At 36.1% G+C, this 72,089-nt stretch overlaps 1 protein-coding gene across 1 annotated transcript; it reads right to left on the reverse strand.

The window, feature by feature from the left end:
- Positions 1 to 9,582: 9,582 nt before the first annotated feature.
- PPP1R3A (protein phosphatase 1 regulatory subunit 3A) lies at positions 9,583 to 51,908 on the reverse strand. The gene is made up of 4 exons (XM_036424670.2): positions 51,069 to 51,908; positions 16,148 to 16,206; positions 15,927 to 16,051; positions 9,583 to 14,024 (listed from the first exon to the last, which is right to left on the reverse strand). The coding sequence occupies exons 1-4, from the start codon at positions 51,854 to 51,856 to the stop codon at positions 11,664 to 11,666; spliced, it is 3,333 nt and encodes a 1,110-aa protein (XP_036280563.1). The 5' UTR covers positions 51,857 to 51,908; the 3' UTR covers positions 9,583 to 11,663.
- Positions 51,909 to 72,089: the final 20,181 nt, after the last annotated feature.

Below are 72,089 nucleotides of genomic sequence, written 5' to 3' on the forward strand. Positions count from 1 at the left end.
CCTTTTGTTTAAACTACTTTGAGGGATTGTGGTTATTTCCAGGTAAAGAGCTTTGAGCGATACAGATTGATTATTATCAAATGGCCTTGGGCTTAGCAATAAAAAATGACATTGCTCAACTTTATAAAATATCACAGCCTCTACACCTTCAATGACAGAATAACTTACAGAGATATAAAATTGATGCCACTGATTTTTTTTTTTAATGAGCAAAGAGTAGATGTAGAGAGACAGTATTTAGAAACTGTTTCTCTATGTCTCGTGTGGGTACGATTGGGTTGAAGTCAGCAGAGACACTGCTATAAAGACTTTTAGGGCAGCAAAGCTAGCCTTTTATCATTTATTTAGCATGAACATGTTCTACAGTCTTAAATTATGCAGTTCTTTGGATAAATTAACAGTGCTCATATCCCTTAAGTAGAAGTGAAGGCAGTGTAGTTCCAGTGTCACTCACAGCCTCAGCACTGCACATCTGTAAGAAGTGAGACCAAATGTGAAGGCATTGCACAGGCCAAAACTAGATGGAGTGACACTGGTTCTGCCTTACAATGTCCTTGTCTCTTACTGACTATCTTGGACAATTTATTTATTTGTTAATATATTAGTGCTATGGTATTCATACTAGCTTACTTCATGATTGTTAAATGCCAGTCATATGAGCTAGTTTCTTTCCAATTTTTTTTTCTTCTTATAGGTGATTTTAGCTAAGTGTATTTTTATATTATGGCTTCCAGGAACATATACCACTATAATTTTGAGTAACACACAATGTCCACAATAACTTTTGCAAAAGTTTTTTTCTATCTCGTTCAACTTTTGCTACCCCGGATGATGGAATTATCATGTCCTGAACTCTCTGAATAGGCTATAAACTATAGTATCTGGTTACACAGGGATATCATTGTCTGGCATCAGTAATGTAAATGGCTTCTTTTCTATGAATTTTGGACCCTTTACCAAATGTACCAACTGGTTGTATTCTTTTTTGTTTGTTTGTTTTTGTGTTGTTTTTTAAATAATTGCCTTCTGCATTACTAAATCTGCAAAAATGTTGGTTTACTTTGCCTAGGCTGATCAGGGGCTGGTATATCTGTATTATGTCCTGTGATCCTAAGGACAATAGTTCTGTCTTTAAGTCGTATAATAGATGGCATTCATGTTGAAAGCTGCCTCTTTTATTCATGTGACACAGAATATTTACACCCATGAGCTAGGATATTTTCTCGGATTTTAGGCTGACTTTATCATTTTTTTTTTTTAATCAAAATCATGTTACTTGTTGGCCCAGAAAGAAACTCACTACAGACTGATTAGTTTGCCTTTCAGCATAACCATTATTGCTTGCCTCATTTTTGATTCTTATAAGTGTATTACCAGTAGGACATGAGCTCACTCATCTAGGGGAAATGGTGAACAACATAGACTGATGAACAAGAACAGACCCAGAGACAAGGAGGCATGGATCAGACTGTTGGACCTCAGAGGGAGTGTGGGGGAGAATGGGGATAGAGGGGAGAGATCAATCATAGGATGTGTGTGCATACAGATGAGCCTAACCAGTGGTCAAGGACAATGGGGTGGGGAGGGGGCATGTTTGGGGAGGGGTAGGGAATGGAAATGGGGATGAGGACAAATATGTGATACTTTAATCAATAAAGAAATTAAAAACAAACAAAAAACCAAATCATGTTACTTTTGAAAGTAAAAGGAATCTTATATAATAAAAGGCTAATATGCAAATCAACCAAATGATGAAACGACAGGTCGCCATGATGTGCACTGACCACCAGGGAGCAGATGCTCAATGCAGGAGCTGCCCCTTGGTAGTCAGTGTGCTCCCACAGGGGGAGTGCCACTCAGCCAGAAGTCCTGAGCCAGGCTCACACCTGGCGAGCTCAGTGGCGGTGGCAGGAGGCTTTCCTGCTATGGTGGCGGTCGAACATTCCCTGAGGGTTGCTAGACTGAGAGAGGGCACAGGCCGGGCTGAGGGGCCCCTCTGAGTGCACGCATTTTTGTACACTGGGCCTCTAGTGCTGTTAATGATTACATTTGGACAGTAGGGATAAAAAAGCACTATATCAGCCACATCAAATTGTACCTTTGTTACAGGATAGTGAGAAGCTAGGAAAATTCCAGGGCAGGAGGAAACTGAGACAAGAAAATTAAACAAGGCCCAACAGTTTGGGCAGCTTACAGCTAGCTTGTGACTCCAAGACCTTTTCTTCTCCAAGACCTTAACTTCAGAACAGATAGTTAATCCCCCTCTCCCCACAAACCAAAGAATTCAGGAAAGAAGTGGGCAGGGGGAGAGGATTAGGGGGAGATTTATCTTCAAGAAGTCAGCCATTTGAGGGAAAGAGAGAAGAGGGAATGTTCATCTTATTGTTTATTTATTATTATTATTATTATTATTATTATTATTATTATTATTATTTAAATCCTCACCCGAATGAAAAATCAATATATTTCCATTGATTTCTAGAGAGAGTGGAAGGGAGAGAGAAAGACAGAGAGAAATATCAATCTGAGAGAAGCACATTGATTGGTTGCCTCCCGCACGTGCCCTGGATACTTCTTATAAATTCTGGGAAAGCCATAACCAAGTAAAAGGGAAACCTTGAGAGTTAATCCATATCAAGATATTTGGCAGAGGAACTTTGAAGTCTATAGACAGAAGGATATATAACCTCTTAAGCCCCCACCGCACTCTCTTCTCAGACTAGCTGGGAAGTCTGTCTTTGCTTTCATACGTTTGATGTATTTGACAGATTTGCTTTCCTTGCTCTTTTGATTTAATAAACTTATTTGCTTTACCTTTTAATAAGTTGGCTTTACTACAATGCAATCATCTGGAGTCGCTCACTTGAATTCCTTCCTACGAGACTGACAGGAACCACAGAGAGGACTGCCCTCTTGCTTCAACTCGGGGGCTGTCTTACAACACCTTTCCTGGTGTTTGGGTGCCTATTATATCTTCATTTACTTATTATGTTTGCAAAACTTAATGAAACGAGACATTTGGTGGGCTTTATTGTGTTTTCCTTAACACCTGAAATTATAATGTTAAAAATACTGCAAATCTCTGAAACATAAGTAGCAGAGTGCTTACAGGACCAAACAGTCTTCTTCACAGGACCAAACAGTGCCGCCTCTGTTCGTAGATTTCCCCTCTATTACTGAACTGGTCACAATATATTGCAGTTATTGGATTATGTTGTCACCTACTGGGACTAGAACACTGCTTGTGGCCTGGAAGGGAATAAATATGTATTTTTTAAATTGAGGTTATATGAATAAACTGAAAGAACAGAATATTTTTAGAAACTTTTTCTTCTAGGTGAATTAACAAAGATAGGATTATAAAATATATGGTACACTATATATAACGTGCTTGGTTATTAATATAGCTCCATGAAGCAAGCTAATATATTACTGTATAATTCATAAGGTAACTTGGTAGATCTGATCGAAGGCACAACATAGTACAATAGTTAAGAGGATCAACTATGGAGGAAGACTGATGGAGTCTGAATCTAGACTTTGCCACTTGGTGTCTGCATGTCCTTGGGAAGACTAGCCTTTCTGTGTATCTGTTTCTATCTGTAAAACCGGGTGGCAGTAGTATTTATCTCATGGATTTGTAAAATATAAATGAGCTTAAAAGAGTGCCCAATTATTATAAACACAAACCAGTCAGTTATGGTCTTGTTATAATAATAATTATAACTATTATTATTATTAAAGATTGAATCTCACATGCATAGGTCAATAGAGATACAGACATAGATATTATACTCAAAGATTCAGACAACAACCTGGTTCCTTGCTTATTCTTGTAATAAAAATTCAATATGTTGCACATAAATGAAGTACTAATTTAAAGATGGGAATAAGATTAGGTAGGTCAAAGAATTCAAGTGGGTGAAGACAACGGACTTAATTGGAAACCTATATGCCAGAGCCCAAATATTATTAAAGAATGCAAAATAAATGTTGAGGACATTTATAATCTCTTCCTCTCTTCCTATCCAACTTTCAAAGAGTAGGAATATATTTAAGGTATTTCCACATATCTCTGAAAGTAGGAATATATTACCTTTTCCTTAATGCAGAACTATTTTCCTTAAACATGGGGAAAGCTTATGTGCATAATAAAAAAAAAAGATAATTTCATTTTCCAAAGGATTTTTAATTAATTGTGTTTCATGTTTAGAAACAGTATATCTCTCTCATTTTAGAGTGTGTGTGTAAAAGACTTAAATGTGTAATATTTTCATAAATGCTTCATGTTAAAATATTTTATAAACTGCACATTGAAAGCCTCCAATATAAAATTGTTAAAAGTAGATTATGCATATTTTAAGTGTTTACAAAGAGAATTTCTAACCCCTTACAGTTGTTTTTAAGCACCATCTTTCTGCTGTTTAACATTATGTTCTAAACAGTGTGTCTTTAGAAAATTCTAAATGTTTCCACTCAGAGACAAATCAACTGATAGAAGATACTGATGACATCTGCAATACATAAACGTATCTGACTTTTATGTAAGTCTGAAGAGACCAATTGCTGGTCGTCTTAAGCTGTTATATGACATGCTTCTACATTCCCAGGCCATATACTGCTTTCCTTTAGACTCTGACTCAAAAATAAGCACGTTTTTGCATTATCATTTTAATTTCATATATAAATAGGATAGAATGAGTTTCTTCAAGGTATGGATAAACCTCTTACATATTATATGTATATAACTAAACATTGTTTTAGTTGTCTATGTTCTCTGCCATTACTGTCATCAGATGTTGGAATATTGTGTCTGCATGTATGTACATGCATGTATGCGTCTGTGTACCTATGTGTGCTTGTGTATGTGTATGCACATACTATTATATGTTAATCAAACAAATGTTTTCTTTTTGCAAAAACACTGACTATTTCTGCTAGTTGTTCTGTTTGCTCACCCTGAAGGTTGACCTGCAGAACAGGTGTGAAATCGAGAGATCAGCCATTTCAAAGGGCACGGCAGCAGTTGGGAAGATTGAGTTTCTTACACTTTATACCTTGTGATGTTTGTTCATTTTTAAGCTACTGAGCTACTTTATCTAAAAACATGTCTTGTTCTATTTTCATCTCCCTATTCTCTTTGTATCTTTCTACATTGTCTTTGGCAGTTTACTAAAACATTCTAGCTCTGCTTTGATTAAGTTTATTCATTTTAAAATCAGGCCTCAGAATACCTTGTCCACGTTTCAGAAAAAGGATGGGAAGGAGACAGCACCACAACTCAATTCTAGCCACAAGTGTTGAGGAAGGATTTTTGCAAAACAAGCCAGGCCTTGTGAGGTGTGAAAGGGGAGGAAAGACCATTGTCTCTGTCCTGAGCAAGCAGACAGGCCAGTGAGCCAAATGCCCAAAGCGCACAAGAAAACTGGTGTCCGAAGAGATGTGAGAACAGCGTGATCTCAACATCATTTGTGAGTCTTCACAAAGATCAGGCTTGACCTGTACACAGAAAAGGTGCAGCGTTGGATAGAGGGGAAGGCTTAAAGACATCTGACAGTGACCTCCAGGGAAGGGACGCACATGAGCAGTCACAGAGAAACCAGATGAGCTTATTCTAGGGACTATATGACTGGCTTGACTGACAGAGGACTGGCAGCGGAGAGCAGTGGCCATAAGGCTGCCTGGTGCAGGCAGGAGGATATGAAAGGCAAAGCCGATGCACTACTTCTAACAAAGACTGGTAACTTAACTAGTAGGCATTGCAATGTGAGTGCAACATCAGGTCCTGGTGGAATCTCAGCCAAATAAAAATAATGTCTCTTTAATCCTTATTGATTTGCCCATGCCCCTCTTTATTATGAATATAAAGAATTGGATGTATTAGGAAAAGACTTAAGAAAACTTTCCTTAAACTTCCACATAATACATGGTTTTATATTTAAAAAATGAAGGTAGTATCCACGTATTTAACAGATACTGAATCGACACAAAATGAAAATCCTGAACTTTTAGAATAGTTGTTTAATAAGGTTTTACCAAACTACAATAATGACATTTCTTATAAAACATGATAATTCAAAGTTAAGGTGAAAATCTAATGAAATATTTTATTATCCACAATTTAATTTGTGGTTTTTAACAGTTTGGGTAAAGTTATGGAAACATTGGACTAATGAGAAAATCTGTTTTTAAAAGATGAAAACTAAATTATGTTGCCATAAATTAATATAAGTTGTTTCTAAAAATAGAAAAAAATAATTAATTTAATAAATAAAAAGAAACTTTAAATAATATTTTTATTGGATGTATTATTTGCAATTATGTTCTTTTATGTAGTGGGTTCTCTTGTTATTTTGTGGATGGCTTCTTTTGCTGTGCAGAAGCTTTTATTTTACTGTTGTCCCATTTGTTTATTTTCTCCTTAGTTTCAATTGTCCTAGAAGATATATCAGTAAAGATTTTGCTAGGTGAGATGTCTGAGATTTTGGTGCCTATGGTTCCTTCTAGACCTTTAATGGTTTCACATCTTATATTTAAGTCTTTTATTAATTTTGAATTTATTCTTCTGTATGGTGTAAGTTGGTGGTCTAGTTTCATTATTTTGCATGTACTTGTCAAATTTTTCCAACACCATTTATTGAAGAGACTGTCTCTGCTCCAATGTATGCTCTTGTCTCCTTTGTCAAATATTAATTGAGTGAAGTGGCTTGGGTGAGTTTCTGAATTCTCTCCAAAATATATAGGGAAATCATACAACTTAAATGAAAAAGGGACCTAAGTAGACGCTTCTCCGAAGTGGACATACAGAAAGCCAAGAGATATGAATAAATGCTCAAAGGTACTAATTATCTGAGAGATGCAAATCAATATGACAATGAGATATCACCTTACACCTGTCAGAATGGTTATCATCAATAAATCACCAAATAACAAGTGTTGGCAAAATTGTAGAGAAAAGGGAACCCTAGAACACTGCTGGTGGGAATACAGACCGGTGCAGCCATTAAGGAAAACAGGATTGAGTTTCCTCAAAAAATTAAAAATGGAACTCTCATTTGACCTACTGATCCTACTTCTAGGAATATATCCTAAAAAACCCGAAACCCTCATAAGAAAGAATATATGCCGCCTTTGTTCATAGCACTGCAATTTACTGAAGAGATTTGGAAACATCCTAAGTGCTCATCAGCAGGTAAATAGATAAGAAACAAACAAACAGAAACAGTGGTATATTTACACAATAGAATACTATATAGCAATAAAAAAGAAATAATTCCTACCATTTGCAATAGCACAATGGACCTAGAGAGTATTATGCTAAGTGAAATAAACCAGTCAGAAAAAGATAAGTATCACACAATCTCACTCAGATGTGGAATCTAATGAACCAAGTAAACTGGTCAACAAAAATATACCCAGAGACATAGAAGCATGAATAGGAAGTTGAACCTCATAAGGAAGGCAGGGGAGGGGAGGTGGGAAGAGATCTACCAATGAACTTGCATAACCCAGGACACAGCAATGGGGTTGTGAGGGCCAGACTGGGAGGGTGAATGGGAGTGGGCTGGAAGAGGTTAATGGGGTAAAAAGAAGGACCTATATAATACTTTCAACAATAAAGATTTAAAATAAACAGGCAAAAGAAAAGAAAAGAGTGGTCCATGTGGCTCTAAGTTTATTAGGTGATGTCACTGTTCTTATCAGATGAGCACATTAAATTTTTTTTTTTATTGATTTCAGAAAAGAAGAGAGAGGGAGGTAGGCAAAGAAAAACAGAAACATCAATGATGAGAGAGAATCATTGCACACCCGCTACTGAGGATCAAGCCTGAAATCTGGGTATGTGCCCTGATCAGGAACTGAATGCCAACCAGCTGGTTCATAGGTCACCTCTCAACCACTGGACAACATGGACTAGCTAAAAGAACCATTTTAGCTGTTCTCTTCATATAGGTGTACAACCGAGGAGATGCTGGAAGAGCATGGCCTGTCATATTTCTGTTGAACATTGCTACAAAATTAGAGTAGATTCTATTCTTCAGTTCCACAAGAACTGGCTAAGACAGGATTCAAATAACCAAAGACAAGCCTTACTGTATATTTCCATTTCTATGTCCACTCACTGAAAATTTGAAGGAAAGGTCAGAAATCAGTAGATGAATTGATCCTAGAGAGGATAGCCCTCCTACCTCATCTGCATTAGATCTTTTGCTAGTTGACTTTTTTCATTTTTGCTTTATTTTCAGTTTTGATTTATGTACATGCAAAAGTGAGCCTAATAAAGAAAACAACAAACCTCCTGATACACAATAATATTCATGACTAAAATAAATTATTAAGAACATAGCATACATGCTAATGGGAAAAGTAAACTATTTTATTTCCTTAAATTTGGTGTATATATTTTAAAGTTTTTCACTTAACCAGCAGACTGGTTTACTATTATAGTAAGATGACAAGTAAAAGATAATCTTGTTTCTCTCACAGAATTGTAACAGAATATGTATATTATTTTAAATAATTCACTATCAAAATATTGGAGCTCAGCAGGGAAACACACTGCATTAATCCAATGTTCTTAAATCTTGAGGGATGAATGTCATATCAATGACATTTCTTCTTACATTAAAAATATATTTGGCTTATACAGATGTGAATTTTTTTCCTTTCTTTTTTTGTGATGCATTTTTTTTATTTCTTTAAATCTATCTTTATTGTTAAAAGTATTACAGATGTCCCCTTTCTCCCCCTATTGATCCCCTCCACTCCACTTTCTACTCTCCCCACCCATCATCTCCCAACCTACCACATTATTATCTATGTCCATGGGTTATGCATGTATGCAAATATAAATTCTTTGGTTAATTTCTTCCTGACCTCACCCCCTTCCTTCAAAGATTTTTCCACCTGTTTCATGCTTCCATGTCTCTGGATCTATTTTGTTCATCAATTTATTTTGTTCCTTAGATTCCACATATAAGTGAGATATTTGTCTTTCTCTGACTGGCTTATTGCACTTAGCATTACACTCTCCAGATCCCTTCATGCTGCCTCAAAGGGAGGAGTTCCTTCCTTTTTTTTTTTTTTTTTTTTTTTTTTTTTTTTTTTTTACAGCTATACAGATGTGAATTTTTAAGATGATTTTTCTACCTATACTTGCTAGAGTTGCCAATTTATTTTCATATTTTCATAATTTTGTTTCTAATAGTTAGAAGCACAGCAAGATAAAAGGTGATGGTCTCATACATCACATTTCATACATCACCCACTATAAGATGCAAGTGTGCAATGCATTTCCCTTCGCTTATTCTCATGCCACACCCTCTTTGGGCTCTTCACTAAGACTTGAGAAGACACGGTGAAAGCCGCTATGCTTTGCAGAGACCACTTGCCCTGATGGTTAACAACCAAGTCTTGATTAGCCAGGCTTTGACAGTTCTTTCTGAGATCTGCTTTTCTTGTTTAACATAGCAATGTGACCAAAACATGGTCCAACAATCTATCTCTCCACCTACCAATAGTTTTATAAGTTCTTAGGACTATGATTTCAAATGCTTTGTAAGTAATGTTTGCAAAATCAAGTAAATCATCAATTTTTTTCTTTATTGCATGCAGAAAAATACACAACTATTTAGACTCTTTGATTGTCATATTACAAAAATGTATGAGAATGTTAATACATTTATGTTACCAAAAGTCAAATAAACAAAATAAGTTACATTCTTTTATGCATAAGGGAATAATTACAGTCCATGTACCTGTGTTCATGAAGTAATAGTATTCTTTGAAGTAGAAATATATGGTATTTTGACCGAAATTCTTAAAGGTAGAATGAAAAAACCAAACTATTAAGAACTGAAGAAATGTTAACCTTAATTCCATTGTAGTTTTAAATCTGTCAACAAAGTTATCAGGACAGCAATTTTAGAGAGAATATTATAGGTACAGCCTATAGTATTCCACTTGTATTTAATAACAATGTGCTTTCTCAATCGAACAACCGCCCTAAGTTCTACTTCAAGATGTTTATATTTATTCAACTTTCATTTACTACCACATGAAAGTCAGTTAAAATGTTTCACTCTAATCTTATCTTCTCATAAATGAATGTTTCTTAGATGTGTGGAATGATATATGCAAGTTTTACTCATTGGATTCACCTTTACAGGTAAATAAACAAAAAAACATTTTTCTTTCTGAAGATCAATGCTATATGCTCTATGAAAAAAAAGTTCTTATGGAAAAAAAATCACCCAAAGGGGCCCCCTCAATGTGACTCTTTCACATACTCCTAAGTCATAAGTGTCTAACTACATACTTATGCCTCCTTTTGAGGACTAGTCTTTCAGGGTATCAAAGAGAATGCTCTGCCATAGAACAGAGCGCAGGGTTTTTCATATAGTAGTCACTCAATAAATGGTTATTTAAATCAACTGTATAAGAATCTTTGCACTATCCCCTTGTGCCTAAAATAACTAGTTCATTATTTCACAGACTTAGACATAGATAATAACAACAGCCCAAAGCACTGCTATTGTGGGTCATCTCCCTCAGCAGATTTCCATATTACTTATTTGCCTAGTTTACATTGTGAGCTATTACCTAACAACCTGATCATTATATAATAAATATCACCAATGATTAGTTGTTTGTTGTCTAAATGAACCTGGAGGAATAATTCATTGTATTATAATGAGAAAAGATTAAAAAAAATTTGAGGACAAAAAATACTACCAAGTAGAACAGTTCTTTTGGAAGAATTTTAAAATTATTACTATTAATTAAATTTCTATATGTACAATTCCTTATAAAGCAATGTTTGTAGAACTTTTAAATTTTCAACTTTGAATAATAATTGATATTGACATCATTCAATTATGTTGCACAGTCTCTCTTTATACGAGAAAAGCAGATTAAAAACAGGCCACCCACAACATTTTGTAGAATTGAAAGGTCATCTCCAAATTGTTTCATTCTTTCTCAGATTTGGCTTATGAATGCCCAGCTTTTGTGGTTTAAAGGAGGTGAAAGGTATGTGTATGCATAAAGCATTATTTAAGCAAGTCACGTGTTCCTTCTATTTTAGTTCACATATCTTAATACACGACTGTGTTGTTCTTAAAAATCTTAAATTGAAGTTGAAAGATCTATCAAAATGTGATGATAAAATGATACAGGGGTAAATGCAAATTTCATGGCCAATACTGAAGAAAAAAAAGAAAAAAAAAACAGTAAAAGTCCCCTGCTGTTGTCCATGTTTTATCCATTTTTAAAAACCATAGAGGGAAAAAATATTCTCAGGGGGGGGGAAATGAAGCTTTACTGCAAAAGTAATGAATGCAAGAAATGGCACTTGAAGTGGTGAAGAGACGTGAAGCATTGCAACTTCACAGCCTGGGAAGGAGCAACAGCTGTACCTAATTTCAGCCTGACGTGCTTCAGATCTCATATTCATATAGGTATTTAATGATCCAAACATAATGGTCCTATATAGGATAATTACTTATATGAAGGAGCAAACTTCATACGCATTCCATTTTAAATGAGCCTTTAAGAGGAAAAACTGCACTGGCTCTTTGAATAATGAATAGTCTTTTTCAGCAACCCAAACGTTTGGGGCTAAATAGCTTATCTTTGACGAGAGAGTCAGAGTAGAGCTGAGGCTACTTCTTTCTGACAGACTCCCTTTGTCTCCCCCCTTCCCAGGAGAGCCAGTACAATGACAAAAGATAGAAGGCCAAGCCAATCATTAAGTCATACTGGTAGATGGTCACAAGAAATATCAGAAACAATAGGAAATAAGATATTTTTGAGTTGGTGCATTTCAAAAGCAGAGATTGACTGCTTTGAGCTTGACTTTCGTGGGCAGGGAGGTTAGCAGAAGCAGAGCTCTCAGATTCCTTGTCACCTGAAAAACACGGTGCTTGTCCAGAGTTTAATACGCCTTCAATTCTGTGCCTGACCTCTGTTGTGTTTTCAACAGCATCAGAGATTGAAACCAGTGGCCCTACACACTTTTCCACACTGCATTCTCCTCTATGTGTTTCTTTCCTGCTCACTGATCTCACTGAACTTTTGGAAACTTCTTCAATTGTATCCCCAGCATGCGGGGATTTGCCAATACCCTGGATTCCGCTTGCTGGATTACAATTATATTCTGATTTAGTACGAATAGATTGGAGAGCCATGGTACTAACTGTATTATCTACAGCAACTGCCTGCTCATAAGATGACACTGAGGTTTTAGCATGGTGATTGGAAACAGGAGAGCCATTCTCAGATGCCCTATGAGTGTCTGCATTTAAAGCAGACTGAAGAATAGCACCTGTACCCATTTCCTTTGATAATTCGTGGACCTGCCCAGGGTCTCTATTTTCTGAAAATATTTCTTTATCCACTGGTGACAGTCCCAAATCCAGTTTTGAGGCTGCTTTTTGATTGCTTCTAATGACCTGTAAGGATTCCTCTACAGGTGTTATAGTCCCAGTGCCATGTTTCTTCCTGTCATGTGTCTTTGCAGGATTGTGCGTAGATATGGCTTCTTCACTCTCCATTTCATCTACATGTACATTACAAATATCTAAATATGATGTTTTTTCAAAACCATCATCACAGGTTACACCTACTGTAGCTCCTTGACAAAAGGTATAATGTGAATCATCATTTCTCCCTTCATGTGGATCAAAGGCTATTTCCTTTACCTCGATGGGCCTGTCACTTCGCGCCGTCTCTTGAGGTAGCTTAGCAATTACTGCTTTTTCTCCAGCAGACATGCTTTCTAGAGTACTTTCTGATATTGTCTTAATTAGATAAGCAGTACCTGCTCCTGCTTTCTCAGTCATATCATGATCAGCTGGAGGAGACAGTTCAGAGCTCACTGCTTCCTGGCAGGTAAACAACTTCTCTGTAGGAGTAGCAGTCAGACTCCTCGTATTATCTCTTCCCCCACAGGTATCTTCACTATCTGTGTGTTGTTTGATCTGCTGGGTTGTATTTGTCTTACTCTCTATTGCTTTTCCCTGACTTTCCAGAAAATTCCATCGTTTTTTACGGTGTTTGTTCTTATTCTGATTTTCAGGATTAATCCTACTTACATTTTCTTCTTCAACTTGGAAAAGGTAATCATTCTTCGAAATATTTCCATTTCTTGATGAACCAACTTGAGTAGGCATCTCTCCCGAAGTAGTGCCTTTGCTAATTGAGAGATCATGCTCTGTGGTTGTTGACACAGCTTCTCCCCAACTTAGACTTCCTCTTGGTGATTGAAATGGATCTTCTCTGACTGCCTGGTTGGGAGTTGAGATGTCCTTACTCTGCAGAACAGTTAGTCCTCTGCTACTAGCTCCAGTCTCTTTCACACTTATTTCAGAGTGGCTTATCTTTTCTTGGTCATGTAAGATTGACTGAGAATTTTTGCTTTGTTTTTCACTAACACCCAGATGCATTCTTTGCTTCTCATTCTTACCATTTCCATAATCTTTCTTGGAAGATCCCTTTTCTATTGATCCTTCCAAGTGGAAATCTGAATGGAAATCTCTTCTTGAACATTCCAAATCTTTCATTTTAATTCTCATAGCTCCTCCTTCATGTTTTTTATTAAGGTTGCCTTCCATTAGTTGATCCGAAGAAGGACAAGATATTTGCACATTGACCCTCCTTTGAGCTGGATTGGCATTATCATCCAATACTTCTTTGTTGCTAACATGTAATTGCACCAAGTCATCCCTACCAGTATTTCCCAAAGATGGCTTGGTTTTTCTCATATCTGAAGTGATTTCCTCTGAAGGTTGATGACTACACTCATTTCCTGAGAAATATTTTTCGTTGCTATGAAAATCTCTCTTTAAGGAGCTTTCTGCTGATGAACTTGGAGGCAAAGTCCTTTTAAGCAAGTCACTGTATACTTCATCATGAATATGCTTCTTCTCTTTCACCTCACCCTTACTTGGAAAATTGATTGGATCTGTTGGAAATGTATTCTTTTCATCCCTGGAAGCAGTGCTTCTTATTAAGTCTTGATTTATCTTAAGGAATAAAAACAACAAGAAATAATGACCAACTGGTTTTAAATATACAAAATGAATTAGATAGACCTCATTAATTTGGCTACTGATTATTGGTAGATTTCCTTGGCTCATTTCATTTGTGGATTCAGTACAAATCCTGGAAGCTAGGTGTTTTTTTGAGGGGGAATCCTTGCAGGCTATGACTTGGGAATCATATTAATAAGAAAAGGGGCCAAAATTAATCACTCTTCTTCCCAGCTTCCAAATATCACATTGTATTATTCAACTATTCTTGCTTGTCATTGCACTTTCTCCTCACCTAGGATATACACATTGATAGCTCCATGCTAATCAATTAGAGAGCAGCTTCCTGGGTGCCCTTTGCTGCATTCACACTTGCTGTAGGTGCCCCCATTACAGTTTCTCTTATTAATATGTTTTCTGCAAAGCCTCTGCAAACTATTAATAGCAAAACGTCACTCAAAGAAAAGTGAGGGAGTTAATGTCTCTGCAAATTCTGTTTTAATGACCCTCTGCCAACTGGTACTCAAATGTATTTGAGCTCTTCAGTGATGCCAACTGTCAGGATTTAACAGTGAGATGCCTGTGTGTGTGTTTTTTTTCCCTCTCCTCATAACTGACATTTGCATGATCTCGATAATTATATGCAAATCTTACGTTTTCCCCTTCTTCTCACATAAGGCTCATGTTACTTGTCAACTGCACAGCTGTCTTGTAAGCCAATGCCTGTGGGTTCCACAGATTTGGTTGTATTTCCATCTATTATGGAGCTTCATTGTTTTATGCATTAATGTCAGCATGGAGCAAATTAGCTTCTAAATTATAGCTCCCTGTTCATTTATTGGACATTCAATCTCAGTAACTCCTAAACAAACTTTTATATTTGAGCCTGCTCATTGTAATGAGATGTATTGGTGAAGTATGTGATTTTTTAAGGCTCTTTCATTATATTCTGTTGTTTGAAAAAAAAATGGCAATGTTAACTTTCAGCTGCTGAGAATTCTCACAATGGGTGACAACTTTGTAGTTTTTTAAAGTTAGAGTAAAGAAAATTGCATACTTCAGTGATGCAGCCTCCATATCACTAGAGAAAGGGGAGAATATGTGGGAAGAAAGGATGAGCTTTATTTCTTTTCTGTTTCAGCCCTGACACTTGAAAAAGCAAATTTTAATCTTAGATGATTATGAATCTATGTATTTTAATGACAAGATCTCCAACCAACTACAGTAAAGGATAAATTACATTATGTGATTCATTTCTCCTATTTCTTCCTTTGTAATAAAAATGCTATCTAAACCATCCCCCCAAAATTTCAAATAGATTGAATGTTCACCAAGTGTGAAATTTATAACAAATATAATACTACATTTTACAGTACTGCACTTGTTTCTTGTTTAAAAATATGGCACAGGACATTTTTTCCTTATTTTGTAATTTAACACTATCCAATGATATAGAACATTGAGATTCTCACAAAGATGTAAGTAGGAAAAAATGCTGCTAAATGCAATACTTGTGCTGGACAGAACCCTAACATCATTTAGTGCAGCCCTCTCACCTTACAGATAAGTTTATGCTAAGTGTACACTTGTCACAAAGATTAGAAATGCACATCAGAATAGCTCTACCTCTTCTGTAATTCCTACAAACTATTACTTAGAGCTTCTGGTAGAGAGAGAGAAAAAAAAATGAATGCTATTTACCACTGTACAGAGCAGAAGCAGCACATGGAAATCAAAGTGTCTTGTTGATCAGGCCAGGGATGCAAGGACAGAATGGGCTGTGCTTTCACATTTGCAAACCACTTTAGTGGAAGCTATTGAAAGGCCAGCACTGCAGCATCTTTGAAGCATAAATGGATTCATCTTCTCTAATAACGTGGCAATCGGAGCACTTACCCTCAGCTCTAATTCTTTCCTGTCGTGTTCATCCTGGTCCCTGTTTACATCTTTTACATGTTGAATGCCGGTTTCCAAGTCTTCCTTATCCTCTTGGGAACAAACGATTATTGGGATATGGGTATCTGAAAAGTTAATATAAGTGTACCTATGTAAGATTGTTGTAATTGTAGGTTTTAACAAAAGTGACAGATTCTGTTTAACAGTTAAAATAAGATTACCTGTAGTCTTTGAGTTCTCAAAATTATGCTCATCTGATGTTACTGATGATTCTTCTTTACTGTTAAATTTAAAACAAGACGTTATACATTTTCCTGGGAAAATATCTTCTAAGTATTTCCATAAAGGGGGATTTCAAACCAATATCAAACCAAATCAATTTTATGTAAACTTTCATCTTTTCTTTTATTACTTTGTATATTTTTTCAAATAAAATTGATCCCTCAGAATGATGCAAAGGTATGTATTATTGTAGAAAAAAATCAAAAGTAATTTACATAATGCCACATTTCTAAAAAAGAATATGTTGCCTGTATTAAAACTTTTATAACCAAAATAAAAGTAAATGTAAACTATCCCATCATTAATGAATTTGATGTTTGCAAGTGAGAATGTTTTTCCTATTAGTTTAATTGGTAAAGTTTTATGAACTGACAGTTCATTTGTGGCCATGGAAATTGCTTTCTAACATCCCAATTTTTATTTTTTTTGTGTTCTATCTTAATCAAAATTCACTTGGATTGATATAACATTAGCTATTTCTTTCTAAAAAAGGAGAAGAAAAACACATTAAGCTCACTAAAAACTGAAAGGCAGCTAAATTTATATTCAGTTAAAAGACTTTCTGAGTATATTGCCACAGGCAAATTTTACAACCAAGACTTCAGATTGCTCATACGAAAGCATATATTTTCTTTCTTTAAAATGATTCAAGTTACACTCTCCTTTCTCTTATATTCTGCATACTGATTGAGAAAGATAACTACCTTCTACTTTCAAATGTAATCTGTTTATAGGTGTTTTTGTGGCATCATTACATTTAGATTTGTCCATGACACTCAGAAAAATAAAAACAAAACTTTAGTGAAAAAGCCCACTTATGTCATAAGTCAATGTATCAGATTTTCTTGTTTTGTTTCAGCTAAATCTACAATAAGCAAAATCTAGAGAGTTGGCAATGACTGATAAATATGTGTAATAGTCTATTTTTCAATAGACAATGTTGATCCAAATCCCAGATAGGCTAATCTTACTTCAACAAATCATGAAAAAATTGCAAATTCTTTCATCCAGACTAAGAAAGTAATTCAGTTTTATTTGTTTTTATGATGCTTAATTTAAGTTAACTTAAAATATTTGATAACTTCCAGTGGATCCATGAATGAAAATAATGTTTCTATATAAATACAATTTCAATAGTAGTATTTAAATAATTGATACTGAATTAATCTATAAATCTATCTTGTTTAATGACACCAATAAGTATGTAAAAGTATATTTTTGTGGAATATAATTGCAAACTGACACATTTTTCCTTCTCCATATACATAATATCTAGGGTTTAAAAATATATAAACCATTAAACATCACTTAATTGTTCCTACTTCCTCTTTATTCCCATAACAATGCAGAAAATAAATTTCACTTGTAGAGGAGCAATGATAGTCATTGAAAGCCTTTTGTTTTTGCCTAACCAAAATGTTATCAATTTTGTTGTTGTTGTTAATCCTCACCATAGATATTTTTCCATTGATTTTCAGAGAGAGGGAAAGGGAGGGCGAGAGACAGAACATTAATGTGAGAGCCCAGAGCCCAGGATTGAACCTGGAACCAAAGTATGTGCCCTTGACTGGAATCAAACCCTAGACCCTTCAATCTATGAGCCGATACTCTATCCACTAAGTCAATGGTCGGCAAATGCATTAGTCAGTAGAGCCAAATATCAACAGTACAACAGAAATTTCTTTTGGGAGCCAAAAACTGACTTTTGGGCATGGGCCACGAAGTTTCAATCACACTGTACGTGTGCGCCCACACATGGTATTTTGTAGAAGAGCCACATTCAAGAGGCCAAAGAGCCGCATGTGGCTTGCGATCCACAGTTTGCCAACCACTGCACTAAGCCAAATCAGCCAGGGCTAGCAATTGGTTTTTTTTTGTTTGTTTTTTTTAAACTCAATTCTCTAAACTATCTTATTTTTTTAAAAAATGATTGCATCAAAAGGAAAGGACCCTGTTTTCAACTCATTTTGGGCACAAATAATTAGGTAACATATTTTGTATTTATTATACACAAATTTAGGGGGAATATTAGATTCAATGATAAATACAAGAAAGAGAAGCTGAAATAGATGAATTTAATGTATATTAAAAAAACCCTAAGAAGTGTAGTAAGAATTCCAATTAATAAAATAGTGTCAAGTCATAGAAAAACTGAGAAATATATACCATGTTTATAGATAAGAAGAACGTAGTATGAAGATATTCTCTCTCAAATTATCTATTTTCGATTAGATTCTAATAAAAATTCAAATAGAATTTTTCACTAAATTTTAAAATATGATTCTAAAGAAAGTAAGTATGGGGCTAAAGATAGCTGGAATATTTATGAGAAAAAGCAGGTACCTACTATACCTGATTTTAAGAGTTTTTATGAAGATTTACTTAAGAGAGCTATTTTGGCACCAAGACAGATGAGGACTGAGAAACTTAGTGATAGATCTAAACACATTCAACTTTGGTATATGATAAACATAGCGTGTCAGACAACAAGGAAATAAGGAACTTTTTAGTAAATGGAGATAGGGAAAATGCAACTCTTATGGGAAAAAATGAAATTACCACACTATCTATTCAAAAATCAACGCAAGATCAATTACCATCTTAAATGTCAAAAACCTTAAAATTGTTAGTACAAAATAAATGTAAATATCTTTCAGATCTCAAAATAAATTATCAGTTTAACTTTCTCAAAATTTAAAACTTGTTCATTAAAAGATATCCTATTTCTGAGTGGTGTTTCAGGATTCTTAGGATATATTCCTAGAAGTGGGATCACGGGATCAAAATTGGAGCTCCTTTTTACTTTTTTGAGAAAACTCCACATTGTTTTCCGCTGTGGCTTCACCAGTCTGCAATCACCTGGCAGTGTACTAGGGTTCCCTTTTCTCCACATCCTCTACAGCTCTTGATTGTTGATTTATTGATAATAGCCATTCTGGCAGGTGTGAGGTGATACTTCATTGTCATTTTAATGTGCATCTCTTTGATGCTTAGTAACATTGACCATTTTTTCATGTCTCTTGGCCATTCATATATCTGTTTTGGAGAAGTGTGTATTCAAGTCCTTACCCATTTTTAAATTGGATTATTTTTCTTTTGTTGAGTTGTATGAGTACTATATATATATCATGGAAATTAACACTTTACAAGATGAATCTCTAACAAATACATTCTCTCAGACAATGGGTTCCCTTTTCATTTTGATGATGGTTTCTTTTGTTGTGCAGAAGCTTTTTAGTTTGATGTAGTACCATTTGTTTATTTCTCTCTTTGTTTCACTTGCCCTAGGAGATGTATCAGTGAAAATTCTGCTATGTGAGATGTCTGAGATTTTTCTTTTTACATTTTCTTCTAGGATTTTTATGGTTTCAAAATTTACATTTAAGTCTTTTATCCATTTTGAATTTATTCCTCTGTATTGTTTGTGTTGGTAGTCTAGTTTCATTATTTTACATGTACCTGTTCAATTTTCCCAACACCATTTATTGAAGAGGCTGTTTTTACTCCACTGTATGCTTTTGCCTTCTTTGTCAAATATTAATTGAATATCCTGAAACATCATGCAGAAAGTATATATGTACCTCTATGTTCATAGCTAAGATCTGGAAACAACCCAAATATCCATTAGTAAATGAGTGGATAAAAAAGCTGTGGTACATCTGAAAAAGGGTACCTCTGTAAAACTTCAACAATAAATATAATTTTAAGAAAGATATATTTATAAGAAAAAGCATAAATTACAAACTTGGATAAGATGCTTGCATTGTGAAAAATCAACACAAATACATGCTGAAATATGTAAAGAACTCATACAAACCAATGAGAAAGCACATAGGTTTCAAAAGAATCAGGGAGAGGGACAGACACTTCATAGAAGATAAAATACACTTAGCAAACAAGTACATAAAGAGATGGTCAGCATTATTAAATGGCATAGAAAGAAAAAGTTGCTCTTTTATACCACTTAATTGATAAAAATTGCTATCAACAGCATAAGCTTGAATCCACCCAAATGCACATTAAATGAGTAAACAAAAAACTATGTCATAACACAAAGAAATATTATATACCGCTCAAAGATGATAAACTACAGAGAACTACAACAATATGAATAAATCTTACCAAACTATATTAAGTGAACAGTTCCAAACATTACATCAGAGGATGTTACTTTATCCATGTGTGTTAAACACAAGGCCCGCGGGCCAAATCCATCCCGCCAGGCCTTGCAATGTGGCCCGCACCGCGCTGTCATCACTGCACTCCGCTGAGTTTCCATCACAATGACAGTTTATGACTGTTCAGTAAACCATTCGGCCTGCGATTTAGGCTGGATTTTAGATTTTGGCCCCTTCTCTGATTGAGTTTGACACCCCTAACTAAGCTAAAAATACCTAAAATAATTTAAATATATATGCCAAGGAATACATAGAATATAATAAAACTAGAGGCCCAGTGCACAAAATTTGTGCACTTGGGGGAGGGTCATCCCTCATCCTGGCCTGCACCCTCTCACAGCCCAGAACCCTTCGGGGGATGTCTGTCTGCTGGCTTAGGCCTATTGGGAATGGGCCTAAGCCAGCAGGTGGACATCCCTCTCGCAGTCCGAAACCCCTTACTCCTTACTGCCCATCTGCTCACAGCTCTTTACCACTCGGCTCACTGCTCCTTCCTTAGCACTGCTGCGGAGGCAAAAGAGGCTCCCGCTACTGCTATTGTGCTCACCAGCCATGAGCCCAGCTTCTGGCTGAGTGAAGCTCCCCTTGTGAGAGTGCACTGACCACTAGGAGGCAGCTTCTGCATTGAGTGTCTGCCCCCTGGTGGTCAGTGCACATCATAAGGACCGGTCATTCTGGTCATTCTGGTCATTCCACCACAACAGTCATTTAGGCTTTATTATATATTGTAGAAGTTATATTTCTATTTTGTATTTGTTTTATATGCAAGTAGCATTTTTTGCTACTATCTAGGGGAATATATCTGAATGAGGCAGAGGCTTTTAATCAAGAATTTAAAGATGGGACCCACATTACTTGAGATGGGGAATTCAGGAGGTTAAACAAGGTGAAGGAAATAGAATGATTTTTACAAATATTGTACTAAATCACCACAATAAACAAGACAGAGTCCCTGTTCTCAGAGTTCTCACAAGTCAGTGGGGAAAACGGACAATTAAATAAAAGTAATATAGGCTCTGGCCAATGTGGCTCAGCTGGGTGAGAATCATTCTAGGCACCAAAAAGTTGTTGTTTCATTACCTCATTACAGAACATACCCAGGTTGTGGGTTTGATCCCTAGTTGGGGTGTATATAGGAGGCAACTAATGGATGTTTCTCTCTCATACTGATGTTTCTCTATTTCCTGCTCTCTCTCCAAAATCAATAAAAACATATTTAAAAAATAAATAAAGAAAGAAATACAATCATCCCCCATTATGTGAAGTTTCCTCCCCCCCCTCCCCCCCGCCATCAGAATTTAACTTACCTATGGTCAACCATGATCTAAAAACATTAAATGAAAAATTCACAATGTAAATGGTTCATATGTTTTAAATAGCAAACAGTTCTGAGTATTTTGGTAAAATCTTGAACCACCCTGCCCTGTCCTTCCCAAGACGTGAAGCATCTCTTTGCCCAGTATTTCCACACTATAAAAGCTCCCTGCCCATTAGTCACTTAGTAGCCTTCTTGGTGATTACACAGACAGTCACACTATTGCAGTTCCTGTGCTCAATTTCACTTAATAAAGGGACCAAAGTGCAAGAAGAGTGATGCTGGCAGTTCGGCTATGCCAAAGAGGAGCCAGAAAGTGCTTCCTTTAAGTGAAAAGGTGAAAGTTCTTGACTTAATAACAAATGAACAAAACCATACACTGAGGTTGCTAAAATCTTTGGTAAGAAAGAATTTTTTGTCTGTGAAATTATGAAGAACAAAGAAATTTAAGCTAGTTTTTCCTTTCTGAGAGGCAACATTGTTTAAATTAGCCAAGATATGGAAGCAACCTAAAGATCCTTACATAGATGAATGTATAAAGAAGAAAGGGTGCATATATACAGTGGAATATGTCTCAGCCCTGAAAAAAAGAATGAACTCTTGTCATAAGCAACAACATGGATGGACCTAGTGGCTATTCTGCTCAGTGAAATTAGGAAGATAGAGAAAGGCAAATGCCATATGATCACACCTATTTATGAAATATAAAAAAACAAAAATATACAAACACATGAGATAGAAATAAACTCATAGATACAGAGAACATTTTGATAGCTGCCAGCTGGCAGAAGGGTTGGATGGTATGTGTGAAAGGAGGACGGGTTAAGAAGTACTAATTAGTAGTTACAAAATAGTCACAGGGTTGTGAGGTACAGCACTGTGAAATAGCAAATAATGCTCTGATAATTATGTATGGTATAAGGTGGGTACTAGATTTATCAGGGTGGTCACTTTGCAAGTTATATAAATGTCTAAACACTATGTCGTACACCCAAAACTAATATAATATTATATTTTTAAAATAAGTGAGTGAAGAATGTTGTATTTGTGTCCTGTGATCAACCTGCATGAAATTATTCAGCACTGTCTAAAGGGAACAAAACTTGTAATTCTTAATTGTTATCTCACTCTATGATAAAAAGCTAAAAAAAAAAATGAATGTTGAATTACTCAAGAACTTTGCTCATCATCTATGTTCAGAATGTGATCTTATTTGATTTCCTCTACCTTCCTTCCCTAAAGGAAAACAAAAGTAAAGAAAATGAATGGAGAATTTTTAAATTAGAAATAATATGTAACTCATTAGGGATTTGTTTTTTAAAAGACATTTAAAGAGAGTATATTAGCATTGGCATTTATAAGTGGGTATTTATAGAAATACTCAGAAGGTTTTCCTAAGGTAAATAATTACATATTGTGTGCTATTTTTAGTACTTGACATATTATATCCACTTATAAATTGGAGGAAGGAGGAAAGCAGAAACTTGTGCTTAATGAGAAGAGAAGTTCATAATAAATAAATCAACTACTAGAACTTAATATCCACCTTTTGGTGTTATAATACTTATAATCTTCTCTTGATCAAGAATAAAACTAAAAACGGAAGGGACTATTTCATCAAAAGAAAGACAAATTGATAAGTGTGAAGAGAAGTGTCTACAAAAAATGTTAAAGAAATGATAGAGAAGTAATTTAGGACGAAAACACAAATTATATTTACTTCCTTGATGATAATGCCAGGAAAAACACAAATGCTTTCATTAGTTATGTATTAACAGGGGTTTGTAAGAAACAAGAGATTATCTCAAACAATTTTAATGGCTTTATATTTCTCTTAGATGTGGAATAGGGAGGCTAAAACTAGGAACATGGCTTTTGTGAATATCACATGCCTTCTCTTCAAAGATAAAGCTCTGGATTAAATAAAGGATATCAAATACAGTACCTTCATGTTGGCTTCTCTCTCTAGCACCCAAGGCAAGCACTGATACAGATTCAGGGTGACCCTTCTCTGCATAAGCAAGCAGCTACTGATCTATCGCTCAAATGCTCAAGGTAGAACCAATTCTCAATCTTATATAATAAAAGGGTAATATACAAATTGACTCTCAAAATGACCTGTTGCTATGATGCACACTGATCACCAGGGGGCAGACGCTCAACACAGGAGCTGCCCTTTGTTGGTCAGTGCATTTCCACAGGGAGAGCCCCACTCAATCAATGTAGCTGGCCAGTGTAGCTGTGGTGGCGGGACCCTCTCCTGCCTACATGGCAGCATTAAGGATGTCTGACTAACAGCTTAGGTCTACTCTCCATGGGCTCCTGGACTGGGCTGCCAGAGGGATGTCCGACTGCCAGCTTAGGTCTGATCCCACAGGAAGCGGGCCTAAGCCATCATTTGGGCATCTCCCGGGGGGGTTCCAAACTGTGAAAGGCTGCAGACTGGGCTGAAGGACCCCGCCAAGTGCATGAATTTTCATGCACTGGCCTCTGGTGGTAAGAATAAATAACATGAATTCCAGTTTTAGAATTCTATATTTATCTAACTAACAGAAGTATTCTATAAACATAATTTTTAAATATTTAATTAAAAATTTCTTAATTTTTTTCCAAAAGAAATATAAATACTACTACTAGAATCAATATAAATAATTGTTAAAATTGCAAAAGTAAATCCTCAAACTTTATGGCCAGCATTATTAGTTCAAATTGATAGAAATCTTACCTGTACTTTGCTAGCTAGTCTTACATTATTTGTAGTGCAGACTATGAGATGATTTATTCCTACTTTATTTTACTTATGTCCAGGCAAAATTTTTCAAATACTGGATCGTTAGCAATGTCTACAACTCACTGGGATAAACAAATATATTGGATAATACATTTTATACAAGCTAATATATTACTTTTAAAATATATTCACAAGACATGAGAAACCACAAGTCTGTTGAGCATACACTAGTGAAGTGTTCAAGTGTTCAAGTATGTAAGAATTTTACCATTTTGTTAGTGACTAAATAGTTTTATTATCATTTTCTTATTTTCCATGAAGTGGAAATACTACATTTCTAAAACCTTTTATATTTCTATTTCTAAATTAAAACATCGCCTATTACCTCGGTGCTTGATTTTGAAAATGTACTGGAAACAATGGTACTGTGTTTTCTTGATGCAGATTTTAATAGCGTAGGAAGAAGAATTGTTGTTGAAGAATTCTTTTATAAGTTTTTCCTCCAAAGTTTCTTAACTTCCTAACTCCTTCTTTCCTACCAAGGATTGCCCATATAAGTATAATTTGTCATGTGAAAGTGGTGAGTGTTGTTTTTTCATGACCAACCCATAGTAATCAGGGAGAAGAAGACTATATAAATTTAATTTTGTAATTGAATTTGTATGCCACTTGTAATTTTGTAGATATATGTATATTCTCAAGAGGGACCAACTAAATTGTGAGAATCCAGTACTCTTTTAAGTAGAATACTGAGGGTCAAAGCACAATCCAAACAATTTGTAGGTTGCTTGGGTATGAAATATCCCAAGAATAATTCATAAATTTTAAGTGGAAAAATATTTGTAGGTAAACCTGGCTCAAGGGACACCTTTGCCACTACCTACCAATTATATTCTATTGAGAGAGAAATGTAAATGTTTTTGTTTTTAAGTGAATGACATTGGAAAAATAGAATATATATATATATATATATATATATATATATATATATATATATATATATATATATCTCCAGAAAGAAATAAAAGAAATTCTTAAATTTGTTGGCTTAAAGTCTTTATTTTACCTGATTTCTTTTCTTCTTTAAAAAAAATTAAATTTATTGGGATGACAATGGTTAATAGGGACATATAGGTTTCAGGTGTGGATTTTGATGTTACAAGATTTGTATATTGCACTGTGTGCCCACCAGCCAAAGTTAAGTCATCTTTAGTCACCATGTATTAGGCACCCCTCCCTCTCACCCCCCCTTCCCTCCCCCCAACCAATTTCTCTCTGACAACCACTATGATGCTGTTTGTGTCAATGAGTTTAATTTTAAATTCTACCGTAAAAGTAAAATCATATGGTTCTTAGCTCTTTCTGCCTGACTTATTTGACTTAGCATAATATAATACTTCCAAGGTCTGTCTGTGTTATCCTGAATGGAAGTATTTCATATTTTCTTATGGCTGAGTAGTATTCTATTATGTATATGTACCACATCTTCTTTATTCAGTCCTCTGTTGTAGAACACTCTGGTTGTCTTCATGTATTGGCCATTATGAATAATATGCAGTAATGAACATATGGGTACATATATCTTTGCAAATACATGTTTTTGATTTTTTGGGGGTATATAGTCAAGAGAGGAGTTACTAGGTCTTATGGTCACTCAATTATCAATTTTTTGAGCTATTGTCAGACTGTTTTCCATAGTGGTTGTGCCAGTCTACATTCCCACCAGCAGTAAGTGAGGCTTCCCTTTTCATAAATCTCTCTAACATTTGTTATTACTAGTCTTGTAGATAATAGCCATTCTGATAGGTATGAGGTGGTATAACACTGCAGTTCTGATTTGCATTTCCTTAATTGCTAGTAAGGTTAACATTTTTTCCCCCCATATATCTATTGGTTGTTTGTATGTCTTCTTAGGAGGTGTCTATTTAGGTCCCTGCCCATTTTTAATTGGGTTTGTTGTTTGTTTGGTGTTTAATTTTATAAGTTTTTTATTTTTTAATTTTAATTTTTTAATTTTATAAGTTTTTTATATATTTTGGATACTAAAGCTTTGTTTGGACTATTCTTTAGAAATATATCCCATTTGGTCATCTTTCTGTTTGTTTTGTTGTCAGTTTATTTTGCTGTGCAGAAGCTTTTTAGTTTGATATAGTCCCATTCATTTATTTTTGCCTTTATTTCCTTTGCCTTTGGAGTTATTATAAGTTCATGAAATGTTCTCTATGACCAAGGTCCCTAAGTTTAGTACCTATGTTTTCTTTTATCTAACTTATTACTTCAGATCTTATATTTAGGTCTTTGATCCATTTTGAATTAATTTTTGTACATGGGGACAAACTATAATCCAGTTTCATTTTCTTGCATGTGGCTTTCCAGTTTTCCCAACACCATTTATTGAAGAGACTATCTTGACTCCATTGTGTGTTTCTGGCTCCTTGCTCACAAATTATCTGCCCATATTCATGTGGTTTTATTCTGGCCTCTCAATTATGTTACACTAATCTATGTGTCTTCTTTTCTGCCACCTTTCCACCATATTGTTTTGATTATTGTAGCATAATTTAAAGTCAGGTAGTTTTGTCCTTTTTTTTCTCAGGATTGCTTTGGTTATTCAGAGTCTTCTGTAGTTCCATACAAATCTTATGATGTTTTGTTCTGTTTCCTTTAAAAATGACAATGGTATTTTAATGAGGATTGCATTAAATCCATATATCACTTTGGATAGTATGGGCATTTTAACAATGTTGATTCTTTCAACCCATGAACACGGGACATTTTCCCATTTTGTTGTTGTTTTTTTTTTTTAATCTTTTAATAATGATTTGTAATTTTAGTATATAGGTCTTTATGTTCTTTTAAAGTTTATCTCAAGGTATTTTATTCTTTTGTTTGCAATTGCAAAAGTAATTTCTTTCATTTCTTTTTCTGAAATTTTGTTATTAGTGTTCCAGAAGGCAGTAGATTTTTGTACATTAATTTTGTATCCTGCAACTTTACTGTATTTGTTTTTTGTTTCTAATAGTTCTGGTTTTTTTTTTTTTTTTTTTTTTTTTTTGTGTGTGTGTGTGTGTGTGTGTGTGTGTGTGTGTGTGTGTGTGAAGTCTTTAGGGTTTTCTATATATAAAATCGTGTCATCTAAAAAAAATCATGTCATCTGCAAAAAGTCACACTTTTACTTCCTTCTCAATTTGGATGCCTTTTCTTTCTCTTGCCTTATTACTGTGGCTAGGACTTCCAGAATTATCCAGATGTATAAAAAGCCAGTGTCTGTGACAACCAAATGACCAGTCACTATGACGCCCACTGTGTCCAACCAATCTCCTGGCCCCTCCCCTCTGCCAGCTTGCCCCTGATGGGTCTCTCCCATCCATATCAAGAGCAGGCTGCACAGAGCCTGACCCTTCCTGGCAGCCCTGAATCCCTGGGGTTGAGAATTCTGATGGCCCTGCCCAGAGATTAGAGGCACCTGATGGGCAGGGACAGGGACCACAGGCCTCCAGGGAGCACCGCAGAGTTGGCAAGGAGAGGAGAGGGCGTGCAGAGCAGTAGAGGTGAAGCTAGCGGACATCAGCCCAGAATCCAGCCCTTCCCCCGGAGTCAGTGGGCCCTAAACCAAGAACCCCAGTCCGAATCAGAAGCCAGAGGAAGGCTTCAGGAAGCTCCATGCAGAGCTGCTCATTGAGAAGGAGAGACTTCATGAAGCCCTGACCAAGACCACACTGCGGCTGGCACAGCTCAAGGTGGAGCAGGAGCATACCACGCAGAGGCAGGAGCGCTTTTCAGAGAGGCCGGCCCTCCTGGAACTGAAGAGATTTGAGCACAGGGCCCTGGAGTGCAAGACCGCTGAGCTGGAAAAGGAGTTGAAGGGCCTGTCCAACCTCTGGGCTGACAACCAGCATCTTAAGGACAAGAACGTGGCCCTGATGCACGTCATCAGCAAACTGTCCACATGACTCTGGAGGACTTGCCCCTGCACATGCATTCATACAGCTTCTGCCACACGCACCCCTTCCCCTGTGTGAGCATGAGTGATAGGGCTTCCGGGGAGTCTCTGAGAAGCCATAACCTCCCCCTGGGGCCTCCAGACTGGGAGGGGAGGACAGAGCCCCCAGGAGCCAAGGGGGCCGTCTGAGGCCAGGATGGAGAGGGTAGGCTGAGCCAGATAGCGGACCAGGGCTGAAGATAGGACCAGGAAGGAACCGAGGACCAGGAAGTGCCAGGGCCAGTAGCCAGTAGCCAGGACCAGTAGCTCAAATCTCTACAGCTCTAGGAGGGCCGGTCTCTCTGAAAAGAGGTCCCCTCTCACATGTGCTGCCACCAGTCACCCCTCCTGCCTCTGAGCAGGGATCCAAGAATGTGCCAAGCATCCCGCCAGCCTGGGCAGGGTGGCCCTATATATAGGGTCCGTGTGCAATAAGGAGGGGTGTTTTCTATTTTTTCCTGCCCCCTCCCCCTGCCCCTATCTGGGGCAGGGAGAGAAGGTATTTTTGAGACATAGCACAGGCACCACAAATAAAAGTTGTGAAGTTGCCAAAAAAAAAAAAAAAAATAGAGCAGGGCCATTGGTGATCAGGCTGGCAGATAGCAGTTAGGGGGATCAGGCTGGTGGGGGAGGGCAGTTAGGGGGACTAGGCTGGCAGGCAGGTGAGTGATTAGGAGCCAGTGGTCCCAGATTGCGAGAGGAATGTCCGACCTAAACCGTCGGACATTCTCCAAGGAGTTCTGGATTAGAGAGTGTGCAGGCCAGGCTGAGGGACACTCCTGTGCATGAATTTTGTGCACTGAGCCTCTAGTATGGATATAAAACTGAAACTCAGATACACAGTCAACAGTCTGGTGGTCCCCAGAGGGAAGGGGTGATGGAGTATAGTAAAGGGTAGTTTTAAATACATGGTGAGAGAAGATGATTTTACTCTGGGTAGTGGGTACACAATGCAATATGCAAATCATGTACCAAATCATGTACAATTAAAATCTTCCAAATATAACCCTTCTATATACTGGAACTGTCAATTTATATTTTAAATTACTTTTTCTTTTTTAATGGTGTGTCATTGGTAAATAAGGTTGTATAGATTTTAAGTGTACATGATTTGGTACAAAGGTTTAGGAGAGGGAGAGAATGCAAAGTTGCATAAGACTTCCATATTTTGAAATTAGTCATTCTGAACTGATACCTCTAAGATTATAAATTGGTTGCTCAACTTAGAGTGTCTAAGTGTGAAAGAACCGATGTGCAGTCACTCACCTGAGCATCTGTGTCCTACATTGGTTTTCAACAGAGTAATGTTTACATGTGATTGTTTGTATTAATTTTTCATTATCCTCCCTATCACTTATTATCTGTCTTATTAATTATAGTCATTCCAGTGGATGTTAAGTGATACCTTATTGTAGTTTTGCTTTGCATTTTTCTGGCTACTAATGATGTTGAATACTTTTAACTAGGCTTATAAATCATTAATATATCTTCTTTGGAAAAAAAATCTATTCAAGTCCTTTGCCCACTTTAAAATCGGGTTCTTTGTCTTTTATTATAGAGTTGTGAGAGTTCATTGGACACAAGTTACTTATCAAATATATGACTTGAAAATACTTTCTTCTATTTTATGGGTTGTCTTTTCACTTTCTCCACTGTATCTTTTGAAGTTCCAAATTACAATTTGGATAATGTCCAAGTAATACAATTTTTAAGTTAGCTTTAAGATCTTTGTTGCCTTGAAAGATCCTACATAGGTTTATATGGGAACCATGCCCCGCCCCCCAGACAGTCAAATCCAGAGGCCTGTTACCAATACACCAGAATGGCCAAATGCCACTCTGGCATGGGCCTAAATGAGATGCTCAAGACTCTGAGCCATTCGGGATAATACTATGTAAAGGCATGTTGTATGAAATTAAATCCATCAGTAAAAAATACTCTACTATTAACATATTCCATACGAGATGAAGAGGAGAGTGTACACAAAAATCAAAAGGACCAGCATTAACGTCAATTATATATGGGTTGTACTCTAGGAACTATTTGGTATATAAAATAATTAATTCATCATGGGGATTACAATGCCATACTTTCCCTGAATTTAAGTTTATTATTTTTTTAACTAAAAAGAAACCTAGTGTTATTTGGGGTAACAGATATTCATCATTTCTATATTAACATTTGCATTAGACATTATAAAATTGACCAGATTTGTGGCCAAAGATAATAAAATATTTCTCAGTGTACCATGTAGCAAATTGCCCAAACAATTATTGTAAATGTAAACAACATAAAGTATATTGTCAAAAACAATATTAGAGGAAATACCATAAAAGAAACAATTAGTCTTGACATGAACATAATAGAGATGAGGTAACAATCACTGAAAAAAATGGTAGAGAGCAATATAATAGTTAAAATATACATTCATGTGTAATATTGATATTTTCATGTTTAAAGTATATCATATGTAAGAGACTGTTTCATGTAAAAATATAATAATTACATATATTATGATTTTTTTTCCTGATTAACTTATCTGACATGTAATATGTTTTCTATATTTGGATAATAAAAGCATTTGAAAATAAAAATAATGATAGATACAATTATCTAGTACTTTTCAAGTTAACTCAAATGCAGAATTTCTTCTTTGATTAGATTAATTAAGCACAACTCTACTTTCACTAAAAAATTAACTGGATGTATCTGTAGAAAAGATAAGTCTAGCCAAAACCGGTTTGGCTCAGTGGTAGAGCATCGGTCTGTGGACTGAAAGGTCCTAGGTTCGATTCTGGTCAAGGGCATGTACTTTGGTTAGGGGCACATCCCTGGTGGGGGTGTGTGCAAGAGGCAGCTGGTTGATATTTCTCTCTCATCGACGTTTCTAGCTCTCTATCTCTCTCCCTTCCTCTCTGTAAAATATCAATAAAATATATTTTAAAAAAGAAAAAAGAAAAAAAAGAAAAGATAAGTCTAGCAAAAAAAAAAAAAAATGGTAGTGGGGTAAGTGGATGATACACTGACAAGCTCCCAGGACCAAACTGAAATTATAACTAAAATATAAAATAAGTGATCCTGAATAATCAACTAAACACTAGCCAGACAGAACTCCGATAACCAAGGACGAAAAGTGGAGACTGCATAGAGACTAGTAGGAAGGACAGTGGTGCTAACGTGCTGGCCAGGTTCCCAAAGACAGCAGCTGAAGTTTCAAAGAGAAATCACAGCTGTGGGAATTTCCACTGAGAACTCTGGTGTCTAAATCCCAAGCTGGGCACCCCAGCAGAGTGCCAGAACTGAAAAAGGTGCCCACATAACACCTGGCTGTGAAAAGCAGCAGAGTTGCTGTCTGCCAGCAAAAAATGGCTATAAATGCAGACATTCCCTGAAAAGGCCAATGCAGAAAATTTTGTGTATAGCCACTCACCTTGACTCTGGCAGAGAGAGGGCAGAATGGACAGGAGCTATGTGAACAGAAGCCAAAGTTGGGGGCTCTGGAGTTAGAGCTTAGAAGGCAGACACCCTGGTTTCTTTTCTTTTTCTTTTTTTTTTTTTTAATATATTTTATTGATTTTTTACAGAGAAGATGAGAGAGGGATAGAGAGTTAGAAACATTGATGAGAGAGAATCATCGATCAGCTGCCTCTTGCACACCCCCTACTGGGGATGTGCCTGCAACCAAGATACATGCCCTTGACCAGAATCAAACCTGGGACCTTTCAGTCCGCAGGCTGACGCTCTATCCACTGAGCCAAACTGGTTTCAGTCACCCTAGTTTCTTATGCTGAGTTATTCCTTCATGCTGAATAAGACTTTTTTTCTCAGTTAGACGATTGCTATACAGAGAGAATTTGCCTGTGCGGATGGCAGTTGCCACACTAATTGGAAACCCCTTTGCCACACACTATCAAGTTTCTGAGGCCCATTAAGAGACAGAGAAAATGATTAACCTTCAGGCAGAAGCACTTGCCCCACTCTGCTATAAAGTCTCAAGACGGAATATAATCAGTCAGAGGCAGAGGCAGGACTCTGGAGGCTTTGAGTCTTTACCTGATCTAATTGTTCAGGAATGGTATTTGATACTGTCCTGCACTAGAGATTGAGAGGCATAACAGATCCAGCTAATACATAGTCACAAGCCCAAAAAGGTAGCCAAAATGGGGAAACAAAAACACACACAATAGTTCTCAAATGAAAGAACAAGAGAATTCTACTGAAGAAGAGCTAAATGAAATGGGGATAGGAAATATATCAGATATAGAGTTCAGAATTATCATGGCAAAAATGCTCAACAGCATTAGAAAAGATATAGTGAATATAAAGAATGACATAACACTAATAAAGAAAACAGTGGAGAAATACACAGCAGATTAGAGGAAGCCATGATACAGTGAATTAGAAGACAGGGAAGAAAAAAATCACTCAGAGAACCAAAAGGGGGGGCGGAAACAACAATTAAAAAACAGGTCAGCTTAAGAGAGCTGTGGGACAACATGAAATGTAATATTTGTAAAATTGGAGAAGAAGGTGAGCAAGGGATAGAGAATGTGTTTGAAGAAATAATGACAGAAAACTTCCCTAACCTGATGAAGGAAAAAGTCACACAAGTCCAGGAAGCACAGAGAATCCCAAGCAAGAACTCAAACAAGGCCATGTCCATAAAAATCATAATTAAAATGCCAAAAATTAAAGATAAAGAGAGAGATTCAAAGGCAGCAAGAGAAAAACCAATGTTACCTACTAAGGAGCTTCCATAAGGCTATCAGCTGATTTCTCATCAGAAACTCTACAGGCCAGAAGGGAATGGCATAAAGTAGTTAAGGTAATAAAAAAAGCAAGGACCTGAAACCAAGATTACTACCCTGTTTCCCCGAAAATAAGACAGTGTCTTATATTAATTTTTTTCTCCCAAAGTTGTGCTAGGTCTTATTTTCAGGGGATGTCTTATCTTTCCATGCGCTAGGTCTTGTTTTTTGGAGGATGTCTTATTTTCGGGGAAACACGGTATATCCAGCAAGGCTATCATTTAAAATAGATGGTGAAACAAAGAGCTTCAAAAAAAAAAAAAAAAGGCTAGAGGAGTTTATCACCACCAAATCAGTACTACAAGAAATGCTAAAGGGACTGCTGTAATGAGAAAAAGAAATATATAGAGAAAGAAACATATGCATACTGAATTAAAATGGTAATTAAGTAAGTACCTATCTATGATAACTTTAAATATAAATAAATTAAATGCTCCAATCAAAAGACATAGGGTAGCTGACTGAATACAATAACATGACCCAAATACATGCTATCTACAAGAGTCCCACCTCAGAACAAAAGACTCACACAGGATGAGAGTGAAGAGATGGAAAAAAATGTCCATGCAAATAGAAACTAAAATAAATAAATAAATAAATAAATAATAAATAAAAATGCTGGGGTAGCAATACTAATATCTGAAAAAAATAGACTTCAAAAATTAAGGCTGTCATAAATGACAACAAAGGTAATTATATACTACTAAAGGGAGCAATCCAATTGGCAGATGTAACCCTGGTAAACATATATGAACCCAAATATATATATATTAAAAAAAAAAACCTTCTAGAGGACTTTAAGGGAGAGATTGACAACAATACAGTCATAGTAGGGAACTTTTTCACTCCACTGACTTCATTGGCTAGAACATCCAGATAAAAGTTAACAAGGAAACAGTAACTCTAAATGACATACTGGATTTAATTGACATTTATAGAACATTTCACCCAAAAGCTGCAGAATATACATTCTTCTCAAGTGCACATGGGTCATTCACAAAGATAGATCATATGTTAGGACACAAAATTGAGATGCAAATTCAAACAACAATGGTGTATCACCTAACACCTGTCAAAATGGCTACCATCAACAAATCAACAAATGATAATTGTTGGCAAGGATCTGGAGAAAAGGGAACCCTAGTACATTGTGGTGGGAATGCAGACTGGTGCAGCTATTATGAAAAACAGTATTAAGTTTCCTCAAAAAAATTAAAAATGGAAGTCCCAGTGATCTCACTTCTAAAATTATATTTTCAGAAACCTGAAACACCAATTAGAAAGAAAGTAAGCACCCCTATATTTATAGCAGCACAATTTACAATAGCTAAGATTTTAAAATACCCCAAGTGCCCATCAGATGAGTGGATAAAAAAGCCATGGTACATTTATACCCTGAAATACTATGCAGCAGTAAAAACGAAGGATCTCTAATCCTTCTGGACATCATGGAATGGTATGGGGAGTATAATGTTAAGCAACAATAAGTTAGTCGGAGAAAGACAAGATTCACATGATCTCAGTCATATGTGGAAACTAATGAACAAAATAAACTTATGAACAAAGTAGGTGCTGAGAAATATAAGCATGGGACAGAGTATGAAATCTCAGAGGGAAGGCAAGGGAGGGTGGGTTGGTGGTAAATGATCAACCAAAGAACTCATATGCATACAGTTTAGGCAGAACCCATAGACCCAGACTTTAGGACAGTGAAGATCTGTGCTGGAGAGTTGTGTGGGTGGGCTAGAAGGGATCAGTGGAGGGTGGGGTGGGAATAAAGATTTGATTTTAAAAAAAAGATGAGTCTAAAATATAGCATATGGGGATTCAGGAAGCTGTAAAGCAGCCAGAGAAAGTGGAAAGAGACTCTAAAAAGCTTGGTGTCCAAGACAATAGGTAATCGTATGTTTTATCTATGCTTTTGCTACAGTCTCTATTTATCTCAGAGACTCTATGAGTAGTACTGGTGCTATGGGAAATAAGCATAAGACTCTAAAAGAGATAATAGTAAAGAAGAACCCTATGAAAGCAGAAGTGAAAGTCCATCACTTGAATTTGTTCAGTGTATTTGCACTGTTGCTTCTTTTAGCATAGAACTCTAGTCCCCCAGATTTCTTCATGATATCTTTGAGTCTCTAATCAATTTTTACCTTCTCACTGAAAAATATACTTTCTCCCTATTCTTCTTATGCTGCTCTGCATTTTATATTCTCAATTGCATGTATCTCCTTTTAATATATTTATTCTTTATGTTTATTTACTTACTAGTTTTCCCTCCATTAGAATATAAGTGACAAGAGGACAAGAATTGTGGGTTGGTTTTTTTTGGCTGATGTATACTCAGTGCTTAGAATAGTACCTGACACATAGTATGTTTCAATAAATATTTGTGAAAGGTATAAAGATCCTATGTTAATTTCTTCTAGTTATTGATTTTTTACTCCCTATCAATACATAAACTAAAGAGCATAAGAGCTTTGTAGCTGACATAATTATTTTTATTTCATGTTAACAAAGACCAATAACTTCTCAATTTTTGAGATCGTTAGTATTATAAAGTAAATATACTAGTGGAATTATTTTCATGTGATTTCCATATATCCAAGAGGGTAAAGATTAAAATACCTGAGCTAATCTTTTTCACCAAGTTAAAATATCAATTTTAATTTTTGAAGAACTAATTAGGATCAAAACCAATTGTAAAAAATAAATCTAAGCATGACAAAAGTAGTATAGTAAATCACTCATGAATAGGTATATATACTATATAATAAAAGCCTAATATGCTAAGTGTCTGGTCATCCAGTTGGCCGATCAGCCATCCAACCAATCAAAGCATAATATATTAATGATATATTAAGGCTGCTCAACTGCTTGCTATGACATTCCTTGACCACTAGGGTCAGAGAGTGGACTGTCAACCAGTCATTGTGATGTGCATTGACCACAGGTTAGCTTGCTGCTAGGGTCTGACTGATTGGGACTGAGTGAGATGAGCCGGACATGCCCTGGAGCCCTCCTGTGGTCCCTCCCTGGCTGGCCAACCTCCCACATCCCTCCCCGACCCCAATCATGCACCAGTGAAGTCCCTCGGCTTGGCCTGCACTCTTTTGCAATCCAGGCTGAGAGACTCCCTCTCCCCTCTCACAGCCCCCTCCACATGCATAGATTTTGTGCACTGGACCTCTAGTATGTGTGTGTGTGTATATATATATATATATATATATATATATATATATATATATATATAATCTCTGGCATAATTCATATCTACTTATTATGTTAAAGATGACCTATAGCAGAATTCAAAATTAAATTGATAGTGAAAAAGGATAAAACTTTTGTTTTAAAATTCCAGTTTGTAGAGACAATAAATGAAAAATGATTATAAATATAGAAAATATTTAATCCATGATATAACCCAAACACAATCATAAGTATGGTGATATTCATAAATGTCATAAGAAGTTTTCAAGGCAATGAGAATCTTTAAATAATTAATGAAAACATCTAAAGAGGAAAAAATTTAGGGAAGTTATAGTTTACATTTGCAATTACATTCAAACTAGTTCATACTTTTTTCTCCATTCTAATTTACCCAGCATACTCTTTCTGGATTAATAGAACTAAACTGCTACTTTGTCCTTTGAACTCAAGTTCAAAATATTTAGCCTACCAAGGTGTACAGTTCTTTTTCAACTTTGTTCTTCAAGTTTGAGTCCCACAGTTCTTTCCATTCCTGGCAGTCTGATTGACTAACAAAATTTCAAAACTTTCAACTTGTTCTTTTGCTGGTCAAGTTCAATTCCTTTTGATGCTGTTTCTAGTTAGGTCATCCTGTAGTACAATCTCTAATGCCTGTTGCTCTTTAACCCCTATATTTTCCTCTAAGCATATGTTATTCACTTTAGCACATAATATGTTGGTTGCTAACATATCGTGTGTATAAATATTGTCCTTAACCAAATTAATGCTTGAAGATAGAAACTTTCTAGAAGAGTTCTACATAAAGTAAGAACTCCATAATTTCTTCATGAATAATTGGCTTTTTGAAACAGCGTTGGTCTGAGAACAGAGAATTAGAGATCTTAACTCACAAAGCCAGCTTCTTCTCTCATATATTTCTTGCACTTGTTCTAATAAATCCTTTTGCCTAAACTTCTTCTCATGTGAAATGGGACTGGCTTTGCTTACTGCAACATATAGAAGTGACCTAATGAAAAGTAATTTTATATCGCTTAGGAAATAGTAATAAGAGAATTAAAATATACATTCTTTAAGTTTATAGGATTAGAAATTTTTAAATTAAAAATCCAAACTAAGTCAATGTAGCAGTAAAATGTCATACAATTAAAGTTACCAATAAGCTTTGGTCCATACATGCGATGAAAGTATCACCCGGTTTTGCAAGCAAGTTCTCACAAATGTTACAGATTCATTGACACAAAATTAGGTGAATGAAAGAAAATTGGTCCAAAATTACTATAAGAGGCAAAGGGATTCCCCAGAAATTAAACACACACACACACACACACACACACACACACACGACCATTATAATCATGCTGACATAATTTTAAAAATGTTTCCAAAATATTAATTACCTTAGGTTCATCACAGACAAGTACATTATATTGTACAACAAATTATTGCTCAGCCAACAGCTAAGCCTTCTCCAGAAAATATTTAATTTAGACTTATATGTAACATGTCCAGTGGGAACCAGTCTACATATAGCAAATTAATTGGAAAACAGCAAATATAAATGATAAAATATTAATTTTCAACTAATTTCATTAAGAATTTTATGAGAAAGTGAAATATAACTAATATTTTCAAAAGTCATGCATTTTCCTACTTCCACAATACATGTACACTTTGGGTGAAGACTTTAGGTTTTGTATAATAAATTTGTTTAGGATATTAAGAACATTATAGTGAAAGTCTTATAGAAAACTAACATAAGAGTCATATTATAGATATGTTATTATTTTTATCATGTAAAGTATATAATTATTTATGCTATTTCCTAAAATATACATTTGTCATTAAATAACATAATTTTAAAAGTTTTAAAAACATTATAATATGTTGATATTAGTTCTATTTCCAATTGAGTTTGTTAATATTTTCACAAAACATTTAAAATGCATTTTATATATGCAAAATAAGCCATTAACTGCAAACTAGAAAATTACCACTGCTATAAGTTTTCAAAAGTTAAAGATTTTACCTACAAGAATCAATGCAACTAGAACCCTCTGTTATGTAATTTTAAAACATTTGTATATAGGAATATGGGAAGTCTTCATATTCTTCCTGTTGCTTTCTTTAAAATCTAAAATTATATCAAAACAAAAAAATCTTTTTAATAGTGTTCAGTAGAATGTTGCAGTTTGATCACACTGTCTTTTTATTGGTTTTAGGGTTAAACATTTTAGATGCATTGCATTGCTCTAGGTTAGATGCATTGCTGTAGGGTAAAACCAAGAGTGCACTTGGTACACAGCTTGGTGATATTTGGGTACATAGGAGGAATCTGGTAGAGGTAAAAAGGAAGTCAATAGAGGAAAAAAAAAAAAAAAAAGGCAGACAGGACTACTGGGTCCAGATCCACTAGTGCCAGAATCTGTGAGCGTCACATTAGCAGCAGAACAAACAGGAGCTCTGGCTCTGATCTTGGTCCTGGCAAGAGCAAAGAATGAATGACTCAGTTCTGATTAGTGGACACACAGTATCTGCCTTTGGTCTTTATTACTCAGCCTGTTGTATTTTTCTGGTTCTGGTCCCACTGGTTTAGACCACAGCATAAAGGATGTCAGAGGCTGACCTGTATTTCTTTCCTGTGAGAAGTTAAGATTACCTGTTATTACTGAAAAGTAATAAAAATTTTGTGACTCAGTGAATCATCTCCTTAAAGGCATTAAAAAAGAAGAAATACAATAATGAGATTATTCCTCAATTCCTTCATTGATACCATAGTAACTGAAAATAATCTCTAAATTTAGACTGTCTACAAGACTAACATGGTTAATATGTTTAATTTTATATTTAATTTTGAGTTAATTTAGGCAACAAATATGTGGTTATTGCAAAAAACAAAATTCATTTTTATCTGTTGTTTTTATAATATACAATATATTTTAAAGTGATTTTTATTTTTCACCAAATGAACAGTTATTATCTCCATAGCCATAGAATAGAATATGGATGTGAAATTAAAAGGTGTTGGCAAAAGAAAAATCAGTAGTCATGTTGAAGTTTCTTATTTGTCTGGAAGGAATGATGACTATGATTTTGAACAAAATGTAGAATAAAGGAAGAAGAGTTAAGATGGTAGGAGAAATGTAATTTTGTTTGGGGACTTTATGGAAATTAATTTGACACCTGGGTATACAGATGGAGATGTCCAGAGGCGTCCTATTTTTAAAGATTATGAAAACAATAAAAGCACCCAATATTAAAACTATAATAAACATAATTCATTCTCTGAATATTTGGAAGGCACTTTTGTGTTTTACCAGGCCTCAGTATTATCAATGAGAAAACCAGTTCCTTTAATATTTTTTTTAGAGTTTTTTATGTGCAAAATCCTGAGTTGGTCACTGTGGGTGATGATGCCTAGACTAATATATCACTTGTGACCTCAAGGAACTTGCAATCCAGTTGGCACACACAAAAGGTATTTAAAAAGCCACCATTTTGTAAATGATACCATGGTGAACGTTCCAACTAAATAGAGGGCCATGTAGCAAAAGTTCTCTTCGTTACAGACAAAAAGAAAAGAAAATCTGATAAACATGAGGTCTTTTGCTAAATGTTAATTTTGTTACCTATAAATATATTACAACAGATGCAAATATAGCCAATACAAACCCTTTTATTTAATAAAAGTTTTTATTTTTGTAGCATAGGTGTAGTTACTTCATGGGAAAATATTGCTAACACACTGGTAATTTAAAGGAAGTATAACAAAGAAATTAAATGAAAAAAGCAAGTCTCACAATATTGATGAATCAACAATAAGAGCAGAGGTCTTATTGAACTACAGAAATTTTATGAGATTTGGAAACAAATGCCTTGTATGTTCATATAACTAGTATTTTCTAAAAACAAGTTGGTTTGCCAAAGTTTGTTTTGATTAACATATTACTAATACAGAAAGTGTAACATAATAGAAAAACTAAACTAACTGAAGAATGTTTTTATTATATTTAATACATACATATGTATACACAACACAAATTTTAAGTAAAGCTCATGCATACATATGTGTGTATTTTTTCCACTTAAAAAGAAACACATCAAAGATAATTAAATGCAGATGTTTTGAATGCATACTGCTACCTATGTTCAATTTACTAAATAAATTATCAAGTGGATTTGCACATATTCATTGAGCAGAAAAAATAGCTCTTAGTTAAAACTGTACACACATACAAGCATGTCAAGAAATTTAACATATATTAAATGAATTCTGCCTATAGACACAGTATTAACCTTTCTACAAAAGGATGCACTTCTAACAAATTAAATTTCAGCTGATATATATTACATTTGATTTTTATAAATCTAATCAATATTTCTTTCTTTTCAATGCCTTACTTATGCAATTACATTTCTGAGTAAAATTTTATTTAAAATTATATATCTAGAAATTAGTGTCACTAGTATTTTAAATTATTTTTATATGTTTAGTAGGGGTTCAAAAACTGTAACACAGCTGCCAAAACTGGTTTGGCTCAATGGATAGAGTGTCGGCTTAGGGATTGAAGGGTCCCGTGTTCGATTCTGGTCAAGGGCATGTACCTTGGTTGCGGGCATATCCCTAGTAGGGGGTGTGCAAGAGGCAGCTGATCAATGACTCTCTCTCATCGATGTTTCTAACTCTGTACAAAATCAATAAAATATATTATAAATAAATAAATAAATAAATAAATAAATAAATAAATAAATTTGAGATACTTAAAAAAAACAAACAAACCCCAAAACTGTAACACAGCTATCATTTTAGGTAGGATTGAGATATAAACTAAGTAATCTTCTAGAAATACTTCAATTTTGTAATTTTCTTAAAAAAAAAAAAAAGAGTATCCTTCCTGTCTCTGCCTACCAGAGGAGTTATAGTAATAGTATGAATACTACCTCTATTACTCAGTCGTATAAACTAAAGAGGAAGAGCTCCTTAGCTGCCTGCTATTAACCTATTGGGCTTTCTCTTGACATTAGTCCTGGCAAAGCACAGTCCTTAGAATAGCAATATAATTAACTGCTTAAGAGAATCCAATTGGTCATGAGTTTCTTTCTTTTTGAATTCTGCATTAAAATACTACAAATTATTTTTATATTTTGTTAGGACCTCAAAGAAAAAAAATCTAAAGTTATTGGGTAACTTGACATAAAAAATAAAAACCAGTGATAGAAAAAAATGTAATTTTGCTAAATTTTATTTATTTTAAAATATATTTTTTATTGATTTCAGAGAGGAAGGGAAAGAAAAGAAAGATAGAAACATCAATGATGAGAGATTCATTGATTGGCTGCCTCCTGCTTGCATGTGCCATTAATTGGAATTAAACTTGGGATCCTTCAGTCTTCAGGCCTATGCTCTATTCACTGAGCCAAAACAGCTGGGCTAATTTTGCTAAATTTTAAATATAATGATAGGGACTCCAACATTTAATTTGAGTGAAAATCAGAAATGACAAGATTAAAGACATAGAACAATATGAATGGCTGCATAAAAATGTACCGTATTTCTTACAGAATACATTACTGAAGAATACTATCTTCCAAGGAGATGATTAAGAAATTTATCTTGAGAAGTTTTCAGAATTATTCTGCCTTAAAAGATAAAATTAGATAATATCTTCTATAATAATACAATTCAATGAAAATTGTTAAGAAGCCATTAAAGACAATGATTAAAACTTTACACTAAATGCAATAATTTTATATATATACTTAAGATTCCATGTGAATTGATCTCACTCATATGTGGGATGTAATGATCAACATAATTTGATGAATAAGAATAGATCAAGAGACAAATGGTAGGGGAGGGAGGGGGTTAAAGAGCAACCAAAGGACTTCTATGCATGCATATTATTGATAGTATAACCAATGGACACAGACACTGGGGCGATGGGGACTTGCCCCCGTGAGAATGGCTGGGGGAGGGGAGGTTGGTCAATTGTGGAAAAGGAAGACATATGTAAAATTTTAGACAACAAACAAAATTAAACAAAAGATTCCATGTGAAGATTATATTCTTTTGCTGCTACACCTCAACATGATTTTTAAAATCTGTGCAACTTTCCTATTGACAAATTCTCAAAATATTTAAGTTGTAACAATATATAATATTATGAAATTATTTGTAAACATTCTCAAAAGAAGATAAGTTTTTCTTATAAATTTTGACTCATTAGGGTATGTTGGTACAATGGCTTAATTTTGTTAAATAATTCAGAATGCCATGAGTGTTAAATGGGCTCTAAAATCTGTCTCACATACTTAGGAAAAGCATCTACTATGTGGCAGGCTTTACAAATATAAATTGAGCAAATATTTTTGTCTTTTTGACTACCACAAATTCCAAAAAGGATAAGTAAAATTAAAATCCACAGCTGCACTTCTGGTTGTGATTTGAATAGACTCCTGCACAACACATATGAACCATTTTCAGAGTAACTTAATGAGGGAGGGAATAGTAAAATTTTGTAAGACAGGTTTGTTTAATGTACAATTAGTGGTTTGCACTAACCAATGCATAACTATCTAGCAATGTATTTCTATTTGTCATACAACCTTTAAACAGCAAGATGGTATGATGAAGATATCAAAACCAGTTATTAACAGTACCATGCCAGTTATGAAGAAAGGCTATTAGAGAAGTAGAACAAAAACATGAAAACAATTGAGAGATATTCTGAGGAGCTTTTACTTTTTTATATGGTGATGAGGTACAGAGAATGTTTAAAGAATGAAATGGCCAAAATGCAATAGGATATCATGTATTTTTTTTGGAGGAAAAGATTTATATAAAATGCAATTTTATTTTCAATTCATAGATATACTGTACAGGAGTAATAAGGTGAAATTATGCATAGCCAACTCAGTTATTTAATTCAAAAGAACCACTTTAGGAAGAACAACTTAAAAAAAAAAGACACATCATATTGTAGTTTACTTATAAAAAGTGCTTAGTGTTAACTTCCCATCAAGATGGCAGCATAGGTAAACATGGTATTCACCTCCTCCCACAACCACATCAAAATTACAACTAAAGTAGAGAATAACCATCATTCAGAACCATCTGGAACAGAGCTGAATGGAAGTCCTACAACTATGAAATTTAAGAAGAAACCACATCAAGTCTGGTAGGAAGAGGTGAAGAATAGAAGGGCTATTCCCGTATCCACATGTGGTGGATAAAAATGAGGAATGTAATCTCAGCTGTGGTGGTCCCCCCCTGAGGAGCATGGGAGTCTCAGTCCCACCTCAGGCCCCCCCAGCTCAGTGCCAGGAAGAGAAGTCGCCATAAATTCTGGTTGTAAAATCAGCATGGATTGTGGAGGAAGGCTGAGGCTGCTTCAGTCCCAGGCAGTTCCTCTTAAAGGGGTTGTGCTCAGACTTACTCAGACTCACTGCCTCTGAGCTCCAGCACTGGGGCAGCGGCTTGAAAGGCTCCAGAGACCTATGGGGAGGAACTTAAATGTTTGGCATCAGGGTGAGTTGAGAGCTGGAGGGGCAACTTTTCCCCAGAAAGAAGTGCTGGCAGAAATCATTGTTCCTTTGATGAGCCCTTCTCCCCACAGAGCCAGCAAGTGGGTTCAATATCTGAGATTCCATCAACCTAACTCCCACTGTTTGCCCTTCCCTGGTGATTCCCTGAAACCCTACTCCATCCAATTTTCAGCCCCACCCAAGCTGTTTTAGTGGCTTTACCATAGGAATGGCCTATCTTAGCACAAGCTTCAGATTCTCCTAAAATTTCTCAAACAAGAAGTATCTGGCTTTAGGGAGTGCCATACCTATTGTAAGTAGCAGTGCTGGCCTTGGTTCACAGCTTGGTCTTGCTGGGGCATCTCCAAACCCAGCATAAGAAGCAGCCATTTGCAGAGCACTTTGCTGCTTATGCTTGGTGGACCTGAACACAGGTTGTGGCTGACCTTGGCCTGTATCTGCTGGGAAGCCCCAGAGCCAGCATATCCAGTGAACAACTTCAGACAAAGAGAGAATATTAGAAGCAGCAAGAGAAAAGCAGTTAGGTACCTACAAGAGAGCTCCAATAAGACTCTCAGCTGATTTCTCTAAAGAAACTTTTGAGTTTAGAAAGGAATGGTAAGAAATATTCAAAGTGATGAAAAACAAGAACCTATAACCAAGATTACTCTATCCTGCAAAGCTATCATTTAGAATCAATGGACATATAAAGAGCTTCTCAGACAAGAAAAGCTAAAGAAGTTTATTACCATAAAACTGGTATTGTATGAAATGCTGAAGGGTCTTCTTGAAAAAGATAAAAAATATGAACAATAAAATGGCAATAAATACATATTTATTAACATTTGAATCTATACACAAAATGAACAAGCTGAATAAGAGACAGACTCATAGATATAGAGAATTTTTTGTTGTTTGTCAGATTGGAGGTCGGGGGAATGAATATTAGAGGAAAGAGGGGTGGGGTGGGAAGAGATTAACCAAAGAACTTATATGGATATATGCATAACCTATCGATTCAGACAATAGGATGGTGAAGGCCTTGTGGGGTAGTATGGAGGGGGTCAGTGGAGGAATAGAAGGAGAAATCTGCAATATTTTCAATGATAAAGGTAATTTAAAACAAATGAAAGAAGATCTGAACAATCAGTAATAGAAAATGAGATGAAAATCACCAGTAAACAGTCTGGGCAGTGTTGCTCAGCAGTTGAGCATTGATCTATGAACTAGGAGGTCACAGTTCGATTCTTAGTCAGGGCACATGCCCTGGTTGTTGGCTTGATCCCCAATAGGAATGTGCAGGAGGCAGTTGATCAATGATTCTCTTGCATCATTGAAGTTTCTATCTCTCCCTCTCCCTTCCTCTATCAAATCAATAAAAATATATTTTTAAAAATCACCAATAAACAAACATTTTTCAAGCATTCAAGAAATAAAAATTAAATTTTCATGGAATGAAATTTAAATGAAAATAAAAACAATAACTGTTTTCTTAAAAGTTACCTAGTGTCCAATTTATTAAGCGATGTTTCAAAATCTTTTATAATCCAGAAATTGCTAGAAGTTGGAAATATTTTTCCCCCATAGAAGCAATGCCATAAATATACAGAGTTTTCCTGGCTAGTGACTAAAAACATTGAATGCATAATATAACTAATTTTGCAACTATTTATATTATCCTGGGTCCTCGTAGCAGAAATGATATTGAGAGAAACAAGCATTTCTCCATTAATCTTGGGCATCTGACTTGCAAACACAAGATTTTTAAATGTAGAACTTATCACTTATGCTATTTTGAGGCTCTACAAATTGTCAACAACTGGGATATATATATATATATATGAAATACACACACACACACACACACACACTCCATACTCTCCGAGTCTTTAGGCTTCTATAGAGCCCTTACTTTATAGAGTGTTCTCAAATCTGCCTGAAACCTCATGGTGCTTTCTGCTCTTAAATTATCCATATTCATGGTCTCAATCCAATACCAAAGCCTGTTTGCGCAACAACCTTTATTAAGCAGAAGATAGGGATTGCTCCTGACATTGCTGATACCTTAGAGGTGTTTGCCTTTAAAGAGGGGAGATTTTATGTGTGTGTATTTGCGTGATAAATGTCTGGGTACATACATATGTACACACACACACACATTTGCATGATAATCACGTGATTTATCACGCAAATGTGTGTGTGTGTGTGTGTACATATTTTTAGGCATAGTTTCAAAGTGAAGTATCATAATAGAGAGGATTTTTAAGTTTGACAGGACGCTGGGCAATTAGGCCAACCTCAAGTGTGTGTCATTTAGGCCACTTCCCTTCCATTATTCCTGTTGAGGCATTGTGATAAGGACTTGGAGTCAGTCAGTAGAATCGGAAGATGGTATAAAACTGTGTCCCACTTCACAATCTTGGCTTTTGTTTTGTTTTGTTTTGTTTTATGTTTGGTCTGGAGCTTTATTGGCTCAGAGTTCTTGAGCCCGCCTCCATTTTCTACAGTTGCGATGGGCTTTGGGTGGGAAGTTCAGTTCAGAGATCCCAGAGGATCCATGTCGGGCATGACATCCATAGTGCTTCTCTTCGGTTTGAGCTTGAGAGAAGCCTTGTGTGCACAGACCCTCTTCTTCGTCTCTCAGAAAAGGCTCACAGATACGCTAGGGAAAGTCGAGGCTGAATGGTATGAATTTCCAAAAACCAGTAAACCACGAAACCCTGGTCAATCTCCAAGGGAACACTGAGCTATTTGGCTCCTTTCTGCAACCAGCTGGCAGCGTGCATCTTGTTGGAGCCTGTGCAGCTGTGTTTTATGTTTCTATGTGGCCTTCACAGAGGTCTCTCCACAATTAGTGTGGACGCAAAACAAGTTAGCTATGGAATACATGAAGCCCTAAGGGCCTCCTGGGGCCATTTACACCTATTTGGACTATTTCCAGGATCCCAGATCATACTGCACGTGTACATTAAGGAAGTCTCACAATTCAATGGCACTGACGGAATATGCCGCATGACCATACCTTATGCCCCATTTTCCAATGCTTTCCTTGGCCTCCTTTTAATGATTTTACCACCCTGCAAAATAAACTCTCTATAATCATAAAATCATGATTTAGAAAGTATTTCTCTCCCATTCTTGAATGTGCCCAGTTCTACTCCTCAATTAAAAAAAAATTTTGACCACAGATCCATTTTCTTCTTCGGCATTAAAATTTTTCAGAAACGTATTTGCATTCACCTGGCCAAGTTATAAATACCATCCAGCACCTATACCATGCAGTTTCTTTATTTAAAATAATAAATTGGTTTCACTTACTAAAACACAAACCAGATGAAGTTAGTCTATGTACCCAATTGTTGGGAACATACATAGAGCAGCCGGTAGAAGGAAGAAAAAAAAGATGTTGAAAAAGTAACTCGCTTACCCAATGCACAAGATCAGTTACAGATCACACATTGTAGAAAACTCCAAATGTACTATAAATGGTTCTTATTTCATTTTTATCCAAGGCTTCCATTGTGTACCCAAAGAACCTGAGCTTGGTTTGGGTGTGCTCTCTCTCCAACTCTCTGCTTTCATCCCCCATGGGGCCTTTACCCTAGGCCTCTCCTGTTTTCACAGGATCATATTTCCCACCATGTTTCTTGGTTGGATACTGATGCTTAACAACAATGTACCTGACACCCAAACACATGTGAAATGAGTTTTGGAACCTGAACAAAAAAGGCTGTGCCGTCTGGGAAATAATGCATGTCCAAGACTCAGGAAATTGGCTGAACAAGATTATAGTTGGCTTTTGATGACTATTCTATATAAGTCCCAAACTCTACTGAAAACCTTAAGAGTACAATCTCATTTTACTTTAATCATCGCAACATCGGGCATCATTACCCCATTTACAGATGAATAAACTGAGGCTCTGAGAAACTGAGTAATATGTCCATGGTAATATAGCTTGTATATTTACTGGGATTAATAAAAAAGTGTACATTTACTGGGATTAATATTGCACATGCCTTCATAAAGGCAAAATTAATGGCTTTTTAACCTTTCTCACTAAGTTCTCTTCCAACATCAAGATGTTCTAGATATAAAGTGACACACATCTCAGAAAATTTGCAATTCAAATAGTTTTACTTATTTATTGAAATCCTACAAGAGACAAGGAAATGACTCTCGACAGCTGAAAATCTAGGAACCCTGACAGGAAAAAGGAAAGGACCTTCGGGGCAGGTTGAACCTTTCTGGGGTTTTTCAGATCCACCTAAAGCTAGATTGAACCTTGTCTTTTTACTGGTAACTTACTATGTGCCAGACACTGTGTCAAAAGTTTATAAATATGACGTCATGTATCTAAAAAACCCCTATGAGATGTTACAATTATTGCTCCTAATTAACAGATGAGGAAACAAAGTTTAATTTGCTCAAAGTCACATAGCTAGCATGTGGTAAAGGTTGGACTCAAATACTGAAACCCATATATATATTTTTTTAAATATGCTTTTATTGATTTCAGAGAGAGAAAGAGAGATAGAAACATCAAAGATGAGAGAGAATCATTGAGGGGCTGCCTCCTACGTATCCCTTCCTAGGAATTGAGCCCGAAATCCAGCCATGTGCCCTGACTAAGGATCAAATCATAAGCTCCTGGTTTATGGGTCAATGCTCAACCACTGAGCCACACCAACCACGCTGAAGACCATATTTTTCACTTTGAGGTTATTACACAGCTTCTGTATGCTATTTTTGGCCTATTTATCTATGTACGTTTAATGCAAATTATATCAATACCAAATTGTATCAATACCAAATTATTTCTTTGGAATAAAGCCCCTGAGATGTAGATCAGAAATCTGCTTAGTTCTCCAGCACAGACATGAGTGCCATATATTTGATGACACTTTTCATGTATCTCATGAAGCATGACTTATGGGTGCAGTGAATTGCCTTTGGGCTGCTCTCAGTCACAGGCAGTCACAAACTCTGCTTTCTGCTCCCTCGTGCTGTTTCTTTTTGTCCAAAGTGGATAGATTAACAAGCATCAAAGAAAATAGATCACTACATCAAAGAAAATAGGCAATGTCTAATCTGAAGAAAAAAAAATCTTTGTGGAAAAAACATATTACCTAGGGTGATTGACTTAACTGAAATCCTACCTCACTAAACACATTCCCACAGTTCATTCTAAACATTCTAATTAGACGGGACTATTGACATTCTCAGAAGATGCAATCTTCAAGACCCTGATAGCAAGTTAACCTTGGTATTAACAGGAATTCATGTGAGATAGTACTCTCTCCATTAGGACAACTTTATATTCATTTTAAGTCTGACATATTGTACAATATTATTAACCTACTTGAATGTATGAAGCTAAAATTCACATACATTTCCTTCCCTGTTTATCTTCAGAAGCAAGTGACCTCCAAAGTAAGCTACATAGAAAGTGTGGGAATGTTTTTGTTTGTTTGTTGTTGTTTTTTTTTAAAGGTCCATTTAGATTCTGTTACCTTTTAGGGGGAGGAGGATGTTTTAGAGGTTACAATTATTTATTAAATAAGCATTAGTTCATTTTTACTTTAGCCAAATGCATATTTTTATAAAATAGCGTTAATACAGCATGGTATTTTTCTCTAGCCAAATTCTTCACAATGAAACCCATTTGTAATTTTCATTAAAAATTTTGATAACACTCTCTTGTGTGAGTTTTGGGAATGTTTGAAACTCCATGGCATATAAACTATGTCATGGAAAAGCTGAATAAATATTGGGTAACGGGACATTCTCTTCTAAGGACCTGCCGTGATTTCCTTTGTACACTTCTCTTTGAGTGGCCTATAAATCAGAGTAAACATTCCTGTTGGACTGAGACAGCACAGTCGCCTCCTTCAGAAGCAAGTGCTTCTTTTCCAAATGTGGCTGGAATGCTATTGGTGATTTCTAGTTAGTTATGGAAGTGCATTCAATGTATTTGTAGTGATGAAGGAGATTATATTTTCCATTTTTATAATTCATTAGAAATGTTTACAACCCTTCAGACTATTTTGTGGTTTAGTTCTCCTCAGGTTTTCCTCCAAAGCAATGTTGGCCTGGTGGTGGGAGGGAGTCAATGGGGAAAAAGGGACACATTTGTAATACTTCAACAATACATAGATAAATAAATAAAAACTTGAATGGTGTCCCCTATGAATCCAATGATTACTGTTCTGAATACAAATGTGGTATGGAGATTATATATATATATAACCTGTGGACTTTCCCACGGGGACACCGCACAGCAGAAGAGACCTATCTCCTCCTCGGTGTTTTACTACTGACTCCGTGTCATGGAAATCAGCCATCTCTACAATAAAGATGTGAATGCCAGTTTTCTTTTCTTTTCACATTAATAGGAGAGTAAGATTACTAGTGAGGGAGTCATAGCCCAAATCTCTAATCTCTAAAGCTGAATATTTATATTTCTAGTTGTTTTTATTTTAATTCTGCTCCATTTACTTTTATGAACTTATACTCTCTTGTGTTCCACGTTACATTTGATTATATTGAATATTATGCTTTATGTATATTCATACGTCACTCATATGTTTATGTGTTGCTCTTAGTTCACTCTGAAAATCATAGCTTTGATGATTTAACTTAAAAATATATCACTCCAAACAAAAATGGGGATTTCTTTTTAGGTTAAAAATTTCTGAGCACTGGGTATATTGCAACACACTTTTACATTGATCAGAAATGTTTTGAAGTAAAACGAATGCACTTCAAAACTGCTGAAAATAAATATTTTTAAAAAGACAAAACAGTTTTACATGTTAAGAATCTGCATTCCATAGTTTCAACTGAAGGGATTTATATCTCATTAAACAAGCAATACACACATTCATTCCCCCTTCCAACTATTACACATTATACCCTATTTTTTCCAATATTTGCAGGAGAGATAACACAGTGCTATTATCTAAATAGCATTGACCTGGTTAAGGCCTAACAGCATTGTTTCACACACAACAAGCAGCATATTTTTAAACAGAATGGCGATCCCTTAACGGCCCATGGAATAATGACATAAAAACTTTAAGATTTTAAAGAGTAAAGAATGTAAGATGTAGTCTCACCTTGGTTTCACTTTCAAGCAGCCTTTTCTTTGTTTGTTAGGAACGTCTTCCAAAAGTTTCACAGGCTTTGGCTCTTGTTCTTTCTTTTTATAAACCAATACATAATTTGTGCCATTATTATTTGACCAAAATGTACCCACAGACGTTTCATAACGTATACAAAACTCGACTTTACTGCCATCTTTTTGATAATGAGGAACCAGTGAAATCTTGAAGGAGAACTGGTCAGTTTCTCCATCGCATGAATTTGGCACATACTCTGCTAAAATGTCAAAATGCGTCTTCCAGTCATCTAAGGACATTCTCACGTAGACTGACTTCTCAAAAGAAATGTTTAAAACCCGGATAATGCCCTTTATACTTGCAGCCCCGGGAAGGTACTCTGCTAACTCCAAAACCGCCTTCTGCGCTTGAAGTTGTTGCATAAGCTCTTTGGGAGAAGGCAGGTCAAACAGCGGAGATAACACATACTCTTCCAGGCGGAAAATGTCATTGGTGAGGCTGAAATTGGTGGGAGCACTTGGTAAATCCCAGCAATCGAATTCTTTGACAGATACAAGATCGAACCCGAAGGTGTCAGCAAAGGAAACTCTTCTTGTCCCGGAAGACGGGGTGGCCAGATAGGAATCATCAGAGGAGTCAGAGCCTCGTCTTCTGGGCTGGGGGGAGAAACCCGCTGGTTTCAGAGTAGCTTTATCTTCTTCATCTTCGGACAGAGAATCAGATAAGTTAGGAACTTCTAAAAAGTTATCTTTGCTGATGTGACTCGGTGCTCCAGAAGGCTCCATGGGGCTCTCTGATAGCAAGTAAGAGAGAACTGTATGGCCAGGAAGGCTGATATTCGAGATCCAGAGGCTAAAATAAGTGTAGCGTTACAGTTGACATTAAAGGAAGGAGTCAGCTCTATAAATAGGTTCGTTGACATGTAAACTATGCCAGCTCCCCTCCAAAGGCCTTTAATATGATAACGTCCATGCTGCTCTCACCAGTATGTTTCAAATTCACCTCTTAGCTTTAAAGTTAATGTGTTTATCAGCTGAATTCCAAAGAGACACTTAGCTGTGCTAGAAAATCTGAAACTTAAGAATAAAAATATGATTTCATTTCGTTGTTAGTAAAAAGTAAATCCAGGCCCATTTATTTTTAAAGAAAAAAAAGTATAGTCTCACAATATTAAATATGTAGTTTAAGTTAAACAAATCCATTGGAGCAGGCAAGCACAACTGGGGAGAACCAGAACATGTATAGAATTGAAAATATTCAGAACCTTTTGATAACAATAGCTACCATTTATAAGGGACTTATTATGTAAAATGTGAGGTATAAAACAGTTAACTGGGAGTGCTGGGAACTCTGAGGAAGGAAACACGACTTAAAAGGAGGAGGTGCCATTTAAATTAAACCATGAAGGGCAGGTAAGACATCAGCGTGCAGGGGTGAAGTAAGGTGGATTTTCCAAGTGGAAGAAATAGCATGAATCAATGTCCAGAACAAATATTTGGTTAAATACGTTATTTTGAACATAAGTAAAATTTTTTAAATCCATGGAAACATATGCACAAGTAACGTGTTATTGACTTTAAAATATAAGTGAGCAGTGGTAAGTGTTGCCCAGGAGTAAAATATTTATGTAGAATAAAATGTTCATCTTTGGAAAATTTCCATTTTATGCCCACAAAACAAATTACTCACATCGGGGAGTTCAATGTGAGTTTTAAAGTTTGAACAGCCTGTTTAGATGCTAATTTTGTGTGTGTAATGATTTAAAGTTCACTTTGGGGGCAGCAATTGAGTAAAAACCTATAAAAATGTTATATGCTTTGACCCAGAATGCTCCATGTAGAAATATGCCCTATCAGTATGGGATAAGTATGCAGAAGTAATTGAAGATATATGTTTATAACAGGCTTTTTAAAATTTTCTAGAAATATCCAATAGGTAGCTGAATAAATAATGTTATAGCCATATGATAGAATGTTTTACAGCCATTAAAAAGTTTAAAGTAACACTTAGTGTGTTGAAATGAAAAGATAACTAAAATAAATGGCTAAGTGGAAAAAAAGTGCACATATATGTGCATAGAAAATTCCTGAAAAGATCTATGATGCTATCATCAGTGGTTATCTCTAACCACAGCAGTGGAGGGTTGTTGGGAAATTTTTCATTTGTTTCAGTTTAACCATTTTGTACACCATAAGCATCTATAGATACAAGCAGTGGACCTTTTGTAATTAAATTAAAAATATCATGACAGTTAACTGGTTAAAGTCTTCTGAACTGTTTGAAATGCTAGCCATGAGCAATATTTTTATTTTCAATTTATCTTCAACTGTAATAAATTTAAATATTTTTGAGAGTCAAAGATGGCTACAGAGTAAATGGAAGCCACAGCCACCTGCTCCTTGTCCCAAACAGGATTACAGATAAATTATAGAGCCATCAACATGAATAACCAACTGAAAGCTAGCTGAAATGAAATACTATCACCAAGAGTTTACAGAAGAAGCCACTAAAGACTGATAAGAAGGACAGAAACGTGGAATGGGCTAGTCCCTGCACCTATGTGCAGTGGCTAAGAAGCCAGAAAGATGTTTTGGCTGCAGAACATCCTCCCAAACAGACCCTTTCTCTCTACTCTGCTCACGGAGTCTCAACCCAGAGCAATAAAACAAGGAAGAGCAGCCTGAGTAGAAACAGGTGGTGAAATAAGTGGGGATTCAGCTGCCTGGGAGAGAAGAGGGTCTCATAGGATTGAGCACTCCTACTGCTGTCACATCAGCCTGTGGAGTGCACTGCCTGGTCCTCTAACTACGGGCAATACTACTCCGCCGTGCTCAGGTCCTGCAAAGACGCCTGTTGGCTGCACTAAGCAGAGACCTTTGGGGCCCTTTTTCTGAAGAAGCTCTTGGCAAAGGCTTAGGCCACATGTGTCAAACACAAGGCCCGCGGGCCAAATCCGTCCCGCCAGGCCTTGCCATGTGGCCCGCACCGCGCTGTCATCACTGCACTCCACTGCGTTTCCATCACAATGACAGTTTATGACTGTTCAGTAAACCATTCGGCCCGCGATTTAGGCTGGATTTTAGATTTTGGCCCCTTCTCTGATTGAGTTCGACACCCCTAGCTTAGGCAGTGATTGAACCCTGTAGCTTTAGAAATAGGACCATTCTTCCCCACCTCGAGGACACAGCCAGCGCCCCCTCCAACTTGTTGAATCACTTGCCCTGTCCTTCGACTTTGTGGACCTGCCCTGTGCGTTAACTCATGCACAGAGCTGGGACTGTACCAGAGCATCCCCCAGAAAGACTTCTGTCTGGTAATCGGGGTTGCGTGGCTACACTGTGGGATGGGCAACCTCTCCTTCCCCTGTGAGCTCAGCCCTGGCTGTCTTGGGAAGGGGAAGAAGTGCCTGCTGTCCTCCCCCAGGCTTGCCGGCGCCAGCCCAAAAAAGAGATTCTTTGGTTCTGTCCTCCCAAGTCCCAGTGGCCATTCCCTGCTGAGCTCAGTTAAACAGGGCAAAGGGCACGCTCCTTGGAGCTGGGCCTTTAGAGTGTGTGTCCCTCAAAGGCTGTCTGGGACTAGAACAGAGTGATTGGCCTCCTCCTGCAGGATTGGCCAGCACCACCCCCAACTGGAGATTTAAAAAAAATCTGTCCTCCCTAGACAAGGTGGTTCTGCCCTGCTGAGCTTGCTCCCACAGAGCAAATGTCTGGCTGAGCTCAACCCAAACCTATGGCTCCTGGGGGAGCTAGAGTTAGAGACTCTGGCTGAGACTGAGTGGTTTGGCTTTGGAATAGGAGCCATTTTCCCTTCATTGAATGCCTAACTCTGCAATGCTCTAGTAGGAGATCCCCTAGCCCTTTCTCTCTACTCCGGTCATCCGGCCCTACCAAGATCATGAACTGTGCAAGAGTCTGCGCATTGAGACCAGCCACAGCTCACTCTACAGTCTTCCTTCAGAAGGCTCTAAACTCAAAGACCAAGCAACCTCGAAGACCCTAGGATCTTTTATAGAACTGTCCCCACACTTAAGCTGGAGGAAGCTGACTGTCTGACACAGACTGGCCCTTCCTACACACACCAAGGCCAAATAGATACAGCCACAAACAGCGTAAAGCTATGTAGCCCCAGACAGGTAACCCAAGACCAGTTAAACACAATGTGTGAAATCAACCTGTACCCGAGTCTTTCCCAAACAGACCCAGAACCAACACAACCAGTGGTATCATCAGAACACACCAGAGCTCAATCTAACAACCACATAAGAGGCACACTGAAAGGGGATGCCAGGAAGCACCAGACCCTGCTGAGAACAGCTCTTCCTCAAGGGCAGCACCTGCAGTGACTCACACACAATGATCAAGATTTATCCTCACAGGGAGCATTATCTCATTTCGTTGAGGGTCTTCTTCCTGGCATATGTTGACAGTTTGGCTCAAATAAACTCACAAAAATTCTTTACAGAGGTTTCAATGTGTTTTTTATTTTTTATTTTTTACATTAACATTACTTGGCATAGTTGCAGCAGGATTTTAAAAAGGTTCACCCAGGACCATCCCTTGGAATTGGAGTTGGACTTGGTGCTAGGATCCAGCAAAGGGCCCACTGAGCCCTGGTTCTCCACCCATTGGATGAACTTGGGTGAGTTGTCTCTTGGATCCAGGACCTTCCCTTTGCTTTGGTAGAGGGTCTGACTTTATTTGAGCTGTGTTTAGAATCCTTGAGCTGGAACTGGGGTTGACAGAACTCCTGGTTAAGGATTGACAGAACCCAGACAGGACTGGAAGAAAAAAATGGGTGGCTGGTTTTGATTTTGGCTTGTCAATTGGAATTGCTAGGAGTCTGAGCAAAAATAATATTCTCTGAATAGATGAGCTGAACTCATTCAGCTCTGAAGATAAAGGGGTAACATTTTTTTAGAATAGTCCAATTCTGGGGTGTTCTTAGGTGACTGAGAATTTTGTGGAGGTGTCAGAAATGCAGGAGCCCCATTGGGAAGTCCCAATGCAATTGTTAACTAAACGGCTCATCTAGGGGGCCACCATAAGGCTTGGTCTGCCTGGGCCCCAAACCTTTTCTGTGGTCTTAGACAGCCGGAAGAGAAAACTGAGGCCACATTTGACCCAATACATAACATGTTTAGAAAGTTTGCTCAGACTACAGATATCCAAAATTAAAAAAAAAAAAAAAAATACTTAAAATGGAAAATTGTTCCTTCAAGGGCAGAAGCTCCCAAAACCCCAACCCTCTTTTAATACTCCTGATAAGAAGCCTTTACTTGCAAGTACTTTACAGAAATGAGAAGATTTTGCTTGAAAATATTAACTGAGAAGTGGCCAAAAATGCAATTTGTTTGGGGTACCTATGTTAATATTTTGCATCCCGAAATTAGAAAATGCTGGCTCTGAAATTTAACTGAATGAGTATATGGGAAGCATACCTTGATTTGGAAATTAGAAGCTTCTAAGGAAAAGCATAGAAACAAATTTATTCCAGTAAGATGGAAATTGATTTTAAAAAATTAGAGACTGTCTCAGAACTATTCTGAATAAATGTCAAAGCCCCATTTTTCCCCGTGGAAAGCATGCCTCTGGTTTATCTTCATAGAAGATTCCTTCAGACGAAGGGAGGTAGAGGAAACTAGAAAGGACCTCAGCTCGTTTTTTGTTTGTTTGTTTTTGTTTTTTTAATAGTCCACTGAGAGTATACTGAAATTCTAGAGAGGGGAAGTTCCAAAATCAGGGACAAAAGGCATTGCTTTGGTAATTTTAATGCTGGACTTGCTCTGGTGTAAACTTTTAGTGTGTTCTGCATGTCTGTATAAGAGTGTTGCTGTTTTTGTGTCTCTTTGTTGTTGTTTAACTAACTTAAAGAAGAGGCAAGTCCCACTTTGGAGAAGCTTAGTTGTGTGTGGTGGGGTGGAAAATGTGAGAGAGATTGCAAGAACTCCCCAGCAGCTGTCAAGAATTCTTAATCTTGGGAGCTCTTCTTATCTCCTCAGGGTTCAGCCATCAGAAACAGCTAGTGAGATGTCTGTTTGTCTTTAATATAATTTTGGCTGTCTATCTTTTAGGGATTTTGGTTTTCTCTTCCTTTGTTTATTGTGAGAATGAACAAATCATCTTTTCCATCAAACAACATTTTAGACAGCCACCATTTCAGACTGTGTGACTTGGTAGCCGCCATGTTGGACACATGGCTTGCTGCTCCCCTGGGGCTACCATCTTGAAACAGCAAAGGCCAATCTCTCCTTTTGAATTAGCCAATCGGGGAAGACCATGTACCTGTGCTGCAAACCTTTTTGAAGCAGAGTGCTTTAAGGTACTCTGCTTCAGAAAGGAACTTGCAAAGATTCAGAGCCAAGTTTAAACAGGAAACTTTCAGGGGGAGCAGATATCCAGTCAGAACACCTGGCAAGACAAGAGTGATGATTCTGTGTGTGGGCATCTGCCAGTGATATTCTGGGTATTTGCATCTCACATTGTGAGTTTATGAATTATTTTCAATGCTCAATACACTGCTTGCAATAAGCCATGTGCCTCATTTTAAAATCTTATATATATGATGAAATTATAATTGAATCTAAAGAAATACAAATTATTTATTATTCTTTATGTCACTTTATGGGGATTATTACTTACCAAGAAATTGTTGTCTTGGAATGTTATATTTTATAGAAAAGCGAAGTTTTTTTTATCAAATATATAACCATGACACTTGTAAATTTTGCATTCATGGACAGCTGTATTCTGATGCATTTGAAGGTATATTATATGTTTAGAAAAATCCATGAAAAGGACTCTGACGTACTCTAAATTGCAGGCTTCTAAGCAGGTCATGTTTTTGAACTAGATGAAGATTTATAGAACTTCAAGCAATAGCTGAAACTGGTTTGGCTCAGCGTTGGTCTGCAGACTGAAAGGTCCCAGGTTCGATTCCGGTCAAGGGCATGTATGTTGGTTGTGGGCACATCCCCAGTAAGGGGTGTGCAAGAGGCAGCTGGTTGATGTTTCTCTCTCATCAATGTTTCTAGCTCTCTATCCCTCTCCCTTCCTCTCTATAAGAAAAATCAATAAAATATATATTTTTAAAAAGAACTTCAAGGAATAACTGAATTCAAAAACTTCTAGCAAATAATCAGGATAAACAAAAATAACTATGGGACTAAATGAATTAAGGATAATTATTCTTATGATCCTGTTAAAAATATTGTTGACTTTTTTTGCCAGGTCCGGTTTGGCTCAATGGATAGAGCGTCGGCTTGGGGACTGAAGGGTCCCGGGTTCGATTCCGGTCAAGGGCATGTACCTTGGTTGCGGGCATATCCCCAGTAGGGGGTGTGCAAGAGGCAGCTGATCGATGACTCTCTCTCATCGATGTTTCTAACTATCTCTCTCCCTTCCTTTCATCAATAAAACATATTAAAAAAAAATATATTGTTGACTTTTAAATCTTTTGTTTCCCAAATACAAGGAAAAGCAAAGAGCAGACATTCTGCATTGTAGGAACTAACAAATTAATAACAGATTCATTTTACAGTGCACTTCCGGGAGATGAAGATTTCAAAGATCATGGCTTACAACCAGGAGACACCAAGTAAAAGGTTCTCTCCAACCTCATTAAAGGGGACCTTACCAGGCATTACTAACTAACCTATGTGCAGCTAAACTTAGAGTTAGCTCATGGATTCACAGTTCTCATTTAAAAAGGCATCTGACTGTGAATGGACGTCTACTCCCATCTCTGACACCCATCTCCATCTGCAGCGAAGATCAAAGACTTTTCAAGGACGAGAAACAGCTGAGACTTTTCGAGGATGAGAAGTCACTGACCACGGAGGCAGACAGCTATCCCAAGATGATGTCAACCAGGTCTATGTGCTCACAAACTGATGTTGCTAGAAACTTGTTTTTATATCATCTGATTGTTATTGATTGAATGTACATTAAATGATTTTCATATTATTATTAACCTTATGGTTTCCTAATGGAAACAATATCTGCATCCCCAGACTTCATCCCTTATTAGATATGAAAAATTTAATGTGGATACCCGCTAATCTTTTCCACCTACTGCACAATGATGTTCTGATTATCAGGTATGATAGTGAAATTAATGCTTTATTGGCCACACATTGGTCTTCTACTATCAATATTAGCTTTGGTACATTTAACAAAAAAAAGATTTATCTTTACAGTCTAAGGTGTTAACTCCACCCACAAAGGGACCAATGACAATCAAGATGCAACTACAACATTCCTAGAGCATAGAGCTCAGGTTATCTGGAAAATTGTGCCACTGAGCCCAACAAAACACCTATGTAATATAGCCAACATAAAAAGCTTGAGAGTTATAGCTAACCTAACTAATATACAGATACAAAATGGGCAGACAAAGACATATGCCCCAAATGAAAGAACAAGAGAAACCTCCAGAAGAAGAATTAAATAAAATGGAAGCAGAAAAGATAGCAGATACAGAGTTTAAAACAATGTTTACAAGGATGCTTAAGAACCTTAGTGAAGAAATATATAGTCTCACTGAGAACTTAAACATAGAGACAATAAGCATTGAAAACTACATAGAAACCATAAAAAAAGAACCAGTCAGAAAAGAAGATTACAGTATTTAAAATGAAGAATACACTAGAAGAAATCAACAGCAGGATAGATGAAGCAGAGGGTCAAATCAATGAGAGTATAAGATAACAGTATACACCCAAGCTAAACAATAACAAAAAAAGAAGAAATATTTTAAAAAATAATAGACATCTAAGTGACAATATCAGGTGTAAGAACACTTGTATCATTATAGTAACAGAAGGAGAAGAGAGTGAGCAAAAGATTGAGAACATTTTGGAGAAATAATGGCTTAAATTTTCCTATCTTAATGAAGAAATAGTCATACAAGTTGAGGAAGCACAGAGATTCTAAATTAAGATGAACCCAAAGAGGTGCACACTGAAACACATCATAATTAAAATAGGAAAGGTTAAAGATAAAAAAAGAATTTAAGAGCAGCAAGCTAATGACAGGTATGTTTTTACAAGGGACATCTTATAAGGCTGTCAGCTGATTTCTCAACAAAAATACTTCAAACAAGAAGGGATTGGCATGAAATATTTAATGGGATGAAAAGTAAGGACTACAAACAAGACTACTTCACCCAGCAAGGCTATAATTTAAAACTGAAGCCAAACAAAAAGGTTTCCAGGCAAAACAAAACAAAACAAAGCCCACAAAACAAACAAACAAAACTAAAGGAGTTCATTACCACCAAACCATGATTGCCAAAAATGTTAAAGGCCTGCTTTAAGAGTAAGAAGAGAAAAAGAAAGAGAGAGATACATACAAGTATAAAGGATAAAATGGCAATAAATGAGTACTTAGCAATAGTAACCTAAAATATAAATGGATAAAATACTCTAAACAAAAGACATAAGGTATCTGAATGGACAAGAAAATATGATCCATATATATGCTCTCTAGAAGAGACCCACCTCAGAACAAAAATACACACAGACATAAAATGAAGGAATGTAAATAAATATCCCATAAAAATGGAATGAAAAATAAAGCTGAGGTAACATTACTTATATCTGACAAAATAGACTTCAAAAAAAAATTCATTACAGACACAAAGAAGGTCACTTTAATATTAAATGGATCAATCCAAAGAGAGAATATAACCCTTGTAAACATATATGCAACTGACAAAGGAGCACTAAACATATAAGGAAAATCTTGGTTGACTTTGAGGAGAGATTGACAGCAATACATAAAATCTCACAGTAGGAGATTTTAACACTTCACTGAAGTCATTGATTAGATCTTCCAGCCCCCCCCCCCCCAAAAAAAAGGCAATGGTAAACTTAAAGAATGCACTGGACCAGGTGGATTTAACTTATATTTACAAATTATTTCATCCCAAAGCACATGATGTACATTTTCTCAAGTGCACATGGAACATAAGGTGTTAAAGAAAGAAATTAAGGGAGAAACAAATAAGTGAAAACATATACCATGTTCATGGGTATAAAAAATTAATATAATTAAATTCTCCATACTACCCAAAGCAATCTATAAATATAATGAAATACTTATTAAAATACCAATAGCATATCTCACAGATCTAGAGTAAATATTCCAAAAATATCTGTGGAATCACAAAATTCCCAATCTTGAGAAAGAAAAAAAAAATTGGGGGTATTATACTGCCTGATATCAAACTATACTACAAGACCATAGTAATCAAATAGTTTGGTATTCACACAAGAATAAGCATATAAAGCAATGGAACAAAATAGAGAGCACAGTAACAAACTCATGCCTCCATAGTCTATATTTGACAAAGCAGGCAAGAGCATACAATGCAGTAAAGACATTCTCTTCAATAAACTTTGTTGGGCAAATTGGACAGACCATGAAAAAAAAAATGAAACTAGACCACCAATTTATACCAATCCCAGAAAAAAATAAACTCAAATGTATTAAAGAATAAATGTAAGTCAGGAAACCATAAAAAAAACTAGAAGAAAACATAGACAGTACAATTTCAGAGATTTCTTGTAGCAAAATTTTTCTGATTCACCTCAGGCAAACAAAGCAAAGGAAAAAGCAAACAAATGGGGCTACACAAACTAAAAAGCTTTTGTACAACAAAAGAAATGATCAACACAATGAAAAGAATTCCCACTGTATATTAGGACTTATTTGCCAATGGTACATCTGTTAAGGGACTAATTTCTAAGATATATAAAGGACTTATATATGATATTCAACACCAAGAGAACAAGCAACCAAATTTTTTTTAAAAAATGGGCTAAGGATCTTAATAGACACCTCTTCAAAGAGATCATACAAATGACCAATAGATTTATGAAAAGTTGCTCAATGCCACTCATCATCAAAGTGCTGCAAATTCAACCACAATGTGATATCACCTCACACCTAGCAGAGTGGCTACCATCACTAAATCAACAAGAGCTGGTGAGAAAGTGGGGGAAAGGGAACCCTAGTGCACTGTTGGTAGGCATGCAGACTGGTGCAGCCACTTTGAAAACAGTATGGAGTTACCTCAAAATATTAAATATGGAACTGCCTTATGATCCAGTGATCCCATTTCTTGACTCCAAAGAAAACTGAAACAATCATTTAAAAGAATATATGCATCCCTATGTTCATTGCAGTTTTATTTGGAATAACCAAGATTTGGAAGTGTCTCAAGTACCCATCAGTAGATGAGTGGATAAAAAAAGATGCAGTACATTTATACAATGGAATCCTACTCAGCCATAAAGAAGAAGGAAATCTTACCTTTTGTGATAGCATGGATGGATATGGAGATTATTATGCTAAGTGAAACAAGCCAGTCAGAGAAAGACGAATACCATATGATCTCACTTGTAAGTGGAATCCAATGAATAAAATAAACTGATGAAAAAAATAGAGGCAGAGTCTTGGATACATGGGAGAGACTGATATAGAGACTGACAGATGGAGTGCTAGATGAAATACAGTGGATAATTAGCAAAACCAAACAAATAAACATCACACACACACAAACACACACACACACACACACACACACACACACACACACACACGGGTTAGCCAGAGAGATAGGGAGCTAAATGAAAGTGGGCAAAGTTGAGGAACTACAGACAGAAAGAGACTGAGAGACTGTTTGGGGTGATGTGCACACGATTCCGTATGCAGATGATATTTGTTGAGTTGTACACTGAAACCTGTTTGGTTTTTTGAACCAATGTCACCCCAATAAGTTCTCTAAAAAACATATGTTTGAGATGTAATAATTAAAAAAACAAACAGAATACAATATTATAATGTCTTTAAAATTACAGCTTTGTAAATATACTACAACTTACTGGATAATTTGAATCGCATATAAAAGTGGATCAAAAATTATTTTTCAAAATTAAAATTAATAGTAATTAGATGAAGGATATAAGATTATTTAGGCCTTACCTCATCCATGTAGCTAGAACGGGTAGTGATCACATCAACTGTTAAAGAAAGGTAAATGGGTGTAGAATTGGCCTTCCCTTGTAGATTTAATAATTATGAGACATAAATAGTCATATTCCAAGATGCCTAAAATATATTGTTATGTATTCAAGGAAACTAGTAACAAAATACTTCATATAATTATTATATTTACTAAATTAATTAGTCCCTACAGTCACATAAATAATAGAATAAGGAAAACTTACATATATGATAATGTTCTAAAGCGATTTAACTATTCAGAACTATTCAGGAGTTACAAGCAGAAGCATTGAGATAAAGAGCTCTCCGTTTATATACTGGTTCAGCCCCTTAATTAGCTGAGTGATTTTAAGAATGTTTTTAAAATTTTCTAATTCTGTTTCCATAATTTTTAACATGCAATATTAACAATTAAATGTGATTTTTTATTTTATTTCTAGCACAAAATCTATAATACTAGGATATGATCTGGGTGGACAGATTGTCAGCTATTTCTAAACTCCATGGGTAGTAGTGGTACATGACCGTTCCTTATTGGTGGAGCAATTTGTGTAGATAATTTGATAACAAATGAGACTCTGGCATGCTAACTCCAAGTGTGACAACAAAAACAAAAGGGGAAGGGGTAGCTGGTGGCTAGATGACTCAGTTAGTTGGAGCATAGTCCCATAGACCAAAAAGTTGTGGGTTTGATTCCTGGTCAGAGCACATACCTGGGTTGCAGGTTTGGTCTCCAGTTGGGGCACATACAGTAAACAACTGATCAATGTTTCTCTCTCACATCAATGTTTTTCTCTCCCTCTCTCTTAAATCAATAAACATACCATCAGTTGATGATTAAAGTGGAAAAAACGGGGAAGAAATAAAGGTCTATATTTGCAAAGGGGAATGCGATAAAATGAATTCAGAAGAAAAAAAATTACTATATATATATATATATATATATATATATATATAGTAAAATTACTATATATATATAACTTTCTATATATATATAACTTCCTATATATATATATATATATATATATATATATAACTTTCTTTTGCATAAAACTAATGGTAACCACACAAACACACAAAAGTCTAGAATTGAGACACATAACGTTAAAAAAAAAAGATAAAAATGAGGGAGGAAAATCATACAGTACCTCCAATCAAAATAACAGATAAAAACACAAGAAAGTTGAAAAAATGGAGAGACACAGAGCTACCAGAAAATAAAAAAATAAGATGGCTATAGGAATCCCTCATAAACAATCACCCTAAATGTAAATGGACTGAATTCACCAATAAAATGGCACAGAGTAACAGATTAGGGAAAATACCCCCCCCCCACACACACACACAAAACAAAACAAAACAAACCCCTCTGTTATGTGCTATCTTTAGGACACACTTCTCATCAACCAGGACAAAAATAGACACAAAGTGAATGGATGTAATATAATACTTTAAATTTTTTTTTTATTGTTTGAAGTATTACATATGTCTCCTTTTTCCCCATTGAGCTCTTCCCAGCACATGCCCTCACTTCCCTTATCATATAATTCTTGAAACAAATGGCATCTAGAGAAAAGGTATAGCAGTACTGATATCTGACAAAATAAATTTCAAGATAAAATGTAACAGGAGACAAAGATGGACATTTTATAATAATTAAGAGGACAACACATAAAGAAGATATAACACTTCCATGTGTATGTACCCAATCAGAGAACACCAAAATATATAAAGCAACTACTCACAGAACTATAGGAAGAAACTGACAGAAATACAATCATGTCATAGTTGGGGGCCTATGTACCACATGGACAGCTTTGGATAGATCATCCAAGCAGAAAATCAAGAAGGAAATAATGGCCTTAAATGACACATTAAACCAAATGGACATAATTGGCATTACAGAGCTTTTCATCCTAGAAAACCAGCTCACACATTCTTTAGTGTGCATGGGACATTCTTAAGGATAGACCATATGTTGGGACACAGAACTAGCCGCAACAAATTTAAGAAGATTAAAATCATACCAAGCATATTCTCTGACCAGAATGCTTTGATATTGGAAATCAACTGCAAAAAGAATGTGCACAAATATGTGGAGATTAGGCAGCATGCTACTACAAAACAAGTGAGTCAAAGAAGAAATAAAGTTAAAATATATAGAGGAAAATTAGAATGACAGTATGAAATATCAAAATGTTTTGAATGCAGCTAAAGTGGTAATATCATTATATCATTACTGGCCTATCTCAACAAAAAACAAAATACCACCCCCCTCAAAACAAAACAAAACAAAACAAAACAAAACAAAAAAACGCATCCTTAACATTACATTTCAAAAACCTAGTAGAAGAAAAATTTAACTCAAAGTCCGAAGAAAGTAAATAATAAAAATTAGAGCAGAATTAAAAGAGAAAACAAAAAGAAAATATAAAAGTAATGCAATAAAGAATCAGTACTTTGATAAGATTAATAAAATTGACAACCTCTGGCTAGACTCACTAAGGAAAAAGGAAAAAAAAACTCAAATATAAACAATTAGAAATAAAAGAGAAGAAATTATGATGGACATCACAAAAATACAAAGGGTCATATAAGAATGCTGTGAAATACTTAATATGCCACCACATAAAATAACCCAAAGAATGGACAAGTTAATAAAAATATATAATCTTTCTAGAATGAATCATGAAGATATTAAAAGTCTAAATAAATCAATCAACAGTGAGGAAATTGCAACAATCATCAAAGACCTCCCAAAAAGTAAACGTTCAGAACCAGATGGCTTCAATATTGAATTCTACCAAACTTTCAAAGAAAATGTGATACCTATCCTTCTCAATCTCTCCCCCAAAAATTGAAGAAGAGACAATAGTTCCCAAATCATTTTATAAAGTCAATGTAGCCGTGAAACCTGACAAGGATAACACACACGCACATAAAACACACACACACACACACACACACACACACACAAGCAAAAAACAAAAACAAAAAAACAACCCTAATATATTTGATGAATATAGATGCAAAAATCCTAAACAAAACAATAAAGCAGCATTCATTCCAGGGGATCACGGAGATGGTTCAGCATAAGCAAGTTGGTCAGTGTCGTGCACCACATTAACAAAATAAAGAATAAAAACCATATGATTATATCAATTGATGCAAAAACAACATCTGACAAGAAACAATATCCATTTATAATTAAAACTCTCAATAAAATGTGTATAGAAGAAAAGTATCACACCATAATAAACCCTCAGCTAATAACATATTAAATGCTGAAAAACTTTGTTTCTGAGATCAGGAATAAGTTAAGGATGACCAGTCTCATTCCTATTATTCAACACAATACTGGAAATCCTAGACAGAGCAATCAGGCAAGAGAAAGATCTAAAAGGCATTCAAATTGGAAGACAAAAGTGAAATTGTCACCTTTGCAGATAATATGATTCTTTATACAGAAAATCCTAAAGATCTCCCACCTCCCAAAATAATAAAACACGAAAACTATTAGAAACAATAAACAAATACAGTAAAGTTTCATGGTACAAAATCAATGTTCAAAAATCCATCTCATTCCTATATGCAATGAAATTTAAGAAAAAATAAATAAAAATACAATTCCTTTGCAACTACAACAAAAGGTAATAATGAGCTTAAAACTGCAAGACAGCCGAAACCGGTTTGGCTCAGTGGATAGAGCGTCAGTCTGTGGAGTGAAAGGTCTCAGGTTCGATTCCAGTCAAGGGCATGTACCTCAGCTGTGGGCATATCCTCAGTAGGGGGTGTGCAAGAGGCAGCTAATCAATGACTCTCATCGATGTTTCTAACTCTCTATCCCTCTCTCTTCTTCTCTGTGAAAAATCAATAAAACATATTTTTTTTTTTTTAAAAAGCCTTGCAAGGCATTATGAAAATAAATTGAAGAAGGCACAAATAATGAAAAGATATGTTGTGTTTATGTATGGGAAGAATCAATAGAGTTAAAATGGCCATATTACTCAAAGCAATATATAGATTTAGTGCAATCACCATCAAAATATCAATGGCATTTTTTAAAAGAAATAGAACAAAAAAAATCATCAGATTTGTATGAAACCTCAAAAGACCCCAAAAAGATAAAGCGATTCCAGAAAAAAAAAAAAAGAATAACAGAGCATGAGGTATAACACTCCCTGATTCAAAAATTATACTATAAAGCAACAATAACAACAGCAAAATGACAAAAAAACAAACAAACAAAAAACAAACACACAGGTATATGGACACATATTTTTTATAAAAAAGAAAAAAATACAATGGAGAAATGAAAGGGTCTTCAACAGGTGGTGCTGGGAAAATTTAAAAGCCAAATGAAAAAGAGTAAAACTAGACTGCTATTTGTCACCACACACACAAATTAAGCCAACATTGATCAAAGACCTAAATATAAGAGTTTAAACAATAGAAAACAATAAACATAAGGACCTTGGTCTTACAGAGGATTTTATTAATTTGACCTCAAAAACAAAGAAGTAAAAGCAAAAAAAAAAAAAAAAAATGAATGAAACTATATCAAACTAAAAAGCTTCTGTACTGCAAAAGAAGCCAACAACAAAACAAGACAAATAATCAAATGGGAGAAGATATTTGCAAATAACAGCTATGACAATGGTTTAATGTTCAAAACATAAAAGAAACACATACAACTCAACAACAAAAAGACAAACAATTCAATTTAAAAAATCAGCAAAGAACCTGAACAGACACTTTGCCCAAGAAGACATATGAATGACCAACAGATATATGAAAAAATGCTCAACTTCATCTTACTCCTGTTTGAGTGGCTATTCACAATAAGTCAGGTAATAACTAGTTTTGGAGAGGTTGTGACGAAAAAGAAATCCTTATTAATTGCTGGTGGGGATGGAAACTGATACAGCTACCATGGAAAACAGCATGGAGTTTCCTCAAAAATTAAGAATTGAGTTACCATATGACCTAGCAAATTGTCTTCTGGATATCTACCCACCAACATTGAAAACATTTATCCATAAAGATATATGCATTCTTATGTTCATTGCAGCATTACTCATCATGTCTAATATGTGGAAACAACTGAAGTGTCCTTTGTTATATAATTGGATAAAACACATGTGTACATTTATACAATGGAATACTAATTGTTTAGTCATAAGGTGAAATACAGCCATTTGTGACAACATAGATGTATCTTGAGAAATATCATGCTAAGCGAAATAAGTCAGACAGAAAAAGTAAGAAACTATATATGCTTTCATTCATATGTGGAATATAAAACTAAAAGCAAAAATGAACAAACAAGACAATCAAACAAAAACTCATAGACAGAAAGCAGTATGGTGGCTACTAGAGGGAAGTGGGGTAGGAAGTTGTGAAGGGTAAAAGGATTTAAATATATGATGATGAAAGATGATTTGACTTTGGATAGTAAACATATTATACAATGCAATATACAGAATTTTTATGAAATTTTACACTTGAAACCAGTATAATTTTATTGAACTACTAGAGGCCCAGTGCATGAAATTCATGCACTCAGAGGGGTCCCTCAACCCGGCCTGCATCCTCTTGCAGTCCAGGAGCCCTTGGAGGATATCTGACTGATACGGAGACTCCCATCACCACAGCTGTGCTCATCGGTTGTGAATCAAGCTTCTGGCTGAGTGGCACTCCTCCTGTGGGAATGTACTGACCATCAGGGGGCAGCTCTTGCATTGAGCATCTGCCTCCTGGTAGTCAATGTACATCATATCAACAGGTAGGTCCACTGTTCAGTCGATTTGCATATAAGACTTTTATTATATAGGATGGTCTTTGGTTAATTAACTCCCACCCACAATTGGGGCTGTGGAGGGGCGCAGGAGGTTTGCCAGTCAGGGAGAGACTGTGGGAGGGCTTCAGGGCTTGTCCAGCCCATCTCCCTCAGTCTAGATCTGCTGGACCCCTGCAGCAAGCTAACTTACCAGTTGGAGCATATGCCCCCTGGTGATCAGTGCATGTCATAGCAACAGATCAACTGGTTGACTGTCTGCCCCCTGGTGGTCAGTGCAGATCATAGTGAGTGGTTGAGCAGCCTTAGCATATCATTAGCATATTACACTTTGATTGATTGAATGGCTGTTGGGCACTTAGCATATTAGGCTTTTATTGTATAGGATGTCATCCCAATACAATGAAGTAACTAATTTTTAAAAATAATAGCAGACATTTTTATTTCTATATACATTTAGGAAAGGGTAATTTTTAACATATATGAATAGATGAGAGATAGATTGATATAGATAGGTATACCTTAAAAATCAATATATACAATATTTTTATTTTATGCATTTATTTTTAATTGAACTTAATTGTTGAAAGTATTACAGATGTCTTGTTTGTTTGTTTGTTTGTTTTTCCATTGACCCCTTCCACCCCGCACCCATCCCTCCCAGGTCTTCACCACTCTATTTCTGTGTCCATATATGCATATAAGTTCCCCAGTTAATCACTCCTCACTCCTCTCCTCCATCCCCACCTCTTCTCTGAAATTCATCAGTCTGTTCCATACTTCTATGTCTGTGGTTCTATTTTGTTCATCAGCTTATTTTGTTCATTAGATTCCACATATGAGTGAGATCATGTGATACTTATTTTTCTCTGACTGACTTATTTTGCTTAGCATAATACTTTCCAGGTCCATCCATGTTGTTTCAAATGGTAAGTGAGGATGTGGAGAAAAGGAACCCCTAATACACTGCTGGTGGGAATGCAGACTGGTGCAGCTACTGTGGAAAACGGTATGGAATTTCCTGAAAAAAAATTAAAAATTAAACTCCCATTGACCTAGTGATCCCACTTCTAGAAATGTATCCTAATAAACCAGAAACACATGCACCCCTCTGTTCATAGCAGCACAATTTACAATAGCTAATATCTGGAAACAGCCCAAGTGCCAATCAGCAGATGAGTGGATAAATAAGCTGTGGTGCATTTATAAAATGGGATACAATGAAGCTGTAAATTCACATATATAACAGTAAATAACGATTTGTTTCATTTTGTCTTTTTCAAAGGCTATAATATGTAGCACTTAGCTGTACAAGACATAAAACAGCTCTACTTTTTAAAATGCTTCTGTTATTTGGGTTAAACTTTACTATTTATAGTTTGTCCTTTACACAGGGTATGATTTTGATGATTTGTCATAATCACTACCTATCTTTTGGTGTTTATAACCTTCACAGAATTGTAGATGGTTGACATGTCCCTCCTAAGTCACCTATTAGCTAAAGCAGAGTGATTTCATATTTTAATCTCTTCTCACATGTCAATCCTCTAGTGCCTTTTACCATTTTGTTACTCCTCTATGAACTTCGTGCAGTTTGACTATATTATTCTTTTAACAAGTTGTCTCCAGATGAATGTAATATCACAGATCGTGTAAAGAGACACTACCAGTTTCAGCCTTGTGACTTGGTGTTTGCATTTAGTTGAAACTCACATCATCTTGCTTCTCTTTTCTATCTATCATAAATCAGACCAATATTCCATTCTCTATGTTCACTATTGTGTCCATTTCATCATGACTTTTACCACACTCTTCCTCAACTGTTTAGGTATATTGTTTAACAGTGTTAGGGTTTTTGTTGTTATGTTTTTATGTTTTTGTATTTGTTTTTTACAAACTACAGATTGTGTTTCCATACATATCACTTTTTTATTTTGTATTAATCAAAGATTGTAAAAGGTACAATTAATATGAAAGACTGCATCCATCAGGATCCCAGCAAATAAGAGTTAGATGGCATGCTCAAAATAAGATAATTCTAGGAAGGCTTACTTACAAGGATCCTATATAATAAAAGGCTAATATGCAAATTAACTGAACAGTGGAACGACCAGTCACTATGATGCACACTGGCCACAAGGGGGAAGACCCTCAATGCAGGAGCTGCCCCCTGGTGGTCAGTATGCTGCCACAGGGGGAGCTTTGCTCAGTCAGAAGCTGGGCTCAGGGCTGGCGAGTGCAGCTGTGTTACCGAGAGCCTCTCCTGCTTCTGAGATAGTGCTAAGAATATCTAAGGCAGCAGTTGGACATTCCCCTGAGGGCTCCCAGACTGTGAGAGGGTGCAGGCCAGGCTGATGAAACCCCTTGCCTAGTGCATGAATTTTGTGCACCGGGCCTCTAGTCTATTTATAAAGTATAAATGCAGAAAAGCCAGAAGGGCTAGTGCAGTAAACTGAGGCCAGATGCACAAGAGTTGTTACCATTTTTCAAGGAATATTAAAGGGGGAAATCATTACAACTTGAAAGCAAAGAGTGCCAGAAACTGTTCACTGGTTAGAGAGGATTAAGAGATACAGCCAGTTGAAGAAGGCCTAGCCAAGAGTGATACAGGAGCAAAAATACATTGAGTTCACTCATCTTTCCTATGATGTCCTACTAAGGCTACCCATTGACCAGAAGCTGTGAGAAGTATTACAATTAATTCAACTCAGCATCCCAGAGACAGAGAAGAGGGCAGAAAAGGGTCAAAAGAGTGGTGAGAGGATTTTGAGGAGCAAAGAAAAGATATCAGGGATTTAATGTTTATTCTTGACTAGTGGCCTGGTGCACGAAATTCATGCAGGGTGTGTGTGTGTCTCTCAGCTTGGCCTACATCCTCTCTAATCTGAGACCCCTTTGGGATTGGGCCTAAACTGGCAGTCCGACAAGCCCCTCACAATCTGGGACTCCTGGCTCCTAACCACTTACCTGCCTGCCTGCTTGATCACCCCTAACCACTCTGCCTGCTGGCCTGATTGCCTCCAACTGCATCCCCCTGCCAGCCTGCTCACCCCCAACTGGTCCCCTCTGCCAGCCTGCTCGCCCCCAACTTCCCCTCCCCACCAGCCTGATCACCCCTAACTGCTCTCCCCTCCTGGCCTGATTATCCTCAACTGCCTTCCCCTCCTGGCCTGATCACCCCTAACCACCTCAGGCCCTGCAACCATGGCTTTGTCC

The sequence above is a fragment of the Pipistrellus kuhlii genome, unplaced genomic scaffold (assembly GCF_014108245.1).
Source record: "Pipistrellus kuhlii isolate mPipKuh1 unplaced genomic scaffold, mPipKuh1.p scaffold_m20_p_10, whole genome shotgun sequence".
Lineage (NCBI taxonomy): Eukaryota > Metazoa > Chordata > Mammalia > Chiroptera > Vespertilionidae > Pipistrellus > Pipistrellus kuhlii.

Coding starts and splice junctions, on each gene's coding strand:
- PPP1R3A (XM_036424670.2), bottom strand. CDS start 51,856: ATGGAGCCTTCTGGAGCACCGAGTCACATCAGCAAAGATAACTTTTTA. Junction 16,207..51,068: donor TGCTTGAAAGTGAAACCAAG/GTGAGACTACAT, acceptor TAAATTTAACAG/TAAAGAAGAATCATCAGTAA. Junction 16,052..16,147: donor TGAGAACTCAAAGACTACAG/GTAATCTTATTT, acceptor TTAACTTTTCAG/ATACCCATATCCCAATAATC.